Consider the following 72,089-nt stretch of genomic DNA (forward strand, 5'->3'; position numbering starts at 1 on the left):
CTAGTCGCGTCTGAAGCCTTCAGGGTTAACTGCATTAATATCTGTGGAAAGTTTAGATCACTAAGGATTAGGGACATGGTAACCAGAGGGTGGCCTGTTTAGAGCTCACTTATTAGTGAAATAGTTGTGGTGGGGGAGTTTACATGTAGCCCTATAGTTTAACAAATGTATTAAACAATAAGTGGATGTTGCTTATATGAATTTCCACAAGACATAACCTTAGGAAAATGGGACCTGAATATTTTGGGTTTGTAACTTAATCGACGTAATAAGACAGTGGCTTGCGAAAGTATTCACCCCCTTGGAATTTTTCCTATTTTGTTGCCTTACAACCTGGAATTAAAATAGATTTTTTTGAGGTTTGTATCATTTGATTTACACAACACGCCTATCACTTTGAAGATGCAAAATATATTTTATTGTGAAACAAACAACAAATAAGACAATAAAACAGAAAACTTGAGCAAACTCGATACTTTGTTTTTACAGCTGAAGTCTCTTGGGGTATGTCTCTATAAGCTTGGCACATCTAGCCACTGGGATTTTTGCCTATTCTTCAAGGCAAAACTGCTTGAGCTCCTTCAATTTGGATGGGTTCCGATGGTGTACAGCAATCTTGAAGTCATACCGCAGATTCTCAATTGGATTGAGGTCTGGGTTTTGACCTGGCCATTCCAAGACATTTAAATGTTTTCGCTTAAACCACTCGAGTGTTGCTTTAGTGTTGCTTAGGGTCATTGTCCCGCTGAAAGGTGAACCTCCGTCCCAGTCTCAAATCTCTGGAAGACTGAAACAGGTTTCCCTCAAGAATTTCCCTGTATTGTATCCATCATTCCTTCCATTCAGACCAGTTTCCCAGTCCCTGCTGATGAAAAACATCCCCACAGCATGATGCTGCCACCATCATGTTTCACTGTAGGGATGGTGTTCTCAGGGTGATGAGAGGTGTTTTTTTCTGGACACTCTTCTGTAAAGCCCAGCTCTGTGGAGTGTACAGCTTATAGTGGTCCTTTGGACAGATACTCCAATCTCCGCTGTGGAGCTTTGCAGGTCCTTCAGGGTTACCTTTGATCTCTTTGTTGCCTCTGATTAATGCCCTCCTTGCCCGGTCCGTGAGTTTTTGTGGGCGGCCCTCTCTTGGCAGGTTTGTTGTGGTGCCATATTCTTTCCATTTTGAAATTATGGATTTAATGGTGCTCCGTGGGATTTTCAAAGTTTCGTATATTTTTTTATAACCCAACCCTGATCTGTACTTCTCCACAACTTCTCCAACTGTTTGGAGTGCTCCTTAGTCTTCACAGTGCCCGCTTGCTTGGTGGTGCCCCTTGCTTAGTGGTGTTGCAGACTCTGGGGCCTTTCAGAACAGGTGTATATATACTGAGATCATGTGACAGATCATGTGACACTTAGATTGCACACGGGTGGACTTTATTTAACTAATTATTTGACTTCTGAACGTAATTGGTTGCACCAGATCTTATTTAGGGGCTTCGTAGCAAAGGGGTGAATTCATTTGCACACATCACTTTTCTGTTTTTTATTTTTTAGAATTTTTTTAACAAGTTCTTTTTTTAATTTCACTTCACCAATTTGGATTATTTTGTGTATGTCCATTGCATGAAATCCAAATAAGAATCCATTTAAATTACATGCAACAAAATAGGAAAAACAGGGGGTGAATACATTTGTAAGGCACTGTATATAATATGAGATTATTGTTGTCAGTCATTATATGAATCGATAGACAATCAGAAATGTGTAATCGCTGAGATACAAGGATACATTTTTTCTTGCTCATTAATTCCTTTCTCCCTCTGCATCTGTAATCTCAGAAGCGACTGCTCCCTCAGTGAAGGCTTTGTTGTGCCCCCATCCCAGTGCTGAGCAGGTTTAAAGACCCAGTTTAAAGCTGCCACTGTAAAGGGCCAGCCACCCACTCACAGTCTGTGTAACTCTGTGGGATAATGAGGAAGGGAGAACCAACACTTAGTTGGGCAAAACAGTATCATAACAACAGTATGGCAGTATTAAACAAAGTTCCCAACAGGGATAGGCCACTACACAGGGCATGATATAACAAGAGCACCTGCAGCATCTGGGGTAGAGAATATAGCAGATGTTTGAGTGGTTTCAGTAAATTAAATATGGAGAAGGTTAGTAGGAAGGTTGACCATAACCCCAAATTCCCAGTCTGCCAGCAGGGCTTGCTTCTTGTTATCCATATCTCTCATAAGATATTTCACAAGGGGTATCATACTCAGACAAAATAGACTGATTATATCAGTGTCTAAGCTATGCAGCATACAACTAAAATTAATTATGACATGAATTAATACAATTTCAGTGATGATTGATTTCAAACTGAAATTCGGGTCTCTCTGTCAACAGTCAGAATTGAGTCTTTAGTAAGCCTCTTAAGTCAATTAAATGTTTTACCTTACTGTATGTGAGCTCCAAAAGTATTGAGAGAAATAAGCTTTTTCTGTGCATATGGAACATTTCGGGGATCTTTTATTTCAGCTCATAAAACACTTTACATGTTGCGTTTATATTTTGGTTCAGTATATATAACTACTGCTGTACATATACTGACAGACTGACCAGGTGAATCCAGGTGAAGGTGTTCCTAATGTTTGGTATACTCAGTGAATATTAACATATTGTAATCATGTCTAAAAATGGGATACAAGGGATATGTCATTCTCTGCACAATATGTTTTTCTCCTCAAACTATGCCACTGCAGGTTATCAGAACTGCCAGTTCAGTTCTCTTGGTGTTATTTCTGGAAAATATGTATCATGTGGTTATAGTGAGTCAGGCACCATTGATGAGGAGAGCTCAGGTGCATTCATGTCAAATCTCAAGGATACCTGGGAAAAGGCTGCTCAAAATGAAAAGTTGGTAGTTAGAGGAAGGGTTAGTAGCTAGATTAGTATGGAGTGCTCTTATGTGACAAATGAAAAACACTTTGTTCATTTAACTCGAGGATCCTGCAGCCTCTCCAAAACGTAATCATAATTGCAGGTCTAGGTGGTCGACAATGATTATCGTCTGAGTTGAAGAAGAACTTAAAGATTAAAATCATCACATCCACAATTTGCCAGATTTTCCTGCATCTCTTTTGATTTGAGAATATGAATAGTTAAATCAGCCTGTCTCCGTACCTTTAACTAGATGGATCCATGCCAAGACAGCCCTGCCTTGGATGATTTTTAGGAGCAGCATATTCTCAGAGAGTGAATAAGAATATACCACTGAACAAAAAGTTCACCTGCAATTTATATTTATCCCCAAATGCCATTCTCTTACAAGGTTGGACATCTCTAACTCACATGCCCAGCTCCTTGAAGGTGGCCAGCCCAGGTTATTTTGGTTTCATCTTGCATTTAATTGTGCAGAAAACTGTTGTCCCATGACTGTCAGACTCTGGCCCTCTAGGACTGGAGTTGCACCCGGGAAAAAGGGTGCAATTGCAGCCCGCAATTCGTGGCGTTGCTGCATGTGGGCATTTCTGCATCTGCAGGAACCCCTCTTTTTATACTTCAATTGGTCCATTTTTAAGCTAGGACTGTGGTACACTCCAGTACAGTAGGCAATGCACCATAAAATTGGGTGGCAACCGCCGATAAACCCCACAGAAGAAGAGGCGGGGGTGACAACGGTAGCTAGCTAGGACACCGGTAAGGCAGTGTCTTCGCCCCTGTCTGTTGGGCACTGCTTTCCAGCAGTTCTGTTAATGACGGTGAGGGCAGGTGTTTGGCAGGCGGTAGCGAAGGACACTGTGTGCTAGGTACAAATAGTGTCCCTTGCACCCCAAAAACTCAGATAATACTTTTATTTCTCCTTTGACACACATTTTTATTGCACAGGCAATTAGTGGAAATCCAGAATATCAAAAGTGTCACACAGGCATGAATCGTGTGCTCGAGGGGCGGCATTCATGCAGGAACCAATGGGATGCTCGAGGTAGGGTGCACATGCAGGAACGCCCCCGAATTGCAGGCTGCAATCATGCTTTTCATGTTAGGAAGAATGGTAAAACTCTAATAAATATAATCCATCCAATTTATAAGCCCATAAACTAGGTTCCAGGTTTAGCTAAATATACATTTTAAGAGAAGAGAGCTCTGCTTGTCATTTAACGTTTCAACGTGTGTGATGACATTGTAATAGCTATTTTCCTTGAGAACCAAACTGCACCGTTAAACTGGGCGCGTCAACGACGTAGAAGCGCGGTCACGAGTGGAATTTGTGGGCGCGCTCTTTATGGCAGGTCGCAAAAGAGGGGGAGCAAACTGACACGAGCCTGCCGTCGTTGTCAGGGACAGGGTGCATCTGGGAAAAAAATATATGGCATAACAATAGCAGCATCCAGTATCGGTATACATGAATCCAGGGAGCCTAATAAGAAATGAACATGGCCATGGCCATATAAAACATGACCTACACATGACACATGGAATGGTCAAGATATTTTGTTTATTTCCTGGATTACAAAGAAGACTAGAATAAAATGGAGTGGTAGGGGGACCGAGGCGCGCTGTCTCCATCATAGGGAGGCGCGTCCACCTGCTGATACAGGGAGTCCGGGCTTGGGAAAAACATGGTGAGGTTGCTGCATAGAGGAGAAGATACAGTTTCCATCTGTCAAATAAACAACTGTGTAATTGAAATGCTGGCGACGGGAAAAGCGCAGCCGGTGTGAATATAGAGGTAAGTTAAATGTTGTACAGTAACGAATATGGTTTTTCAGTTCAGGGAAACACTTGCGTTAAGAATATTCAACGTAGTCTGCAATTTCTTCATATGGCTTCATTCGAAATAAAAGGGGGCGGGTATTTCATGCATCACATTAGAACAGCATTCATCTGTTGGGGAATGTGTATTTTAACAATGTATTTCATGCATTACATTAGATCAACATTCATCTGTTGGGGAATGTGTATTTTAACCATGTATTTCATGTATTACAGTTACTTCACTTTTAAACTGAGAGGGACATCAATTGTTATAAAATGCATTAAGAGGCATCATTCCTTAAATGTTATGGTTTAAAAGTGATACCCTACATTGGAGCATTAGAGCACCTGCAAACTGCACCCCACATCCCATCCCCCAAAACAAACACACACACACACACACACACACACACACACACACACACACACACACAGAGACACACAGAGGCAATATGAGAATTGTCAGTACAGGTCGTGGACAACCCTTGCGGTATTTGGCAGTGCTTAGTTCAGTAAACAAGGTGCTTAAACTTGAACATTTCACTGAATAATGTGCTCCCCTTGGCATGAAATCGACCATTTCTCTGTGCTCCCAGATTCATTTATTTTCAGCATTGAGTTCCCAGCTTTTCATCTTCCCCTGTGGTTAGATGCTGTGTTCAATTTCAGTTCACATATGTATGTGACATAAGTTCAGACCGGCCACACTCAGAAATATACTCTCTTTGTGTACAATAATGACACACAAATTATTTCATTGTTATTATAGTATTATTATCATTGTAAGGTTTCATCTATCCTACTTCTCACATGTATGGCAATAACATACTTCAAGCTCTCTGCTGGATTGAGGGGAGGGAGAGCTCAACTAGATGATTCACCCTCTTTCCAGAATAATGCCTGGATAAAGGGCTTCTACTCTCTTTAACTCAACAACATTCCTTTGTGAAATGGCTGGGGAATTGTTTATCAGGCTTAATTATGCACAAGTGTTTATTTGAAATTGAAGGTTAATTCATTGGTTTTGTGTTTTGGAAAATACGTCAGATAAGAGGACCAAACTAACCCTGTTCATTTAGTTCAGAGTATCCCCATTAATAGGCCCTGAACATCCTTTCATTTGATCAGGTCTGTATATCAACTCAAGCATGGTTCCTGCTAAAGCCTACCTATCCCAGTGCCAGACCTAGTACGTGTCCTTTACTGTCCCAAGGGGTTGTGTTGCCCCAGGTCGCTCCATTGATGCAATAAGGTTTCAAAGTCATTTTGAAGAAATATGCTGGTCATTTTCCCATGCATCAATTCCTCTTTCCTTTCCTGGTCCTCCCATCCCATCTCTCCTCATGTGATTGAGGAGGCATGTTCAGGGTGAGACAACAACCATCCTCTTAATGTATCCTCTGTCCCACCGTTCTATGGGTTTCGTCTTCCTTACTTCAGCAGCCCAAGGTTCTCAGCCAAAGAGAGAGCAGGTTTCTGAAGGCTGGGCTGCACACAGCACTGCATTGTGTTTGTCTGAAAGTAGTGCCAGAGGGGGAGGAGTGAGGCTGCCTGGGAGGTTGGGTGAGGGGTTGTACCAATACCTGGGCAGATGTCACACTGATTTAACACATTTCAGTCTTCTATATAGGACCCTGTATGTATGCTATCAACTTGAATTTCACCCCTGTTAAAATGGCTATACAGAACATGAACAGACATGTTTTCATACGATTTAACCTGTTGAATAGTGGGCAAGTACCCTTGCACATTGACTCGCTGCCAGTACCCCCTGTATATAGCCTCGTTATTTTATTGTGTTACTATATTGTACATTTATTTTATTTAGCATTTTCTTATTCTGCATTGTTGGTTAAAGGCTTGTAAGTAAGCATTTCACAGTAAGATCTCTATACCTGTTGTATTTGGCACATGTGACAAATACAATTTGATTTGATTTGAAATGCTATTGTGCCTGGTTTTCTCTCATTCATTCCCTTAGAGAGCGCCCCCTCCCTCCCTCAGTACTGCACCGTTGCGGTGACTGCGGCGCTGCTCGGCGTCAGAGGGAGTGGAGGCAGTGTGCTGTAATTAACAGAAAGGTAACAACCCCGGGAGACGGGTGGCTCAGCCCCTTTTGATTGCTTTCATGACTGCAGGGAAAGAGTCTGAGCCGAGCTTCCTCTCTAGTGGGACAGACAGACAGACAGACAGACAGACAGACAGACAGACAGACATTAGAGCAGAGCAGAGTGCTGAGCTCTTTAGCTGCCCATGCTGGGCCTGTTTCATTCACAATGCTCCTCTATCATTCTCACAGGCAGGCAGATACCAACCCCACTGCTGTGGTCCTGGACTACTCTTGTCTGTATCTTTTTTTGGTAGCTCCTCCCTTGCTGTATAAAACACTCAAAACACCCATAGGGCATGAATAGGGCACACACACTCAAAACAACGGTGACTTGTTGTATATTTCCTAAGGTCTCCAAGCGTTAGAGAGTTAGTAGAAGGGAAGACAGTTGTTGCATCTCTTCCTTTAGAAAAAAGCTTTTTCTCTCAGCTTTGGTTGCTAAATAACCTACTACCAATGTCTCTTAGCTGAGGACTCATGCACGCTCTATTATTAACAAATATGTGACAAATGGCTTTGATTCACAGGGAGATTGAGGGGGGAGGTGTTGATATTGTAGGGTGAGTACATGTTGCCATTGTGGGCTGCTGCAGAATGTCAGGCTGTCCATCAGACGTCTTTCTGTAAAGGGGCCCTGTAGCCGTCGTTGTAGAGCCATGTACTCAGAGAGGCTTGGCAAAGACAGGTCCTGGTGAAAGCAGCAGCACAGAGGAATAACAGGAGGCTTTTGTGTTCCTCTCCCCCTTGAAGCTGGAGCCTCCGGTTTAATGCACTAGAGCTGTGTAGGGGGAGGAGTCGTTCAGCCAACCATTAATGACCTTGGTCATCAGAAAAGTTCCAGACGAAAATAACAGCAAGGTTTTACGTTTCTATTTGGATAGGGTGCGTGTTTTCAGAGGTATGGCAGTTATGTTCTGTCTCTCACAATCAGATACCTCAGAATATTGGTTAACCTCTCAGGTCAACCTCTCAGTAAATGAGCATACTCTACAGTCTCTGAGACCATTTTCTAAATGACATGTTGTATTGATACATAGGTCAAGGTTCAGCGGTGCATGGGTCAGAGGTTTGATAACCCTTTTTAAGTGGGGTAAGGATAAAACCTTTTACTCATTGTTGTTCTGCAACACCTAAGGGGAAGACATTAATCTTATTTTCAACCTTACCTTGCATTGAGCATATGATCAACAAAATGCAAATATCACTTCTCCCACAAAGATATTGACGGCATAGACATTTACCTTTATGTACTGTAATTCTGTCAGTGACATTTGCATAACGCTTTTAGTAAACGATTAACTGATATTCCTCAAATTCCTTCCTTCTCCAGCCTCGTGGACATACAGTACAATCGAACCATGGTTCACAATACATCCATTATTCAGATAAATCTTTAAGGCTTGAAGAAGAAGAATTACTTTCAGCTGGTTTTCCCTTCTTCCATAACTCCTTGTCTGGGGGATCGTCTAATCCGTCTAGTTTCAGTCTTAAGCAAGGCTCTAATGCTGGATAAATATTAATCACATTTTTAATAAAAGGAGTTTGCTGAAGAAGCTGCTGTCAGGCCTGTCCGTCAGGGGAAGTGAGGTAAAGCCTAGTAAACAGCCCTGCCCTGCTCAAATCAATGGCTGTTTACTAGGCTTTGTACTGTCCTGCTCCTGGCCCACTCAGAGTTCTTATTATTATCTTTATTCAGCTCCTATATTTTTGTTTGGAGAGACGACAAGAGAAATCATACAAAGACCTCCTACAAAACCAAAGGGTGGGAATTAAAGGAGCTACAATATTGAACAACAGTTATACACTACATGACCGAAAGTATGTGGACACTTGCTCGTCAAACATCTCATTCCAAAATCATGGTCCCCCCATTGCTGCTATAACAGCCTCTACACTTCCTGGAAGGCTTTCCGCTAGATTTTGGAACATCCTGCAGGGACTTGCTTCCATTTAGCCACAAGTCGGGGACTGATGTTGGGCGATTAGGCCTGGCTTGCCGTCGGCATTCCAATTCATCCCAAAGGTGTTCAATGGGGTTGAGGTCAGGGCTCTGTGCAGGCCAGTCAAGTTCTTCCACACCGATCTCGACAAACCATTTCTGTATGGACCTCGCTTTGTGCACGGGGGCATTGTCATGCTGAAACAGGAAAAGGCCTTCCCCAAACTGTTGCCACAAAGTTGGAAGCACAGAATCGTCTAGAATGTCATTTTATGCTGCAGCGTTAAGATTTACCTTCAGTGGAACTAAGGGCCCTAGCCCGAACCATGAAAAAACAGCCCCAGACCATTATTCCTCCTCCAGCAAACTTTACAGTTGGCACTATGCATTGGGGCAGGTTCTCCTGGCATCCGCCAAACCCAGATTCTGCTGTCGGCCAGACAGATGGTGAAGCGTTATTCATCACTCCAGAGAACGTGTTTCCACTGCTCCAGAGTCAAATGGCGGTGAGCTTTACACCACTCCAGCCAACGCTTGACATTGCGGATGGGGATCTTAGGCTTATGTGCGGCTGCTCGGCCATGGAAACTCATTTCATGAAGCTCCCGACAAACAGTTATTGTGCTGACATTGCTTCCAGAGGCAGTTTGGAACTTGGTAGTGAGTGTTGCAACCAAGGACAGACGATTTTTACACGATATGTGCATCAGTGGTCCCGTTCTGTGAGCTTGTGTGGCCTACCACTTCGCGGCTGAGCCGTTGCTGCCGTTGTTTCCACTTTACAATAACAGCACTTACAGTTGACCGGGGCAGCTCTAACAGGGCAGAAATTTGACGAACTGACTTGTTGGAAAGGTGGCATCCTATGGTGGTGCCACATTGAAACTAAGCTCTTCTGTAAGGACATTCTACTGCCCATGTTTTTCTACAGAGATTGCATGACTGTGTGCTCGATTTTATACACCTGTTAGCAACGAATCCACTAATGAATGAAATAGCCAAATCCACTAATTTGAAGGGGTGTCCACATACTTTTGTATATATAGTGTAGTTGTCCCCTGACAGTTACAGTACTTTACAGGGAATCTTTACCAATTCCATGTAGAGATTATGCTGAAGAGGCCAAATACTTATCATCTCCTCCTCTTAGTCACTGTGCCATTGAATCTATGTAATTATGTCAGCACACCATCACACCAACTAATATAAGTTAGAAAATGTTCTGTAGCATTTTGGGCCTCTTGGTTCATCAGTATTTAGTTCTATAGATAGAGCACTGAGCAGTAATAGATTATAACACTCCAAAATATCCAAGATCTTCTGAGACTAGGTGGTTTGATAGGATATGAAAATGGAACTGAAAAGTAATTTAGTTATTTTCAGTTATCAAAATCTAAACCTCTAGCTTCACACATTCTGTTCTTTCCTCTCTGCATCCACTGAGCTTTTGACCCCCAGCCTTTCTCGCTCTCTCTCTTTCTCACACACACACACACACACACACACACACACACACACACACACACACACACACACACCAGCTCCTTGGCTCCTCACTGGCATTTGGGCTGAGTGACAGAGCAGCCCATCGGTACAGTAATTGGTATTCAGAGGGGCAGCTGGGATGCACGCCTCGCAGACAGAGGGGGAATTTAGTGAGTCAATACACTGCTTCATTAGAGCTGTGAGTCACCACGCCATGCTTCAATTGTTTGTATTTGTCCAAGAGAAACCAATGCCTCCTCCCATGCAACCTGACTAACCCCATGCTAACCTCAGATTGGTGGTTAACTGGTCCCCTACTCATTTTTTACCCAATAATATATTTACTGTGGTACAGAGATTGAGATGTGGCGTCAATATGCTCACAGTCACACATCCACACCAGAGTTGTATGTTCATCGGTGTATTGTATTGGCCAGAATGGCAGTTTATCCACTTGTCTCAGGATACATCTCCTTCTGAGGCCTTAATCCTTGAGTCTAGGATGATATTTAATCTCTTCTAACAAATATATTTCATTCATCCTAATATTTTCATATTTTAACAATCCAAGCTACTGGGTGCTGAATATGTTAGCATATGATTATATCAGAAGATAAAGTGGGAGTATTCGGCTTCAGGACACAAATTGAAATGATTGAAGTGTGACCTGACCTCTGTATTGTGTTTTTTCAGCATACTTATTTCTCTGGTTATTGAACATGGGAATCAAACCTAAGCACTGTCAACCAATTGTGTATTGTACACAACACTATCTGAAATATAATTTCTTCCTTGTTACTTATGGTATGCGCTAGAGCAAGACAGATGGCTTATTGTCATTTCACTGCTTTTATTTTCTCAATTATTGGATTTTTTATAATTTTACTGCTTTTATTTTTTTATTTTTTTTATTTTTTTGTGCACTGGTATGCAAAATACATTATTAATCAACAAGATTAACAAAGTAAACTGGTTTTAAGACCTGTGGAATAGTACAGTAACACAGAATCAGTGTGCACACGCCATTAGTACAATCTTGTGTGTTCCACCCCTTTACTCTCATGTAAACTCAAAATATTTTGTCTCTCTCTGATTTTTTGGGTTCGAATTTCATATCCTAACCCCCATACATGGAGAGGTTGCTCTTCTGTTTGCTTTCTCCTGACCAGAAATACACTGTTCCCGTCATACATAGTGGATAGGTACAATGGTTCACATCCCAGGGACTATGAAGGATAAACTGTAGGGCAGGGGTGTTAAACTCATTATGCCACAGGGGCTGCATTCGGTCTTGAACGTTGTCAAAATCAGAAAAAAATCTGAAAAAAATAGTTTCATAGCTTCCATTTTGGTGATTATTAGCGAACTGGATCCAGTCCAGACACTGTATGAATTTAGTCATTTAAAAGTATATTAAGTTTATTAATTTTTTTACTCAAGCCACCCGCGGGACGGATTGTTTGACACCCCTCCTGTAAGGAAATGAACCCTCTGTGTCAACGGGCCTTGATTTGCATGCCGATGCATGTTCATTTCTAGGATCAGTAAAGGGTCAAAGAAAGTAGTATACAGTGCATTCGGAAAGTATTCAGACCCCTTGACTTTTTCCACATTTTGTTACGTTACAGCCTTATTCTAAAATGGATAAAAAATATAAAAAATCCTCATCAATCTACACACAATACCCCATAATGACACAGCGAAACAACTCGTTGCTATGAGACACGAAATTGAGCTCAGGCGCATCCTGTTTCCATTGATCATCCTTGAGATGTTTCTACAACTTGATTGGAGTCCACCTGTGGTAAATTTAATTGATTGGACATGATTTGGAAGTTGACAGTGCATGTCAGAGCAAAAACCAAGCCATGAGGTCAAAGGAATTGTCCATAGAGCTCAGAGACAGGATTGTGTCAAGGCACAAATGTACCAAAAAATGTCTACAGCACAGTGGCCTCCATCATTCTTAAATGGAAGAAGTTTGGAATCACCAAGACTCAACCTAGAGCAGGCCGCCCAGCCATACTGAGCAATAGGGGGAGAAGTGCCTTGGTCAGGGAGGTGACAACGAACCCGATGGTCACTCTGACAGAGCTCCAGATTTCCTCTGTGGAATTAGGAGAACCTTCCAGAAGGACAACCATCTCTGCAGCACTCCACCAATCAGGCCAGACCGAAGCACGCTTGGAGTTTGCCAAAAGGCACTTAAAGACTCTCAGAGCATGAGAAACAAGATTTTCTGTTCTGATGAAACCAAGATTGAACTATTTTACCTGAATGCCAAGCGTCACGTCTGGAGGAAACCTGGTACCATCCCCACGGTGAAACATGGTGGTGGCAGCATCATGCTGTGGGGATGTTTTTCGGGTGCAGGGACTGGGAGACTAGTCAGGATTGAGGGAAGGGTACAGAGAGATCCTTGATGAAAACCTGTTCCAGAGCTCTCAAGACCTCAGACTAGAGGTCGACCGATTATGATTTTTCAACGCCGATAGCGATAGCGATTATTGGAGGACCAAAAAAGCCGATACCGATTAATCGGACGATTTAATTTTTTTTCTTTTTTTGTAATAATGACAATTACAACAATACTGAATGAACACTTATTTTAACTTAATATAATACATCAATAAAATCAATTTAGCCTCAAGTAAATAATGAAACATGTTCAATTTGGTTTAAATAACGCAAAAACAAAGTGTTAGAGAAGAAAGTAAAAGTGCAATATGTGCTATGTAAGAAAGCTAACGTTTCAGTTCCTTGCTCAGAACATGAGAACATATGAAAGCTGGTGGTTCCTTTTAACACGAGTCTTCAATATTCCCAGGTAAGAAGTTTTAGGTTGTAGTCATTATAGGAATTATAGGACTATTTCACTCTATACCATTTGTATTTCATTAACCTTTGACTATTGGATGTTCTTATAGGCACTTTAGTATTGCCAGTGAAACAGTATAGCTTCCGTCCCTCTAGTTAGCGCGCGCTAACTAGCTAGCCATTTCACTTCGGTTACACCAGCCTCATCTCGGGAGTTGATAGGTTTGAAGTCATAAACAGCGCAATGCTTGACGCACAACGAAGAACCTTTGACTATTGGATGTTCTTATAGGCACTTTAGTATTGCCAGGGTAACAGTATAGCTTCCGTCCCTCTCCTCGCTCCTCCCTGGGCTCGAACCAGCAACACAACAACAATTAGCGCGCGCTAACTAGCTAGCCATTTCACTTCGGTTACACCAGCCTCATCTCAGGAGTTGATAGGCTTGAAGTCATAAACAGCGCAATGCTTGACGCACAACGAAGAGCTGCTGGCAAAACGCAAGAAAGTGCTGTTTGAATGAATGTTTACGCGCCTGCTTCTGCCTACCACCGCTCAGTCAGATACTTAGATACTTGCATGCCCAGTCAGATTATATGCAACGCAGGACACGCTAGATAATATCTAGTAATATCATCAACCATGTGGAGAGGCAGGTCGTTATTGCGTTGGACTAGTTAACTGTAAGGGTGCAATATTGAATCCCTGAGCTGACAAGGTAAAAATCTGTCGTTCTGCCCCTGAACAAGGCAGTTAACTCACCGTTCCTAGGCCGTCATTGAAAATAAGAATGTGTTCTTAACTGACTTGCCTAGTTAAATAAAGGTATACCTTTTTTATTTATTTTTTAATCGGCAAATCGGCGCCCAAAAATACCGATTTCCGATTGTTATGAAAACTTGAAATCGGCCCTAATTAATCAGCCATTCCGATTAATCGGTCAACCTCTACCTCAGACTGGGGTGAAGGTTCACCTTCCAACAGGACAATGATCCTAAGCACACCGCCAAGACAACGCAGGAGGGGCTTTGGGACAAGTCTCTGAATGCCCTTGAGTGGCCCAGCCAGAGCACTGACTTGAACCAAATCAAACATTTCTGGAGAGACCTGAAAATAGCTGTGCAGCGACGCTCCCCATCCAACCTGACAGAGCTTGAGAGGATATACAGAGAAGAATGGGAGAAACTCCTCAAATGCAGGTGTGCCAAGCTTGTAGTGTCCACCTACAAGAAGACTCAAGGCTGTAATCACTGCCAAAGGTTCTTCAACAAAGTACTGAGTAAAGGGTCTGAATACTTATGTAAATGTTATAGTTCCATTTTTTATTTATATACATTTGCAAAAATGTCTAAAAAACAGTTTTTGCTTTGATATTATGGGGTACTGTGTGTAGATTGACGAGGGGAAAAAACAATGTAATCAATTTTAAAATAAGGCTCTAACATAACAAAATGTGGAAAATGTAAAGTGGTCTGAATACTTTCCGAATGCACTGTACGTTTTCATCTCACGTGAAAGTAATTATACTTTAGCTAAAGTCCTTTCACATGGCCTTTTATTCCTTTTCAGATATTAGTCCTTTTCACATCGCCAGAAAACATGTTTCGATCACTCAACTACACAGTAAAGATACACTCTAAACTGAATGGAGTGGGGAGTTGATTTGTTATAGACGTCTCACTGTGTGGAGTTGTTTTTATTTCCATCATTTGCAACATCAGGCACCCCAGAATGAAGTCTTTGTGCTTCATAATGGAAAAGTTATCACATTTGTGACTAAAATGAAGAACTCATTTCAAAAGCCCTGGGATGGGGGTCTTTGCATGTTAATGAGCAGATTGAGCTTTTGCTCACTGGCGTACCATGCAGCCCCCTCAAAGCAGGGGGGCCAAGGGGCTCTGGGAGCCCACAACCCCCCCCACCCTACCCCGACCTGGAGGTCGCCCCGCCTCCCCAGATAGGATTTGAACATGTCATAAGCCATGGCAAGAATGTTTAGATATGAACATGTGGTTATTATTTGACCCTGCTGATCATCTATGAACGTTTGAACATCTTTAAGAACAATCTGTCCTTAATGACCACCGGCACAGCCAGAAGAGGACTGGCCACTCCTCAGAGCCTGGTTCCTCTCCAGGTTTATACCTAAGTACCAACCTTTCTAGGGAGTTTTTCCCAGCCACCGTGCTTCTACATCTGCATTGCTTGCTGTTTGGGGTTTGAGGTTGGTTTCTGTATTAGCACTTTGTGACGTCTGCTGATGAAAAATTCGCTTTATAAATGCATTTGATTGAATTTGATTGAAAACTGCACACTTCCCTCTCTGTCCCATTGCAAAATGTGTAGAATAGCATGAGATTAGCTATAAAACTGTACATGTTTCTCTCTGCCCCATGGTAGTATGTGTAGAATTGCAGGAAAATAGTTTTAAAACTGCAACATTTTCTCTCGGCCTTAAGGCAAAATGTGTAGAATAGCATGAGATTAGCTACAAAGGTGGGCTTGCTCAGACCTTACAGGGGGCCATGCGAAACTGTAGACTTTTGTTACAGTCACAATTTTTTTCCTTTTTTCGTCCTCTGGTTTGATTTGAAATAAAATGATAATCATACGCCTGATGACAAATAGGTTATAACAATGGAGGAAAAAGATATATGCAGTCACCAGCAATTCTGTTTTTGATTGTTTTTTGGTGGGTTTTTTTGCACCGAAAATTTGGGAGGAATGTAATACATTTCTTCAATGATGTACAAAATGTACACAATATGTATGAAGGCCTAAATAATACACTCTATTAGATTATACTCTCATAATGCATACGGTACATTTCATAGGAGGTGAACATAACTGCTCATTTGTCTTTTGAGCTGCTTCATGATTTGGAGTGAAACAGAAGAGGAAGCTGATGGGAGAATGAACGAAGGGCTGGTCAGCCAGCAATGTTGACAGTTCTCTTCAATACACTATTTAACACCCCAAACTGGTCAGAGGGATAACGAATGGCACTGTTCCACAGTGTGTGTAGTAGTAGGTTTGTTGTTTGTGTATGCTGGAGGTATTATTGACTGTAATAAGGAAGAGCTTCTTGTTTACTGCAGAACCTCCTCTTATCATGGGTATATAGTCCTTCCCAGTTCCCACCTGAAGGAATAAGGAGAAAACATGTTCTATTGTCAGGTCTCCAGTTCTAACCAGGACATCTCCTATATAGGCTGTATTGTGCAATCGGCATGCAACCCCTCTGCTTCTCTGTTCTAAAGCCCCCCTTTCTGTCACACTCCCCCCACCCTCCTTACCCGCCCCACTCTGTATGAGATGTGGCCTGTGTGTGTAAGTGGAGGGGGTTGTATGGGTGCAGAGAGAGGAGAGGCTGAATCACAATTAGCTCGAGTTTTCGCCTCTTAATACAGCAGCACAAATGGGCCAAAGAGGCTTGGACTACAAAAGACGCCAGAGACGGGAAAAACAGGACCAGAAAATGTCACATTCTGTGGATTTGCTAGTTGAACATATTTGTTATTTACAACAAAAAATACAATAAATGTAGCACCCTTGGATAACATGGATTGCTCCATATGTTCTCTCTATATATTATTGTCTAAAAGGCAGAAATAATAGATGCTATGATTCAAGCCCTGGTCTGTCTCGGTGACTCCACTTGGAAACATTGAGAGAAATCCAGAATCATGAGTCATGCCGCAAACTGTAGCCATTATAATTGCTTATTGAACCAGATGAGAGCCGAGGCTTTTAAAGTCTCGGCTTTACAGCCAAGTTAAATGCAGTATGTTACTTATGTCACCTTTGCTTCATTATGTTTTGTGGAGAAAAATGAATGGCTGAAAACAAAATAATTTTGTTTACAAGGTTGTTGTTGCTATGATCTCCGGCCCCTCTTGTTGGGTTCTCTCAAGGACAACATCACGTTGACTCTCTTTTTAGTTCCAGATTCCACGCGTTGTTCAGCATAAATCCTTTCTCTATACTTGTAAATGACTCTACATAAGAGGTTGAGTCACGTGGGCGGCAGGTAGCCTAGCAGTTAAGAGCTTTGGGCCAGTAACCGAAAGGTTGCTTGTTCGAGTCCCCGAGCTGTCAAGGTGGGGGAAAAAAACTGCCATTCTGCCCTTGAGCAAGGCAGTTAAACCCCATCAACAACTGCTCCTTGGGTGCTGATTACCTTGATTAAGGCAGCCCCCTCTCAGCACCTCTCTGATTCAGAGGAGTTGGGTTAAATGCGGAAGGAACATTTCGGTTGAATGCAGTCAGTTGTGCAACTGACTAGGTTTTTCCTGTATTTTATTTTCATTTTATTGAACCTTTATTTAACTAGTATTACAGGGCTTGGTCTCTGACTGTCACTTGGAATAGTGTAATAGCAATTCATAGCTATTACACTCTTCCCTTCACACTATCACTATTGATATCAGAATAAGAATGGTATGATGAAATGAAATGATAATAATAATAATGATAATAATAATAATAATGAAATGATCGTTACAAATGTCAACATTTTAACATGTTGGCCAATCCATCCAATCATCACTGCACATGCTCCTATGCTTTTAGCCAACCCTACGTTATCTAGGTCATTTGGCTTGCTTTGTCTTGTGTTCATTCTCCTAAAGTGAGATAAATGTGGACTACCATGCAGGTAGTTTCAAGCTGAGTTGCTGAGATGTTTTCAGATGTGGTCCCTCTCTTTTGTTCCCTATGACTGTGCTCTGTTCTGGACTAGTCGGCCATGTGGAGTTCCCGATCTGTCACTTAGGGTCCCATATGCAGTCAGTCTGCCACAGCAGTTCTTGCCAGACACGAGGAACGTTTTGAATAGATGCAATGCTGTCTGGTCATACAGGGGGATGGGTAGTTGAAATAGCCATATACAGATATGGGATCTTAATTTGATCAGTTTTGTCGCTGGTGTAAAAGGTTACTGTAGGCTATTGTTTGTGTGAGATCTAATGAGAGAAAGAGAACTGCAAGTTTTCATTGAATTTATGGAAATCTATAAGCGCAGGAAAATTATTTTCTGCAACCGATATTATATCTGTACATGAGCTATTCCTGGAGCTAGAATTGAGACCAAAATACCTACCGTATTGGGATGACCATCATCATCTTGGAGTATAACTTGAATGAGTTTGAGTCATTTATTTCAACATATCTCAACGTACTATACATTCATAAAATGATTATCTGCAATATTTAACGATTGATGGGGTGTTGAAAGTACTAAAAGTGACCCATTGTCTTGTTTTGAAGTTTTTTAAACAGAGGGAAACTGGTGTTTTGGATGAGCTGAAATGCATGTATTTGATTTTGTTTGCAAATGTATGCCCTGTGCTGTGTTTTCCTTCCATAAGTCAGTGGGTGAATTGACAGTTGAGGGTGGATGCAGTTAACTGCACTGTTAAGACCTTCTCATTTATTTTTTTTGTGTTGCTTTGTTTCTGCTGGGTAGGCAATTGGCAAGCTTTCCAAGTCTAGTGCACCATGCTTGGAGGGGGCGGGGGTGTCTATTGGAGAGCCAAGTCTTTACTTCCAGCAAAAGATAGAGGGCAAAATATAGTCTGTCAGGATTTAAATTTGCTTCAATTGTCACCAAATCATATCGACTAGCCTACATCCCATTCCCAAGCAACCTTTGTTTCTCTGCTTGCTTTTCTGACGTCTCTCAGGATATTTCATCCAGTATTCATTTGAGGGCTCTTAAATGACTTCATGTCTCAGAATTAGCTTTACAATTCTATGAAGTTTGAATCCAGTGAATCTCTCAGTTTGAGTCAGTTGCAGCGTTGGTATTTCCCCAGGAGAATACACAATCACAAGTGGAATTTGATATTTTTCAGAACTGTTAAAGAACGGTGCAGATGCGAAGTTTGGTAACAGAATGACGGCACAAACAGTCATTCTGTTACCAAACTTTGCATCTTCACTGTTCTTCAAGTAAATGTGTTTTTGTAAAATGTTTAGTGGAAATTGTTCAAAGTAGTCCTTGTGCATAGAGTTGAATGGTTTGTTTAACTTTGCAGTCATAGCTTTTTCTTTGGTATACATTTTAAAGTGGACAATCTTAGCCTCAGTATCCCTCTTACTGTGGAATTGCCCTAATATATGATGTCAAACCGTGCATACAGTAGCTAGCAGACAGATAAAGTACACTACATGACCAAAAGTATGTGGGCATCATCAAACATCTCATTCCAAAATCATGGGCATTAATCTGGAATTGGTCCACCTTTTGCTGCTGTAACAGCCTCCACTCTTTTGGGAAGGCTTTCCACTAGATGTTGGAACTAAAGGTCGACCGGATCCAATCTTGCAACTTTACAGTTAATTAGTCCAACGCAATAACGACCTGCCTCTCTCTCGTTGCACTCCACAAGGAGTTACGCGAATGCAGTAAGCCAAGGTAAGTTGCTAGCTAGCATTAAACTTATCTTATAAAAAACAATCAATCATAATCACTAGTTAACTACACATGGTTGATGATATTACTAGATACTATCTAGGGTGTCCTGCGTTGCATATAATCTGACTAAGCATACAAGTATCTGACTGAGCGGTGGTAGGCAGAAGCAGGCGTGTAAACATTCATTCAAACAGCACTTTCGTGCGTTTTGCCAGCAGCTCTTCGTTGTGCGTCAAGCATTGCGCTGTTTATGACTTCAAGCCTATCAACTCCCGAGATGAGGCTGGTGTAACCGAAGTGACATGGCTAGCTAGTTAGCACGCGCTAACTAGAGGGACGGAAGCTATACTGTTTCACTGGCAATACTAAAGTGCCTATAAGAACATCCAATAGTCAAAGGTTAATGAAATACAAATGGTATAGAGGGAAATTGTCCTATAATTCCTATAATAACTACAACCTAAAACTTCTTACCTGGGAATATTGAAGACTCATGTTAAAAGGAACCACCAGCTTTCATATGTTCTCATGTTCAGAGCAAGGAACTGAAAAGTTAGCTTTCTTACATGGCACATATTTCACTTTTAATTTATTTTCCAACACTTTGTTTTTGCATTATTTAAACCAAATTGAACATGTTTCATTATTTACTTGAGGCTAAATTGATTTTATTGATGTATTATATTAAGTTAAAACAAGTGTTCATTCAGTATTGTTGTAATTGTCATTATTACGAAAGAATAAATCAAATCGGCCAATTATCGGTATCGGCTTTTTTGGTCCTCCAATAATTGGTATCGGCGTTGAAAAATCAGAATCGGTCGACCTCTAGTTGGAACATTGCTGCGGGGACTTGCTTCCATTCAGCCACGAGCATTAGTGAGGTCGGGCAGTGATGCCTGGCTCGCAGTCGGCATTCCAATTCATCCCAAAGGTGTTCGATGGAGTTGCGGTCAGGGCTCTGTTCAGGCCAGTCATGTTCTTCCACACCGATCTCGACAAACCATTTCTGTATGGACCTTGCTTTGTGCAAGGGGCATTGTTGTGCTGAAACAGGAAAGGGCCTTCACCAAACTGTTGCCACAAAATTAGAAGCACAGAATCGTCTAGAATGTCATTGTATGCTGTAGCGTTAAGATTTCCCTTCACTGGAACTAAAGGGCCTAGCTGGAATCATGAAAACAGTCCCAGACCATTATTCCTCCTCCACCAAACTGTTTTTTAAAAATGTATTATTTTACTTTTACCCCTTTTTCTCTCCAATTTTGTGGTATCCAGTTGGTAGTTACAGTCTTGTTTCATTGCTGCAACTCCTGTACGGACTCGGGAGAGGCAAAGGTCGAGAGCGTCCTCCGACAACACGACCCGACCAAGCCGCCACAGGAGTCGCTAGAGTGCGATGGGACAAGGACATCCCTGCCGGCCAAACCCTCCCCTAGGCTGGACAACACTGGGCCAATTGTGCGCCGCCCCATGGGTCTCCCGGTCACGGCCGTCTGCGACAGAGCCTGGACTTGAATCAGGATCTCTAGTGGTACAGCTAGCAAATGCGATGCAGTGCCTCTGACCACTGCCCCACTCGGGAGGCCCCCTCCACCAAACTTTACAGTTGGCACTATGCATTTGGGAAGGTAGCATTCACCTGGCATCCGCCAAACCCAAATTCCGTCAGAATGGCAGATGGTGAAGCGTGATTAATCACTCCAGAGAACGTGTTTTCACTGCTTCAGAGTCAAATGACGGCAAGCTTTACACCACTCCAGCCAACGCTTGGCATTACGCATGGTGATCTTAGGCAAGTGTGCGGCTGCTCGGCCATGGAAACCCATTTTATGAAGCTTCTGACGAACAGTTCTCGTGCTGACATTGCTTCCAGAGGCAGTTTGGAACCCGGTAGTGAATGTTGCAACCGAGGACAAACGATTTTTACACGCTACGCGCTTCAGCACTAGGTGGTCCCATTCTGTGAGCTTGTATGGCCTACCACTTCGCGGCTGAGCCATTGTTTCTCCTAGACATATCCAATTCACAATAACAGCACTTAAAATTGACCGGGGCAGCTCTAGCAGGGCAGAAATGTGACGAACTGATTTGTTGGAAAGGTGGAATCCTATGACAGTGCATTGTTGAAAGTCACTGAGCTCTTCAGGAAGGCCATTCTTGTCTATGGAGATTACATGGCTGTGTGTTTGATTTTATACACTTGTCAGCAATGGATGTGGCTGAAATATATAGTGTATGTTCACTAACCCTGCGTTCATAGCCAAGTGGGAAGGTGGTATTTACCACATACAATGCATCTAAAAAAAATATTATACAAAAAATTAAATTCACTTCTATGCCCCTCCATCTGTTAATTACTAGTGGGAAACTTGTCTGTCATCCCTGAACTCCGACTTCTTCCACATGCTGATCTCTGATGTCACTTACTGAGCAATTACCTCGATAACATAATTTTCGGCAGTTAAATGCAACAATAAAACATTACATTCGTTTTTTAACACTATAATTTGTTTGCAAAGCATGATAGATGTACTTTTATTTTATGGTTGACACAGCTTGGCCATTGCTATTCATAAGAAGCATTGCCTGATGTGAGCCATGCCTCTAACAAAAGAGATCTCAGAAGACCTAAGATTAATAATTATTAACTTGCATAAATCTGGAAAGGGTTACAAAAGTATCTCTGAAAGCTTTTTATGTTCATCAGTCAGTAAGTCAGTTCATCAGTAAGACAAATTGTCTATAAATGGAGAAAGTTCAGCACTGTTGCTACTCTCCCTAGGAGTGGCCGTGCTGAAAATATGACTGCAAGAGCACAGCGCAGAATGTTCAATGAAGTTAAGAAGAATCTTAGAGTGTCAGCTAAAGACTTAAAGAAATCTCTGGAACATGCTAACATCTCTGTTGACGAGTCTACGATACGTAAAACACTAAACGATGGTGTTCATGGACACCACGGAAGAAGCCACTGCTCTCCAAAAAAAACATTGCTGCACGTTTGAAGTTAGCAAAAGAGCACCTGGATGTTCCACAGCACTACTGGCAAAATATTATTTGGACAGATTAAACTAAAGTTGAGTTGTTTGGAAGGAACACACAACACTATGTGTGGAGAAAAAAAGGCACAGCACACCAACATCAAAACCTCATTTCAACTGTAAAGTATGGTGAAGGGAGCATTATGGTTTGAAGCTGCTTTGCTGCCTCAGGGCCTGGACAGCTTGCTATCATCGACGGAAACATTTATTCACAAGTTTATCAAGACATTTTGCAGGAGAATCTGTTCGCCAATTGAAGCTCAACAGAAGTTGGGTGATGCAACAGGACAACGACCCACAACACAAAAGTAAATCAACAACAAAATGGCTTCAACAGAAGAAAATATGCCTTCTGGAGTGGCCCAGTCAGAGTCCTGACCACAACCCGATTGAGATGCTGTGGTATGACCTCAAGAGAGCGAATCACACCAGACATCCCAAGAATATTGCTGAACTGAAACAGTTTTGTAAAGAGGACTGGTCCAAAATTCCTCCTGACCGTTGTGCAGGTCTGACCCGAAACTACAGAAAACATTTGGTTGAGGTTATTGCTGCCAAAGTAGGGTCAATCAGTTATTAACACCAAGGGTTCACCGATACTTTTCCCACTTTGCACTGTGAATGTTTAATAAAGACATGAAAACGTATAATTGTTTGTGTGTTATTAGTTCAAGCAGACTGTGTTTGTCTATTGTTGTGACTTAGATGAAGATCAGATCAAGTGTTATGACCAGTTTATGCAGAAGTCCAGGTCATTCTGAAGGGTTTATAAACGTTTTCTTGCCCACTGTATTAGCTGACTACTGTTCCTTAGTAATTTAGACAAATTGGAAGGGCAATGATTATCATTTTAAACGCATTTTTGTTGGGTATTGGACACTATTATTGAGACACTTTGGAAATCAGAAGCAGATACAGGTAGGTGGATTTAACCCCAGTCTCCAGTGGGGCATGGTATTTCTGACTTGAGTGTTACCACTACACCACAGCTCTGCACAGGCAATGATTATTCTGAACACTGGAAATTCTTTCTCTGTAAAATATGTATCACAATGATCCGTTGTCAGCTCCTATATTGAGAGGCTGGTGTTTCAGGTTTCAGGATATGACAGCTAGAAAACAATGGTTGTGTCCCAAGTGTTTCAAGTCAGCAAAATGAGGGATCAAGGGGGTCATACTAAATGGTTATAAAGTAGCTGATGTTTTGTGTTCGTAGTACTCAAGTGTATTCAGCCAGGGAAGTCTTGTTCGGTCCGTATGTGGGTAGTGCTCCCTCCTCTCCAGCTCTCTGTGGAGTTTTGTTCTATTCTATTCTGTTTTTCTTGTGTTTATGCCTTGGTAGTGGAATCACTCGGGAAGTCTTTCATATCCCCACTCTGCGCTGCCCTGGCGGCTGTCAGTGTAATAGTATATGAGATGGATTATGGGGTTATTTCCCTGCAGTGAAAAAACTATTGTTGCATCAGTCAGTCAGTCAGCGCCTTCCCAGACTGGCCTCTTAGTACACTGGAGTTAAGCTTTGTCAGGATGCCCTCCTGCACCAGAATTATGAATCACTTCTACCTCCCACCTTCAGCTGTACGTGCTATACAGTGTACAAACACACACAGACGCACTCTCACAGACAAATGTGTAGGCCCTATATACAGGTAGTACTCTATGTGGGACTGTCAATTTGAGTCTGTGCGAGTAATCAATCCATCATGCAAAATTGATTACATGAATCAGGATATGATGCAAGACAGAAGAAAAACCCGGCAGATATGGTCGTCTGTATGCTCAAAGTAATGTTCTTGGTAGGGGTAACGGTTCCGTAACCACAGACGCTGGGAGATGGGGAAGCAAGTACAGGGTGAGGATTTAATAATAAATAGACATGAAACTAAACAAGACCAGAGTCTGGACAGGAAAAACAAAACAACATCAATGCAGACACGGGAATGAAACTGAGGAATTGACAGATATAGGGGAGGCAATCAATGACGTGATGGAGTACAGGTGAGTCCGATGAAGCGCTGGTACGCGTAACGATGGTGACAAGTGTGCGTAATGATGAGCAGCCTGGCGACCTCGAGCGCCAGAGAGGGGGAGCGGGGACAGACGTGACAGTACCCCCTTCTAGGGACGCCACCTGGCGTCCTACCTGGGCGAGCCTGACGGGCCAGCCGAGGTGCGGGAGCCCGACAAGCCGGCTGAGGCGCGGGAACCCGACGAGCCGTCTGAGGCATGGCGTGGGACCCTACCAAGCCAACCAAGGCTTGGGAGCCTGAAGAGCCAGCTGAGGCATCCCTGGTTGCTTCGGCAATGGCACCTGGACCCGATGTCACCAAAACAAATTATAATAACTCCCTGATGCTTCCAATTGTGGTGTCTGCATTCTGTAACGGTTCTGTAACCACAGACGCTGGGAGACGGGAAGCAAGTACAGGGTGGGGATTTAATAATAAATAGACATGAAACAAAACAAGAACAGCGTCTGGACAAGAGAAACAAAACAACATCAATGCAGACATGGGAATGAAACTGAGGAAGTGACAGATATAGGGGAGGCAATCAATGATGTGATGGAGTCCAGGTCCGATGAAGCACTGGTGGGCGTAACGATGGTGACAGTTGTGCGTAATGATGATGACAGGTGTGCGTAATGATGATGACAGGTGTGCGTAATGATGATGACAGGTGTGCGTAACAATGATGACAGGTGTGCGTAATGATGATGACAGGTGTGCGTAACAATGATGACAGGTGTGTGTAATGATGATGACAGGTGTGCGTAACGATGATGACAGGTGTGAGTAACAATGATGACAGGTGTGCGTAATGATGATGACAGGTGTGCGTAACGATGATGACAGGTGTGCGTAATGATGATGACATGTGTGCGTAATGATGATGACATGTGTGCGTAACGATGATGACAAGTGTGAGTAACGATGATGACAGGTGTGCGTAACGATGATGACAGGTGTGCGTAATGATGAGCAGCCTGGCGACCTCGAGCGCCAGAGAGGGGGAGCGGGGACAGACGTGACAGGTAGGGGTAATACTAATAAATAACTCATAAAATTCATAAAACATAATTTCATCCTCAGTACCTCCAGTTTCAGTTTCTCCTCTTCATCACCACAGGTTTTCCACCTCTGCAACCTACCTCTTTACTCTGTATTTACTCCTTTCTTCTAAGCCGCTTGTGGCTAGTCACAATAAAGTGCTATTATGGGTTTACAGATTAGAGCTTCTCTTATCAGGATATATATTAGCTGCTTTGATATGAAATACAGCCGCTCCCCATTGGCCTTGATACCCCTCTTGATATGTATGGAAGGTTGATATAAATCAAATCAAATGTATTTATATAGCCCTTCGTACATCAGCTGATATCTCAAAGTGCTGTACAGAAACCCAGCCTAAAACCCCAAACAGCAAGCAATGCAGGTGTAGAAGCACGGTGGCTAGGAAAACTCCCTAGAAAGGCCAAAACATAGGAAGAAACCTAGAGAGGAACCAGGCTATGTGGGGTGGCCAGTCCTCTTCTGGCTGTGCCGGGTGGAGATTATAACAGAACATGGCCACGATGTTCAAATGTTCATAAATGACCAGCATGGTCAAATAATAATAATCACAGGCAGAACAGTTGAAACTGGAGCAGCAGCACGGCCAGGTGGACTGGGGACAGCAAGGAGTCATCATGTCAGGTAGTCCTGAGGCATGGTCCTAGGGCTCAGGTCCTCCGAGAGAGAGAGAGAGAAAGAAAGAGAGAATTAAAGAGAGCATACTTAAATTCACACAGGACACCGGATAGGACAGGAGAAGTACTCCAGATATAACAAACTGACCCTAGCCCCCTGACACATAAACTACTGCAGCATAAATACTGGAGGCTGAGACAGGAGGGGTCAGGAGACACTGTGGCCCCACCTGAGGACAACCCCGGACAGGGCCAAACAGGAAGGATATAACCCCACCCACTTTGCCAAAGCACAGCCCCCACACCACTAGAGGGATATCTTCAACCACCAACTTACCATCCTGAGACAAGGCCGAGTATAGCCCACAAAGATCTCCGCCACGGCACAACCCAAGGGGGGTTGATTTGATTTGTTGCTATGAATTAGAACGCGAAACTATTGAAACAGCTTCTAAACTCAAGTCATGAACAACGATGGTAACAATTCATGAAAAAATAGATCCAGTTACATATCTGGATATTATTTTTGGGATATATCATATCTTACCATTTTGACAATATTGATAATATTATTTTTGCGCTGGTTGGCTGTACCTGCACCAACAATCCAGTATTTTTCCTTCATTGCTTATCCTCCAGATTATTTTTAAATAGGGAGCACATTTTTTCAGCAGTTTTATTTCCATGACTGTGTCACGGATCCCTCTGGAACTTTCATTGCGCACACCTGGCCCCTATTTCCACTGATTGTATTTGTATATATGTGCCCTTTGGTTTCCATTGAGCTGTCGATTATTGATACAATGTCCGTTGGTTCGTGTGAGTACCTGTGCTGTGTGTTTTGGATTTCGTACCATTGTGGATTGCGCAGATGATTACGGGTCTCGTCCTGTGTGTTTAATCATTGTGCGCTTGCGTTATTTATTCGAAGTACTCCTCGCTCTTTTGTTTGGGTTTCAACCTTGTGTGTTGTATACATGTTTGTTTGGTCTTCTTCCCCGTGCACGGCACGCCTTAATTTGGGTGTAATAAAAAAAAATATTACGCATTCCTGCGCCTGTCTCCCGAATCATACATACCGATGTGACAGACTGATCAAAACTTGTTTGCAGCAGACATATGGTGAGCAATATGTTTGAAACATCGAATCATAATAAAAATCACAGTATCGAATCGCAATACGTATCGTATCGGCAACTATGTATCGCTATAATATCGTATGGTGAGGTCCCTGGCATTTCCCAGCCCTAGTATGCATCCATGATTAATTAGGTGCCTACAGCCTCTCATACACTTACTCTACTGTATGTGTCCTCAAGTAAATTAAACCAATAAGCAACATTTCAGGAGATGTGTTTTTATTCCCTTGCTCAGCAGCTAAGAACACACTGTTTTTCCAAATTTTGCTCAATATGGCTTCAAACAAAGGAATGAGTGCATGCAGAGTGCAGTATGATGTAATATAGTCAAATATACAGTAACTATGCAGTGGTTGACGTAGTTCTCTGTAGGATTTTGAAAGTTGAATTATTGAAGACTTATCATTTTCTATAACATCATCATACCTCTGCAATGGTGTACTGCTATGCCCCACTACAAACCCATACTGTAGTGTTTCATTATTTTAAGTGAAACTGGTCAATCATACGTTATGTTTGCTATGCTGTAGCCCAGCACCACCATTTGGCTGATTTCTGGTTCATCTAAAATTGTGATTTCAGTGTTTCTCTGGGAATTCAGTTGTTCCTCCTGAGAAGAAAGACTCAGTGTCACATATACTCCCATTTAGAGCCCTGATTGCAGCAGATGGATCAGGTGATGTGGATGTGGACTGAAAGTGAATCTCCTGCATTAGCAGTGATCCCTTCTGTTTAATCACCTCAGAGCCTCTGGGCCAGTGGCCCGCACTCTGAGCAGAGAGAAAGCTCTGATAACCTGGGCCTCTTAGAAATAACATCATTTCATTTCATATGATGGGATGTGTTTTCCTTTTCTCTGCATACAGAAATGGAAAAAAATAAATTGAATGTGCCTCACAAGGGTCTGATAACCACAGATGCTACCCCATGCCAGTAATGGATTCAAGTCTGGCAGTTATACTTTCACGCATTTGTCATCTTGGGCCCGCCAGGTGTTGTTTTTAGTTGTAAAAAGATGCTGAGCATCTCCCACTGAATAATTTTTCATGTCTCTGCAAACTCTCTCCCTATACTACTATGTTTCCAATGGTCCCTCTATGCAGTGCTGAGATTCAACAATTCTAATGTTAAGATTTTCAAACGGCTTACCAATGGCTCATACTGACTAGAGTCTTCCCAGTAAGATTAGTGCACAGTGGTAGACACAGACCCATGGCCAGGTTATCACACAGACCCATGGCCAGGTTATCACATAGAACCATGGCCAGGTTAACACACAGACCCATGGCCAGGTTAACACACAGACCCATGGCCAGGTTAACACACAGACCCATGGCCAGGTTAACACACAGACCCATGGCCAGGTTATCACACAGACCCATGGCCAGGTTATCACACAGACCCATGGCCAGGTTAACACAGAGAGCCAGGCCAGGTTAACACAGACAGAGGCCCAGGTTAAAACATTGAGAGAACCAGGCCAGGTTCACACAGACAGAGGCCCAGGTTAATGACACAGAGAGCCAGGCCAGGTTAACACAGACAGAGGCCCAGGTTAATGACACAGAGAACCAGGCCAGGTTAACACAGACAGAGGCCTAGGTTAATGACATAGAGAGCCAGGCCAGGTTAACACAGACAGAGGCCCAGGTTAATGACACAGAGAACCAGGCCAGGTTAACACAGACAGAGGCCCAGGTTAATGACACAGAGAGCCAGGCCAGGTTAACACAGACAGAGGCCCAGGTTAATGACACAGAGAGCCAGGCCAGGTTAACAGTATCTTTCTAGCTGGCAGTGAGTCAGCACTGCGCTGGCAGAGAGTCTTGTTTCATGCGGCTCACAAACCTTTGTCGCAAATTGCCTCCAGGAGAAACAACATGGCTTAATAATGTGTTAAATTGGACATGATCGTTGGACATAGGGCTAATTTTATGCAACCTCTTATTGCTTCTTTTCCGTCTCCATTAATCTGGCCATTTGTTTTTTCTCCCTGGCTGCAAGAAAGGGGATAGTGGGAGGAGGACGGGGAGTTTGAGAGCGTGAACAAGAGAGTTAGAGAGCTAGTTAGAGAACAGAAATCATATTTTTTTGGGGCATGATTTTATACAATTGTTACTTCTGACATTTGCTTAGAACAATTATCATTCAGCAAGCATGTTATTGAGGAGTTTTGAGATTTGAGAAACACTTAAAGCGAGCAACAAAAGGCCAGGAGGATGTGCCTGCAATTTGCATGCAGACTGAGGCTCAGGTGTTTAAAAGCCTACTAGATACAGTATAAGGCAGTCTCCTATAATGGTGCCCAAAACAATATCCCTTGGTAGCCCATAGATGGGGACATATATGTTACAGGAACAAAGAGTAGAATATTGGGCTAAAGGTAGAAATATAGCATCCCGAATATTCCCTGGCCTCTTTTGAAGCCCCAGAAAGAGTAGCTGCTGCTCATGCAGCAGTTGAGAAAGGCGAGAGTCAACAAGGGCTTTGCATGGCAGTATATATTATTATGATGACATAATACACCTTTTCCTTTGGTCAGCACCAGTGTTTTCATGTGTCTTGTGTTTTTCCTCTGCAGGTTGGATAGTGGTAATAATGTAAGGGACAAGAACCACGCTAAATTGATGGATGTTTTTCAAGAACCCAACTTTGCTGTGCTGGCTTCAAACCTGGAACAGATCAACAAAGGGGACGAGAATGGTAAAGACATGTGTATGTTGCTTTGCTAGAAACACATTAGGCCTACTTGAATTAAAAAAAACAAAAAAAAACAAATGGACACACCAAGACCTAATTCTTCTCCACAGGTGTAGCTATATTGTATCATATTGTACTGTATGTTATAGCATTTTACAATGTGTTTTTATGAAGGAACAGAGGGAATGCTGCTACATTATCACGGTACATTATGTCACAATCGTAGTACGAGTTCTTATATGGAACAAGATGCTCCAGTACGCATTGTTTTCACCTCCACTATTTAGCTTGGCTGTGACCTTTACAAAGCTGAAAGGCAAGAAGCCTCAGCCTTGATATTTAGTGACCTTAACCTTTGCTGCCTGTTTTAATGCCCAGAGACGGTCTAATGAATGTGTGGAATGTTTTCGTCCGTTTTTTTAATTCTGAAAGAACTTATCATCCTTTCGCACGACACTCCCATCCTTTACGACCCTGAATGTCAAAGGGTAAAGGCCACTCACACAGAGGAGGGGAAAGGTTATTACTTTTGTCATTCCTTCCGTTCATCCTGTAAATACATCAACATAAAGATGTTCAATCAGAGTAATAGAAAAGGCCTTATTTAAGATTGAAAAAATAGGCTAATGATTTCTATATTTCCACAAAATTTGTCCCATGATTACTTTCTATAATGGCTTTTATTTTATTCTCATTGCATTCTTATCACAAATTATAGAGCACAAGAAACACAATGATGATGATTAATGATGAGCATTTCATTTTTCTCTAGAAAAAGATGAATTCCCCTTTTCAGCTTGAATTAACTCTAATATGCCTCGTCTTTGTACAAAACTATTACTTTGTGCAGCCTGTTTGAAAAAAACATGACCTGTGCATTTTACCAAATGAAAGAGAGGCTAGGAACATACACTGAGTGCACAAAACATTAGGAACACCTGTTCTTTCCATGACTGACCAGATGAATCCAGGGGAAAACTGTGATCGCTTATTGATGTCACTTGAAAAATCCACTTCAATCAGTGTAGATGAAGGGGAGGAGACAGGTTAAAGAAGGATTTTTAAGCCTTGAGACAAGTGAGACATGGATTGTGTATGTGTGCCATTGAGGGTAAATGGGCAAGACAAAATATTTAAGTGCCTTTGAAAGGGGTATGGTTGTAGATGCCAAGTGTGCCGGTTTGAGTTAAGAACTGCAACACTCCTGGGTTTTCCACGCTCAACAGTTTCCTGTGTGTATCAAGAATGGTCCACCACCCAAAGGACATCCAGCCAACTTGACACAACTGTTGGAAGCATTGGAGTCAACATGGGCCAGCAACCCTGTGGAATGCTTTCGACACCTTGTAGAGTCCATGCCTCGACAAATTCAGGCTGTTCTGATGGCAAAAGGGGGTGCAACTCAATATTAGGGAGGTGTTCCTAATGTTTTGTACACTGTGTACATTGAGCTGAAAATGAAAAATAATGAAAGAAAGGAAATAGTATAGTATATTAAAATGTCATCTTATATAGGAAATACAGTATGTTAAAGTACTCTCACATTGTGCATCAGTGAGTTCACAAGGGAATTAGTTGATATCTGATACTATCTCTTTGTTCCGCTCTACAGAATCACACAACCAGGACAGTTCTTTGAAGCTAGACAGTCCCGACACCACTCCTAAAGCCAATCTACCAAAAGGAGGCCCTGAGAGTGAGAGGACCTCACTTAGCCCATCCTCACCTCTCAGCCCAACAGAGACCCCTGAGCCCAGCACCACTACTGCTGATGACTCCTCCTCCACTCACACCATCTCCCTCACCTCCTCCTGCTCCACCAAGTTGGTGAGTCACTGGGCTCTTCCAGAGGACTGTAGTGACAAGGCTGCCTTCACCATGATGGAGACAGGGAGTGTCTCGGCCCTGTCTGGGGGGGACTGCCTTATGCCACAGAGCCGCACCTGCCTGGGCTGCTTCATTGAGAGCAAGGACGCTACAGAGCCTGAGCCAGGGCTGGACCTGGGCCGGGACTATGACCCCTGTCCTGTCTCCTGTCCTGACATGGCCATGCAGTGCATGAGTTCTGGTATCCGCTACGGGGATCAGCTACTCTCAGACCAGCTCCTCAGCTACCCAGAGCACAAGGTTAGAGCGGTGGAGAAGACAGATGAGGAGAAGTCAGCGGAGGACAGTGACTCGGAGGATGCCACGTCAAAGAGTATCTACGAAGGCCTGCTCCTGGACAAGTGCAACGGTGAGGAGGCTCTGCTGGCCAACTCCAGCCAGGACTGGGGCTGCTTTGAGTCCTTTATCAGCGAGAGTAAGATCGAGCTGCTGGACCTCTGCTCTAAGAACGAGCTCTCTGTAAACCTCTTCTCAGAAGAGGACGTAGACAACTATATGTTTGATGATGAGGACTCCACCCTGGGCAGCGACGTGTGCTCGCTGAAGATCCGCTACGAGTCCTTCCAGGACAACGTCCGAGAGAAGACCAACACCATTCAGGAGGAAACCCAGTTCAACTTCTTCCCAAGTGTCGTCGCCAAAAAGGAGGGAGAGGGAGCAGTGAAGAAGGAAGCTGAAGTGCCGCAGGTGAATGGAGAGAAGGTCGAAGTCTGGGCGGCTGGAGAAAAGGTTGACAAAAACAACAGCAGCAGCTCTGCTGAAGTGATGCCCAGTGTCAGTCCAGAGAGCAGCTACCTGTTTGACTTCAACAACTCCACAGAGGACTCTGGAGAGTACAGCGATGACAGCTCCTGTACTGGATCCTCCCTTGACACCTGCCAGACCAAACGGAAACACTGCTTCCTCTCCAGGGAGAACTCCAGCTCCTCCAGTCAGCTGAGCTATGGGCTGAGGTCCAAGAGGAAAGTCCGATACAGCGACGACTATCTGTACGACGTGGATTCTATCGAGAGCGAGAAGAACACGGAGAAAAAGGAGAAGCAGCCGGTGGGTCCAAAAAAAGAGGAGGATGACGACTGGTGTCCAAAGAAGAGGAGAAAATCCTCACGAAAAGAGCCTCCGGTGATAATCAAATACATCATCATAAACCGATTTAAAGGGGAGAAGCACATGTTAGTAAAGCTGGGAAAAATTGACACATCAGAGACAACAGTAAGCTTAAGTAAGGACTTAGTTCATAAGTACCATAGAATGGCCCCTCTGAAAGACTACTGGCAAAAGAGGCGCCAGGAAATGCAGGAGCAGCGCAGGCTGGCTGCTGGTGATAAAAACACATTTCCGAATGGCTGCAGGCGTTCCCTTAATTCTAGCCTGACAAAACGAAAATACAGGATTGCAAATAGAGTCCGGATTCAAAGAATTCACACTGTAGAGCTCTCGCCAAACCACGCCGATCACAAGCAAGAGGTGCGAGCAGCTGAGGATCAGGCTGCCTGTACAGATATGGCATCAATAACAACAACAACCTCCGACTGTGCTGCTAGATTAGACCAAGGAAGTGTGACAGGAAAAAGCAGATCGCTAGAGAGGGAGGGGAAAAGACTTGGAAATAAGATTTTGAAACTAAGGAAATTTAAAAGCGAGGCCAGACTGAAGTCGAAAAAAATGACAGAGGCTCAGCAGGAGGATGGTAAAACTGTGGTTCACCTACATGAGGTTGGCCCACTATCCCCAAGTCAGCACCCTGACATAGTTTACTCTAAAGCAGGTAGCCCCCAGCTTTGTGATGACTCTACTGTCAGTGTCGACCCCACTGAAAAGTCTACTTTTACACCAGCCCCCTGCTCCTCTTCCAGCACAATGACCCATCCTGTAAATGTGAATAGTGGTCTGCCTGTCATCCCCGGAGGCTACCTACAGACATTACTAGATGCCTCTGACTCATCCAGTAACACTGGACTGTCATATTACTCCCAGCAGCAGCAGCAGCAGAATCCCCGACAACAGTTTCCCCATGGGCTCTACCAGGAAGAGAATCCATTCACTAACCTACAGCTGGCCCAGAGCTGTGTTCTATCTCCTCCCTCAGAGTCCGAGCTCCAACAATCCCCCTCTAACTCCAATCAGATGGAGCCAAACTTCACTCACATATCATGGCAGTCTGGAGGTGAACAGCTACCATTTACATCTGACATTCCACCTGAATCTGCTGGCTTTTCCAACACCATGCCTTTGCCAATGACAAACAACTTGCCCTTGTCAGGATATAGTCAAGTCAATGTAGATGGTAACAGACTGCTGAATGATAAGGCACATTTACCTGAAGAGCCACCAGGACCAGACTCAACCCTACAGGCCAGCCGGTCAGCTGAAGAGGAACAGGTGCAGTTCCATATAGTCACTCTAAACACAGAGAACAGCAGGCTGGCCAGCTATGACTCTATGGGTTCACTGTCGGCCTCCTCTAGCAACTACAGCACTATGAGTCACAAGTCCTGTGAGAAGGAGAGTGAAGAGGATGTGAATGAGAACTTCTTGGCCCACTGTAGTCCCAAACTGGTGATCCAGCAAAGTACTGATGAAATCACTCCCCTTAGGGAGTCCACAGACCTACTGGACATCTCCAACTTCACCCCCGATAAGTTCAGGCACTCGTCGTTGTCAGAGATGTCGCCACCCGACACACCAAATCTCTCCCCACAGGTGATGGGTCCAGAAATGAGGGAAAGCCTAGGAAAGGCCAGGGAGTTTCAAGGAGAGACAGGAGACATGACTCTCTCAACTACACCTGATGGGACTAAGTGGGACTGTAATGTCCTGCCACAACAAAACCATGATGGCAGAGCGATAAACAATCATCAGTTCCAGTTCCATACTTTCAATGACAATGATGGCACAGGGTTAGGTGATAAGATTGACGGCACGGACGTCTTTGATGAGCAGGCTGAATCTATTGGAGACCGAACTAAAGGTCCCAAGTCAAAAAGGAAAACAACCAGTAAACAGAAAACCAAGACTCCAAGGGCCCCCAAGACAGAGAAGAACAAAGCCCCTAGACAGAATTCTCGATCATCCAAAAAGCTAAAAGCCCTGCTTGATGCAAAGGCAAAGGCGAAAGGTGAAGAAAGTGAAGGTCTTGCTGGACTGTCAGAAGACTGGCCTTTACTGGTGGAGCACGGTGGGGGCTGGGTAGACGGCGGAAACAACAACAACAGTGCTGTGGATGACGACCAGCGAGAGTTTGAGGAGCCCTCCAACATCCTGTCCAACATAGTCTCTGGGATGGCAGAGGTCGAGAGGTTTATGAAGGTGTCCATCGAGCCACTATGGGACCCCATGTCTGGACTCTGTCAGCCTCCAGAGGCCAACAGCCTTAAAACTAAGACACTCAAAATCCTGGCGGGCACAACAGCTGACGTCAGGAAAAAGGGTGGTTATGCCACCTCCCCTGGGGCAGGAAGGGGCAGGAAGGCAACTGGCAGGGGAGCCAAAAACCAATCCAAGTTCATTCCTTCAAACCCCTTCTTCCCCCCTCTCACTCTAGACTGCAACATGTTCAACAAGTCCAGCCTCGGTATACCTGGCATCTGTGGGCCCGCACACAAAAAAATGTACCGTCACAAAACCAGTGCAAAATTTGCTGGAGACGAAAACAATACAGGGAAGCGGGACTCGAGCAAGAATGTAGCTCTGATGGCCTCTTATGAGAAACTGAGGTAATATTTTGTAACAGTGGCTGCAAAATACGTCCCCCTCACTCTATTTCCTCCCGCCTCTTGCTCAGTTCCCTGGGTTCCCTTACTGCTCTCACTTTTTGACTTAAATCCAAGTGTTGCATGGCAAAGACATTAACCCTGACTACCCCACCTCCTTCTTTTACCCTGAAACAACTTGCATGTGAGCTTTTATTTGTTCTGGCAAAACTACCTATTGTGTGATTGATTGTCTCTAGCTTGACTGTGATTTCGAACTACCGTGGCTGCTTTTTGTTTCTGACTGCTGCTTGATTCACCTTTCTTGGTCTTTAGTTTGTTTTGTTTTTTGTTACTTTAAGTTTGACTTTTGTATAATAAGAAAAATTGCCTTGAACCTGTTTTGAAAACCATTTTTGTGATACTTAATGGTTTGCTTTGTTTTTTCAATTCTCCATTTCAGCGGAACAGATTGCCCCTCCTTAACAATGTCAAAATTCAGTTTGTGGCTCTCCACAAATGTTTAAAATAACAGTTCAAAAGTTGTCCGTCCTTACATTTAGTCAATGGTTGCCTTCAGTGTACAAAGCGAGAGTGGAGTAGAGTTAGTCATGAGGGAACAATAGAAGTGTCCTATCATTACTGATACCACCCAGCCATTCCATTTGTGGATGTTTTACTGGTGTAGGAGAACTGTATCGCTGTTCTGCTGGGAACCAGACTTTTCAGAATAAAAAAGGGACATTTTTGTATTAACGATAAGACGACTTTCTCATACTGTCCTAATTTTCTTAATATCTTGAAATGGCATTATTTGTCATTGGCTTTTTGCCATGGTTTGGGGAGAGGAGGTGGGAGGGTAAGTGGAGTAAGTACCCAGAATTGCAATTTGTTAATGCTATTGTACAGAGACATATGCACTATTTGCAGAATATGACGATAATTATAATTGTTAAAAATGGAATTATGTGCCAAACGTTGAACAAGTATCTGTATAAACATTTTCTATCTATATGTATATTGGCTGTTTCATGTTCTTTTTGTTAGGGTTGGGGGGTGGGGGTTCTGGACTTCGGTGGCCGGTCGACATTCTAGAGAACTTACACTTCATTCCGTTTGCCAAGCACCTGCAGCTGACAGTGATACACCTTTTACCAAAATGCAAATGACTGTCTTTTCATTCATACATTCCTTTGAAATGATTGCCATCTGAACTCAAAATCAACAGCCAGCATGGCGATACAGAGAAGGGGATTAAATAGGTCCTGTGGAGAGCTGCCATAAGCTGTTTCAGCAACTAAAAAGTAGCACTGTGTCAATAAGAAATATTTATGCTCTAACAGGTTAGTTCAATCTTGAGGTTTGAATTTGTACTCTACTCAAGGTTAGTATACTGCTTCATGTAATCTCATGTAATCTCATGGATTCACCTACCACTGCACAAACATGGAGCTCTGTATTAGATTTCTACAATTTATTTCAATTTACATGAATTGATACTATCCATCAGAGATTGAATATTTATTGTGAAGACCTTTTGTCTCTCGAAACCCCCCTTCCCCTCCATCTTCTCCAAGTTGCCAGGCTAGCCATTGAGACTGGGGATCAGGACAGGTGTCACCACCAGGTGGTGTGGAGTAGACTGCCTTATATCATCCCTGCCCATTGTTAATTGAATGTATTTGACTTCCTCTCCAACACGAGTTTTATATGATGTACCACTGTTGAGCTGCCTGTGAAAGGTGCTTGAAAGCAAATGAACTTACAGGTAACTGAAAAAAGGATGAAGAAATCCTCTGTGCCCTATTTATGAATGTATAAGATACTGTTATGTTTGATGTAATTCTGCCATGATTTTGACATTAATTAGAATTGTGTTTTGCCATTTTTGTTGAAAAGAATATTGAGCTTTATAAATATTGTCAGAGTTGTTGCCAGAGGGATTCCACAAGAACTCCTGACATCCTCCATGAATCTTGTATATTTTTCAGTGTGCCAATTTGTAAAATATTTTCTAAGTGTATATTTTTCTTAGAAAGTGTTGTGAAGTATTTGTAAATGTGGATACCCTTTTTTCGCCTTTATAGGCAGTGAAAGGGATGTATAATGACATGCCTTTGGTTTTAAAAACCAAAATAACAAACATGACAAAAAAAATTATAAAAGGAGAGAGGGAAAACACTGGGAAAAAAGTTGTAACATTTTGTCGGAAGTTTTGTAATCAGACCAATCTTGTTGTGGGAGTGTAGTGCTACTGTGTAAAAAGTATGATAAAACAAAAAGAAAAACTGAAATAAAGACATATTTGTGATTTTATTGCTGTTTTATAAATCATTCTAGTATCATTTTGTTTTGTTGTAACTGTTGCAAAGGTTTAAATATTTGTGAACAAGCCTGTATGGTGACAATGTAATATTGGTAACTTGCTGAGTTTTGTAATAATGTTTATGGAATAAATATAAAATAAAAATGAGGTTTTGATTCCTGCTTTCAGATGAGGTCTCCATTTTCTTCTCTCCGCGGACTGTATGACATCTTTCTGAGAATGTATACAGTCCTTATGTTGCATGGATCTTAAAGACCCTCAAAAAGTGTTGATATTACATTTTACTTGTAGTCTGTGTAGTTTGTCTGCAAATAGATTGACTCCACAAAATGCTAAATATGTTACTTCATATATAGTAACAGTCAAATGTTTGGACACACCTACTCATTCAAGGATTTTTCTTTATTATTTTTTACTATTTTCTACATTGTAGAATAATAGTGAAGACATCAAAACTATGAAATAACACATATGAAATAATGTAGTAACCCAAAAAGTGTTAAGCAAATCCAAATCGATTTAAGATTTTAGATTATTCAAATTAGCCACCCTTTGCCTTGATGACAGCTTTGCACACTCATTCTCTCAACCAGCATCACCTGGAATGCTTTTCCAACAGTCTTGAAGGAGTTTCCACATATGCTGAGCACTTTTTAGCTGCTTTGCCTTCACTCTGCGGTCCAACTCATCCCAAACCATCTCAATTGGGTTGAGGTTGGATGATTGTGGAGGCCAGGTCATCTAATGCAGCACTCCATCACTCTCCTTCTTGGTCAAATAGCCCTTACACAGCCTGGAGGTATGTTGGGTCATTGTCCTGTTGAAAAACAAATTATAGTCTCACTAAGCGCAACCAGATGGGATGGTGTATCGCTGCAGAATGCTGTGGTAGCCATGCTGGTTAAGTGTGCCTTGAATTCTAAATAATTCACAGACAGTGTCACCAGCAAAGCACCCCCACATCGTTACACCTTCTCCATGCTTCACGGTGAAAACCACACATGCAGAGATCGTCCGTTCACCAACTCTGCGTCTCACAAAGACACGGTAGTTGGCACCAAAAATCTCAAATTTGGATTCATCAGACCAAAGGACAGATGTCCACTGCTCGTGTTTCTTGGCCCAAGCAAGTCTCTTCTTCTTATTGGTGTCATTTAGTACAGTTTTTTTTGGCAGCAATTCGACCATGAAGGCCTGATTCACACAGTCTCCTCTGAATAGTTGATGTTGAGATGTGTCTCTTACTTGAACTCTGTGAAGGATTTATTTGGGCTGCAAGTTCTGAGGCTGGTAACTCTAATGAACTTATCCTCTGCAGCAGAGGTAACTCTGGGTCTTCCTTTCCTGTGGCGGTCTTCATGAGAGCCAATTTCATCATAGCTCTTGATGGGTTTTGCGACTGCACTTGAAGAAACTGTCAAAGTGTTTGACATTTTCCGGATTGACTGACCTTCATGTCTTAAAGTAATGATGGACTGTCATTTCTCTTTGCTTATTTGAGCTGTTCTTGCCATAATATGGACTTGGTCTTTTACCAAATAGGGCTATCTTCTGTACACCACCCCTACCTTGTCACAACACAACTGATTGGCTCAAACGCATTAAGAAGGAAAGAAATTCCACAAAAAAACAAGGCACACCTAAACTTAATTGAAATGCATTCAAGGTGACTACCTCATGAAGCTGGTTGAAAGAATGCCAAGAGTGTGCAAAGCTGTCATCAAGGTAAAGGGTGGCTACTTTGAATAATCTCAAATATAAAATCTATTTTGGTTTGTTTAACACTTTTTTGCTTACTACATGATTCTATATGTGTTATTTCATAGTTTTGACGTCTTCACTATTATTCTACATTGTATACATGTTTTTTTTAATAAAGAATGAGTAGCTGTGTCCAAACATTTGACTGATACAGTATATATATTTTTCAGACATTGCTTTGATGAATAGGCACTTGTTTAGAGAGACTACAATATATTTACTTTAGATTATAGAAGCCTTGGATAAACCGGTCAAACTTGTTGACTAGTTATCATGAAGTTTTAGTTCCCCTCAGCAGATGGCAGCATTCAATCTTTTTTTCTTTATGAGGAATAGTTCAGACTATCCTGGTACATTGCTAGGCCCTGTAACATATGGTTAGCATGGATTATACATTGCACAATAGCTATGTTCATATACTTTGCTCATCCACTGCTGCATACATTTGAATGGAATAACAGCTAAATAGGAATGTGTGTGAATGTTGACTGCAACAACAAAAAAATCTAACCAAATGTCAAATATTCTGCTGTTTATCTATTATTTATGGTAACAGGCAAACCCAAGGTCAGAATGCTCAGTAATCGAGTGAGAGGAGTAAGAATGTCTAGTTGTTTACTAATGAGAGGAACACAACAGATGGTTTATTAATGTAACTTGTAGGGGGGGGGGGGGGGTTCAGGGTGCATTGTACAACTAGTTGTTGGCTCCCTTTTTCCTCAAGGTAAGGAGGGGTGTAAAAATCACAAGGGAAAAAACAGACTTACACATAGGAGTTTCCACTAGGATGCATGGATGGAGGATATATGTGCAAACCAATGACTGTAGTATATATGAAGGTGCAAACCATTTTTATTTCTTGCCAATACAGTTAGTAGACAGGTTCTGACAACATTTTGGCCTATGCAGATCAATGCACTACTTGGCCAAGGGCTTCACATTGAGAGGGGTTGTCTATCTCCTTGTCTTCATCAACACTGATCATGACAGGTGAAACAAATGCTTGGCCTCCAATACAATGCTTCTATCTATATTTCTTCCTGCAATGTACTACCGTAGACATTAGCCTACACTGTACTGTCCATCCCCGCCCACCACTGAACCAGAGCGGAGAACGAGCCCCTAACATTCCTATCCAGTCAGATTGTATGCGCATGTGTTTTGCCAAAAAATTTGACACACGAGTGAGTGACAGACCTGGTAGGTAGTGTGGTGAAACAGAGACATGTGTCAGTTATCCTGTGAGAGATTTTGTTTCAAACCCATTATAGTGTTTTAGGTGCCAAGCTTATGGTCATGTTGCAGCAGTGTGTAGGAGGGATATTCCTAGATGTGGTAAGTGTGCAGGTGGGCATGAGTCAAAGGAATGTGTAGTATTGGTGCAAAACATTGTGTGTGTTAACTGTAAGGGTACCCATGGTGCTGGAGATCAGAAGTGTCCGGTGAGAGAAAAGCAGTTGAGGTTGCCAGGATCAGAGTAGTACAGGTGTCATATGCTGAGGCAGTGAAGAGAGTAGTAGAGGAAGATGGGTCCAGGGTGAGGGATCCTAAGAGGACCCCTGTGAGTAGGCCGAGGACGATAGACAGTGATAGGAATAACCATCAATGTGCTTCAGTAAGGTTGGTTTTATAGCCGTGATTACCCTTAATTGGTGCCATCAGCGTCAGGGTGTCCAGCCGGGTCCAGCACGTTCCTCCCCTCTATCACCCACCCCCAGGGTAGACCTCCCGGGATACCAACCCACCCCCGACCAGATGTGAGGCGTGCTCAGGACTAGGTTTGCGTGTGTGCTTAGGACTAGGTTTGCGTCCCTCCTGGAGAGGGCATCCGCATTGCCGTGCCAGGCCCCCGACCTGTGGATAACAGAGAAAGAGAATCGCTATAAGGACAGGAACCAGCGGTTGAAGCGGTCATTCGTGTTCTTACCTCTTGCCATCCACATGAGTCGGGCATGTTGACCAAGATGAAATTCCTCCCAAGGAGGTAATATTTGAGGGTGTCCAGCACCCACTTCACCTTCTCGGCAATCGAGTACTTCTCCCTCTGGAGAACATACATGGAGTGCTCCTCGTCTTCCTGCTCTAGGGACAAGACGGCCTCCACCCGTGTCAGACGCGTTGGTGTGGACCAGGAGATTTTTTGAGAAGTCTGGGGTGGCGAGTATCGGGTGAAAACGGCCTGGAATGCCGACTCGGTGTCCTCCGTCCATCGCACCGTCTGGGGTAGGCGTGCCTTCACTAGGTCTGTGTGGGGAGAAGCTATTGCGGCAAAGTTAGGTACAAATAGACTGTAATAGCCTGCTAACCCCAGGAACAACTTGCCTCCACCCTGCCTATTGGTTCGGGGGACCGGCCATTCATCAATGGCGGCATTTCTTTTTCTTGGGGCTTCACATTTCCAGATAGCCCATGTACTCCACCTTGGCGTAGCCCAGCTTGCACTTATGGGGGTTCGCGGTCAGCCCCGCATCCCTTAGCACATCCACCACCGCCTGTAGCCTACAGAGATGGGACTCCCAACTGTCACTGTGCACGATTATATCATACAAATTAGCAGCAGCGTACTCACGGTGTGGGCGCAGGACACTGTCCATGAGTCACTGGAAGGTTGCTGGGGACCTGTGAAGCCCAAAAAGAAGTACCCGGTAGTGGTATAGCCCCCCTGGGGTGGAGAAGGCCATCCTCTCCTGGGAGGCTGCTGCCAGCAGCACCTGCCAGTACCCCTTCGTCAGGTCCAGGATACTGACGTACAGTTGAAGTCTGAAGTTTACATCCACCTTAGCCAAATACATTTAAACTCAGTTTTCACAATTCCTGACATTTAATCCTAGTAAAAGTTCCCTGTCTTAGGTCAGATCACCCCTTTATTTTAAGAATGTGAAATGTCAGAATAATCATAGAGAGAATTATTTATTTCAGCTTTTATTTCTTTCATCACATTCCCAGTGTGTCAGACGTTTATGTACACTCAATTAGTATTTGGTAGCATTGCCTTTAAATTATTTAAAACTTGGGTCAAACATTTCGGGTAGCCTTCCACAAGCTTCCCACAATAAGTTGGGGGAATTTTGGCCCATTACTCCTGACAGAGCTGGTGTAACTGAGTCAGGTTTGTAGGCCTCCTTGCTCGCACATGCTTTTTCAGTTCTGCCCACACATTTTCTATGGGATTGAGCTCAGGGCTTTGTGATGGCCACTCCAAAACATTGACTTTGTTGTCCTTAAGCCATTTTGACACAACTTTGAAGTATGCTTGGGGTCATTGTCCATTTGGAAGACCCATTTGCGACCAAGCTTTAACTTCCTGACTGATGTCTTGAGATGTTGCTTCAATATATCCACATAATTTTCCATCCTCGTGATGCCATCTATTTTATGAAGTGCATCAGCAAAGCGCTGCACGGTTGGGATGGTGTTCAAGCCTCCCCCTTTTTCCTCCAAACATAACGATGGTCATTATGGCCAACAGTTCGATTGTTGTTTCATCAGACCAAATTACATTTCTCCAAAAAGTACGATCTTTGTCCCATTGTGCAGTTGCAAACCGTAGTCTGGCTTTTTTATGGCGGTTTGGAGCAGTGGCTTCTTCCTTGCTGAGCGGCCTTTCAGGTTATGTCGATGTAGGACTCGTTTTTACTGTGGATATAGATACTTTGTACCTGTTTCCTCCAGCATCTTCGCAAGGTCCTTTGCTGTTGTTCTGGGATTGATTTGCACTTTTCGCACCAATGCACGTTCATCTCTAGGAGACAGAACACGTCTCCTTCCTGAGCGGTATGACGGCTGCATGGTCCCATGGTGTTATATATACTTGCGTACTATTGTTTGTACAGATGAACGTGGTACCTTCAGGCGTTTGGAAAATGCTCCCACGGATGAACCAGACTTGTGGGGGCCTACAATTTATTTTGATTTTCCCATGATGCCAAGCAAAGAGGCACTGAGTTTGAAGGTAGGCCTTGAAATACATCCACAGGTACACCCCCAATTGACTCGAATTATGTCAATTAGCCTATCAGAAGCTTCTAAAGCCATGACATATTTTCTGGAATTTTCCAAGCCATTTAAAGGCACAGTCAACTTAGTGTATGTAAACTTCTGACCCACTGGAATTGTGATACAGTGAATTATAAGTGAAATAATCTGTCTGTAAACAATTGCTGGAAAAATTACTTGTGCCATGCACAAAGTAGATGTCCTAATCGACTTGCCAAAACTATAGTTTGTTAACAAGAAATGTATGGAGTGGTTGAAAAACAAGTTTTAATGACTACAACCTAAGTGTATGTAAACTTCCGGTTTCAACTGTATATCGCCTTCCCCTCTAGTGGTCGATCAGTTCGTCCACCTGGGGCATGGGGTAGGTGTCAAATTTAATGACCTCGTTCAGGCCCCGGAAGTCATTTCAGAATTTGACAGTTCCGTCCGGTTTTGGTACCAGCACTATAGGGCTATACCACTCACTCTGGGACTCCTCCAGTACCCCCATTGCTAGTATTGGCGTCACTTCCCTCTAGACTGCCACCCTTCTGGTATCCAGTATGGCCATTTACACACTTTTTTGTCCCGGACGTGTGTGTATATGATGTTCCACAAGATCCGTGTGCCCTGGCGCCTTGGAGAACACGGTCGTATTCCACTGGACCAACTCTCAGAGAGCTTTTCGTTGGGTCGGGCTGTGGTCTTCCCCCATGGAAACTTCGATGGTTGGCGGACCTTATAATGGACGTCGCCTACCTGCTCAACGATGTCGTAGGGCCACGCAGCCAGGAATTTGCTCTCTGTTGTATACACGCTCCTAGGCGTGTTGCGCCAGGGCCATGTGCTCCCTCACCACTGACCAAATCACCTTAATCCTCTCCGTCATCTCCTCCACGTGTTCCACCACGCTGTAAAGGGGCTTCGGTTGGTCCTCCCAGACCTCCTTGGCTAGGTCCAGCAGTCCGCAAGGCCGACGGCTATACAAGAGCTCAAAGGGGGAGAACTCAGTGGACGCTTGTGGTACCTCGCTCACCGAGAACATCAGGTGGGGCAACAGCTGGTCCCAGTTCCTCCCGTCTCTCTCGATGACCTTCTTAGGCATCTGATTTAGGGTCTTATTGAATCGTTTGACTAGCCCATCCTTTTGTGGATGGTACACACTGGTCCTGTTTGATTCAGACATCTTTCATTACACGAGACATGAATGTGGTGCACTGGTCCATCAGGATTTCCCGTGGAATATCCACCCGACTGAATAGATGGAAGAGCTCCCGTGCAATACCTTTCGCTGTCATTGTGCGTAACGGGAGCATAAAATAGCCTCCAACACTCTACTCAACAAACTGGATGCAGTCTATCACAGTGCCATCCATTTTGCCACCAAAGCCCCATACACTAGCCACCATTATGACCTGTACGCTCTCGTTGGTTGGCCCTCGCTTCATACTCCTCGCCAATCCCACTGGCTACAGGTTATCTACAAGTCTCTGCTAGGTAAAGCCCCGCCTTATCTCAGCTCACTGGTCACCATAGCAGCACCCACTCGTAGCACGCGCTCCAGCAGGTATATCTCACTGGTCACCCCCAAAGCCAATTCTTCCTTTGGTCGTCTTTCCTTCCAGTTCTCTGCTGCCAATGACTGGAACGAACTGCAAAAATCTCTGATGTTGGAGACTCATATCTCCCTCACTAGCTTTAAGCACCAGCTGTCAGAGCAGCTCACATATCACTGCACCTGTACATAGCCCATCTATCTACCTACCTCATCCCCATACTGTATTTATTTATTTATCTTGCTCCTTTGCACCCCAGTATCTCTACTTGCACATTCATCTTCTGCACATTTACCATTCCAGTGTTTAATTGCTACATTGTAATTACTCCGCCACCGTGGCCTATTTATTGTCTTAACTCCCTTATTTTACCTCATTTGCACTTAATGTACATAGACATTTTGTTTTCTTTTGTTCCGCTGTATTATTGACTATGTTTTGTTTATTCCATGTGTAATTCTGTGTTGTTGTATGTGTCGAATTGCTATGCTTTATCTTGGCCAGGTCGCAGTTGCAAATGAGAACTTGTTCTCAACTAGCCTACCTGGTTGAATAAAGGTTAAATAAATAAATAAATAAAAACGGGATCGCCTCTGGATACCGGGTGGTATAATCCACAATTACCAGGATGTATTTGTGTCCCCTCGTGCTCTTCACCAACGGACCCACCAGATCCATCGCCACCCGCTCAAACGGCACCTCTATAATGGGCAGGGGAACGAAAGGGTTTCTATAATATGCCCTCAGAGCTGTGATCTGGCACTTCCGGGCAGGTACGGCAGTAGTCCTCAATGGCGCACTTGACTCCGGGCCAGTGGGATTGATTCCCAATCTGCTCACTGGTTTTCTCCTTCCCCAGGTGTGGGCGAGCTGCAAGACTGTACTAACATACTGGTTGGGTATGAGGAACAATTATTTTGTCTCCTCATTGCGCTTTACTATCTGATATAATAAATTAGGCTTGATGGCGAAGTGTGGGTAGCGCCACTCACTTACCCCAGGTAACAGCGCGCCTTTCACCGCGATCACCTGCCCCTCGCGTTCTGGAGGTTGGTGTCCTCTAATTGGGCCGTTCCGAACTGGCCCGTGAGGATTCCTCTGTCGGGCGGCCCATTTGGTGCCTCCACCTCCATAAAGGGGACCCTGAGGTCCTCCTCTGACGATGGCTCGTTTCCATGCACAGGGTCATCTCCCTCCTCCTGGTCTGACAGTGGACACCTCATACGGCGGGACGTGGGTTGCGCAGGCGACAGTCCTCACGCGCCTCTCCAGGTCCCTCCTCCCCACTGCCTGAAAGATCGGGCAATCTCTACTGAGGAGATGGGCAGGTTAGGAACCCAAACGCATCTGCCCCCCCCCCCCCCCTCAGGGTGGTTATCCATACCAGCACGGTTGGGTACCTCTTCCTGTCCCCATGTACACAAGAGACCGTCATCTCTTCATCCCACAGTTCGTCTTTCCCCTCTTGTGTGAGCCCCTGCGGTTGGGCCAGGGTCACCATGCTGCCAGAGTCCAGCAGAGAACTGGTGTCGACACCATCAATTCGTACTGGAACCATCGGAGGGGCCGTCTCGGTGTGTGCCCAACAGGAGGTGACGTAACTCTCCATCCGGGTTACCCTGGAACTGGGGGATGCGGCAGGCATGGCTCCTCCCGGCCGGGGCAGCTCCATGCGAGGTGTCCCGGCTTGCCGCACTCAGTCGTGGACCAGTTGTACACGGCATGCGAGGCTGAATCCATAACAGCTCAGGATCTTGCATTTGAGTCCCTCATAATTCGCTGCCTGGTTGGCATTCAAGTCGAGGTAGGACTTCTGGGCCTTCCCGGAGAGGTAGGGTGCCAAAAGGCTGGGCCACCTTTCCCGCTGCGCCGTCCTCTCGAAGGTGCACAAATACATCCTTCTCCGTTAGCTTGACCAGGAACTGATTCGGGCTAGACTCCTGGGCCGTACCACCTTTCAGCTGGATTACCTAACCTGGAGAGCCTGTTGCTTCTGCTGGCTGAGGATAAACTGAGCCACCAGTTCCTCCATGGTAATCTGCGTATGCTCGACCCCACGGCACCCAAAGCTACTGAGATGCTTGTGTTCTCTACCGTATGTGGTAAACTGTGGAATGTTGGGTTGAGCGCACAGAGATGGACACAGAGACAGGGACAGGGAGGTTCTAGTCAGAAAACACAACTTTACTAGGCAACAAAAAAATGGGTACCTCTACTCTGCGTCTCACAAAGACACGGCGGTTGGAACCAAAAATCTCAAATTTGGATTCATCAGACCAAAGGACAGATTTCCACCACAACATAATAACTTAGGGTTGGCTCGGTCCTTCTCATATTCAGCTCCGTGTCTCTGGGAGTTTTATTTCCCCCTATAGGCTCACCCCTTGCCTCTCTCTTTTTCTCTCTTGTGTTGCGCTACGGTGCTCCATTTATGTGGCCTGCGCGGCTGGTTGGCACTCTCCCCTAATTACCCCTAATTGGTGCCATTAGCGTCGGGGTGCCCAGCCTGGGTACTCCCAGCAGAGGGAGCCAACGTCGCGGCATGTACCTCCCCTCTATCACCAACCCCCGGGGTAGACCCCCCGGGATACCACAGTGCGTTGAACACGATAGGGCCAAGTAGTGGAATAGTGGTGAGGTTTTAATGGGTGTAGGGTTAGCTGGTAAGGCACATTTCTCTGTCCTTTTTCCCCTTCCCTTTTTGTGTCACAGACTGTAATGAATTCACACTCCAGAACAGTAGGAGGAAACACAGGGCTAGATAAGATAAATTGATTAATAGGGCGGCCTCACGATAGGAAGCGGGAAGATGGCAGAAATGGAGGTTTGGTTTGAAACTGCTAGTGAGTCGGGTGAAGATAATAGCACAGAGAGTGAGAATGAGAGGGTTACAGTGGCAAAGAAAAAGGGAAACTAGAGAAGTAAAGCTGTGGAGGAAAACAGGAAGCCACTTGATTTGTTTTACTCAGAGTGAGCGTTTTGAATCAATGCTACCTGGGAAATCCGTTTAACTTCTCGAGGAAGTGTGGGTGAGATTCACAAGAAGGGGGCTTTTTATGTGTGTGTGTCTGCGGATCAGAAGAAACTTGTTTTAAGACTTAAAAAGATATCGGAGTGGAATGTTTCCTGTATAGTTTTTTTTGTAGCAGTGCGCCTATCAAGGGTGTTATTTCTGGGGTGGTGCAAGAAGTAAAGGCTGAGGATGTAATTGAAGACATACAGTAACAGACAAAAGTTTGGACACACCTACTCATTCAAGGGTTTTTCTTTATTTTTACTATTTTCTACATTGTAGAATAACAGTGAAGACATAACAACTATGAAATAACATAAATCTTATAGTAACCCAAAAAGTGTATAAAAAATCCAAATCTATTTTAGATTTTAGATTCTTCAAAGTAGCCACCCTTTGCCTTGATGACAGCTTTGCACACTCTTGGCATTCTCTCAACCAGCTTCACCTGGAATGCTTTTCCAACAGTCTTGAAGTAGTTCCCACATATGCTGAGAACTTGTTGGCTGCTTTTCCTTCACTCTGCGGTCCAACTCATCCCAAACCATCTCAATTGGGTTGAGGTTGGGTGATCTGATGCAGAACTCCATCACTCTCCTTCTTGGTCAAATAGCCCTTACGCAGCCTGGAGGTGTGTTGGGTCATTGTCCTGTTGAAAAACAAATGATAGTCCCAATAAACGCAAACCAGATGGTATGGCATATCGCTGCAGAATGCTGTGGTAGCCATGCTGGTTAAGTGTGCCTTGAATTCTAAATAAATCTCCTCCTCCATGCTTCACGGTGGGAACCACACATGCAGAGATCATCCGTTCACCTACTCGACGCAGAGTAAGTGAAAGGATGATCTCCGCATCCGTTCACCTACTCTGCGTCTCACAAAGACACGGCGGTTGGAACCAAAAATCTCAAATTTGGATTCATCAGACCAAAGGACAGATTTCCACCATTCTAATGTCTAGTGCTTGTGTTTCTTGGCCCAAGCAAGTCTCTTCTTATTATTGGTGTCCTTTAGTAGTGGTTTCTTTGCAGCAATTCGATCATTGAAGGCCTGATTCACACAGTCTCTGAACAATTGATGTTGAGATGTTTCTAGTACTTGAACTCTGTGAAGCATTTATTTTGGCAGCAATTTCTGAGGCTGGTAACTCTAATGAACTTATCCTCTGCACCAGAGGTAACTCTGAGTCTGCCTTTCCTGTGGCGGTCCTCATGAGAGCCAGTTTCATCATAGCTCTTGATGGTTTTTTGCGACTGCACTTGAAGAAACTTTCAAAGTCCTTGAAATTTTCTGGATTGACTGATGGGCTGTCATTTCTCTTTGCTTATTTGAGCTGTTCTTGCCATAATATGGACTTGGTCTTTTACCAAATAGGGCTATCTTCTGATTGGCTCAAACGCATTAAGAAGGAAAGAAATTCCACAAAAAAACAAGGTGCACCTAAACTTAATTGAAATGCATTCAAGGTGACTACCTCATGAAGCTGGTTGAGAGAATGTCAAGAGTGTGCAAAGCTGTCATCAAGGTAAAGGGTGGCTACTTTGAAGAATCAATAAAATATATTTAGATTTGTTTAACACTTTTTTGGTGACTACATGATTCCATATGTGTTATTTCGTAGTTTTGATGTCTTCACTATTATTCTACAATGTAGAAAAAAATAAAAAATAAAGAAAAACCCTTGAATGAGTAAATGTGTGTCCAAACTTTTGACTGGTAGTGTAAATGGAGTGGTTGGTGCACGTCGACTGGCCGGTTGGTGGACGGAGAAAAGAAATTCACTTCATCCATGCTACTGTTCTTTGATAAAGACTCTCTCCCTTCTCATATAAGTTAGGATTCCTAAGGTACCCTGTAAGAGCTTTTGTGCACAAGCCCCTTCAGTGTCATAAATGTAAAAGATTTGGTCACGTGTCAAGTGTGTGCAGAAGGGAAGAGTATCATGAAGGGAAATGCTGCAACTGTGGAGGTGAACATGTGCCTGAATTCCTGGGGTGTCTTGTTAGGGTGAGTGAGAATGAGGTGGCGAGGGTAAGGAGTGTCCAGTGTGTCTCCTATCTAGAGGCGGTGAGAAGATTGGAAGGAACGAGTGGCGGGGAAGAAGCAATGGTAGTAGAGCCTCCAAGACCAGTGAACCGAGGGATAGTGAAATGCTACATGTTAAAAAAGTGAACTTTGTATTATTTATTGCAGTGTTCATAATCTGTACAGCACAAGTGGAGAAGAAGTGGAAGTAAATAGGAATCATTGTGAATGCAGCTGAACCTTTTTTGTGGTCTTCGGGATTTCATAGCCGAGGACATTCAAGAAATCCTGTCGGTAAATGTTCCGCTATCACAGACCTCTGAGCCTGTGTAAGGATGTATTTTGGAGTGGACTGTGACTGAAGAAGTAGGATGGGTTTTATTAGTTGACGTGTCTAATTTGGTATTTTATATGATCTCGTTTTTCACGCAGTTTTTTTATTTTCTCATTCAATACCCCGTCCAGCTGGTGGCAGTAATGCACCAATGACATTAGATGCCAACCACCGGTAAACCTCATCGAGGTAGAAGTGGTCGGCCTCACACTCCAGTACAGTAGGTGGCGGTGTATGCAGCTTTCAGCTGGTTGCGATCCGACAATACACATTTTAATAAGAAGAAAGAATCCGAAAAAGACATGAGACAACGACCCAACTCATTCTCGTTTGGCAGCTGAAACTAAACCACAGCGGAAAAGAGTCACCGTCGCAAGTTCTAGGCTCCTGTTGGTGGGTTAGATACAGAGAAGCTAGTGAACTTGTTTTGCTTGTTAGCCGTGTATTTATGTGAGGGTGTTGTTTGGTTACTTAATCCCGATTCCTCCAAAATGCCTAACATAAAGATATTCAGCGGTACCTCTCATCCGGACCTTGGCCAAAAAATTTCCGACCGCCTGGGACTTGAGCTGGGGAAGGTTGTGACCAAAAAGTTCAGCAACCAGGAGACATGGTAGGTTAAAAGTGTTTTAAACAATGAATATATTTGACCGAGTACCAGCTAGCTACGGTTATTTATTTTACCAGTGGGTGAATGTTCTGCCTGGGAATGTTGCTTTGGTTGTTAGCTAGTCTACAGTAACGTTAGCCAGTTAGCTAAAGTTAGCCCACATGGCCGATTGAAAGCGCGAGTGAGTGTGGTAGTTATTGTTGCTAGTTAGCTAACTAAATTAGCTTACGGCCAACGTGTTCCACAACTAATCTAGCTAGCTAACTAGCATTACTTAGCTTTGTTGTTAAAAAAGTAGACGGTAAGGGCAGGAGGCCTAACGTTGGAACTGCAACAGCCCAAAATCCATGTGGACTATTGTAATGCCGGGCATACACAACACGTTTTTTGCCGGCCTAGACGAATTTTCATGATCGGGGTGAAATCCTATGTATGAACTTGGACTAGGATCAGTACCTCTGGACTCGCGCAGTTTGAGCGGGTGAAGGGCATGCCGATGGTGGCTGTTGTGTTTTCCAGACCCTTGTCGGATGATAGTCCGATAATGTTTCTTGTAGTATGAGCAGTGCTACGACGCGATTGGTCAAGGACTACTGCCATTAGCCAATGTGCACTCAGCATGTTAGACCAAAACAAGGGTGGAAGAGGAAAGTAACAATTCGCAGGTTGTCACTGGTTACCACAGCCCAAAACAAAAATTGGGGTCATAAGGTTAGGGTTAGGCGCAGTGTAGTTAAGGTTAGGTTTCAAATCAGATTTTAATAATTGTTTGCAGAAATCGTAGTGGTTTAGGCATAATTATGACTCGAGACCTATCACAAAGGCCCAATAGTGTGTGATTGTGGCCCTGGGAGTTCCTGCATATGGGCCATTCCTGCATCTTTTTTTCAGGGATAAAGGACACTATCTACCGGTACTATGTACTCGCTGCCCAGACTTACATAATTAGACAGTGGAGATTCTCATGATTTTAGATGTAGAAATTGACATATACACACTAGAGGTCGACCGATTGATCGGAATGGCTGATTAATTAGGGTCGATTTTCAAGTTTAAATAACAATCGGAAATCGATTTGGCCGATTTTTTTTATTTTTTATTTTGCAACCTTACAATTAACTAGTCCAACGCTTCACCTGCCTCTCATTGCACTCCACGAGGAGCCTGCTTGTTACGCGAATGCAGTAAGAAGCCAAGGTAAGTTGCTAGCTAGCATTAAACTTACCTTATAAAAAAACAATCAGTCAATCATAATCACTAGTTAACCACACATGGTTGATGATATTACTAGTTTATCTAGTGTGTACTGCGAACGCGATACACAATATCCGGGATTTGCATTTAGCTACTAGCATTTTGGCAGAAAATGGTGTTTCACAAGGAAAGTATGCATATTTTCCCTGTTATTTATTATTTTTTTCGCCTTCTTACCATTAAATAAAGTTGAGGAAATTGAAGCCTACCGGATTCTGTAATGGGGTATGTTTTAGGTACATGGTACAGGTTCATGAGAGCGAGAGATACAAATGTATTGCAGGCTGCTTACAATGCATTTGGACGGTAAGATGACACTACTCAATACCGTCATCTGGTGTCCTTTGGGCTATGAGGGTGTACTCTGGACCGAGCAAAATTGTGTAACCGGAAAGGGTAGGGAACCACTGCTCTACTAAGGGTAGTTGATTTGTAACAACTGATTTTCCCTTCAACATAATTGAAAGTTGTCTTATCAAACCAGTTATCTTTTCATATTGCCATATTACTTGCTACTCGTGAGTTGTTGTACTGTTCCTATTAGTGATATAAAATCCCATGATCCAGTAGTCTTTGACTTGCTTACCTGTGGCCGGTATAAGTAACAAGTGCCTTTTGAGATGTAAAAAGCCTGAGGAGTTGGTTTACCTGGAGGTTTGTAATGATGGTGCTGATCCTGAGCGTTGACATCCATAGGGTTGTTCAAACTCCACAGTTTCTTGAAGTTAAATGGTGGTGGTATAATATGCAGGAATCACTCTGCCATTTCCTGGTTGCTAAAATTCTAATAGTTTGCCTAATTTCAGTTTGTGAAGAAACAAGCAATGTATAAAATAGTCACTGTACCATCTAAACCGCTGAAAAATATATTCGCTAAAAAAAAATATTGTATTTTTCAGCTGTTTGAAGCTGGTTAACAAAACTGAAAAGTAAAAGATGCAGAAAATGTAAGAATGGGAAGTATAGAAAATGTCCACAAAAGGTATTTACTGCTCCTTAGTCTTGCATTTAAATGAGTGACCGATCTATAACTCAGATTTCTATGTGAATTTGGTTGGGTCGCCCAAACAATTACATATCGCAGCTTTAAACGACAGAATAAATGTTAGGACAGGAATGTATGACTGAATTAGGCCTGACCCCATTTAGTTGACTGGTTGATGGGCTGTTGGTCAACCTGAGATTGTTTTGTTGAGCAGTTGCAAAAAATGGCACGTCTTGATTGACGCCTGTTTCAGTGGACTAATCCATTGCGGAGGCCGCGGGGATGGCACACCAATACCACCGGTAGTACATTTACTGTTAATTCCCAGAATTTGTAACCTACAATGTTTGTTTGGGTAATTTCATTTCTGGTAATACATTATTATTATTTGTCTTTTACAGTTCCCATTTTCAGAGTTGACACGTTGTTTGCAGAGCACACAACCTAGGCTACACTTGTGAAAAACAAGTTTTGGTTTATTTTTGCTCCATTTACGATTTGTCAATTTATTCATTGTTTTGTTTGGAGTGCTCCTGTCAATGTTGATTAAGGATGCACACCTGAATACGCATAGAAGTAGGCCTAGGCTACCTGGCTACAAATGTAGGCTTATAAATGTGCCCACTTGGAGATCTGATAGTATGTCTGTCTTCACTCACCACCACTAATGAGCTGAGGAACTTCTTAAAGTAAGTTTTTCTTCACCTCAAACAGAAAGTAATTTTATACTGAACAAAAATATAAATGCAACATTTCAACAATTTTACTGAGTTACAGTTCATATATGGAAATCAGTAAATGTTAAATATATGAATTAAGCCCAAATCTATGGATTTCACATGACTGGGAATACAGATATGCATCTATTAGTCATAGATACTAAAAAAAATCAAATGTAGGGACATGGACCAGAACCAGTCACACCAGATACTGACCACCATTTGCCTCATGCAGACCAACACATCTCCTTCGCATAGAGTTGATCAGGCTGTTTGGAACATTTCATTAAATATATATTTAATATTAATTAATATTTCATGAAATATAGGACCAACACTTTAAATCTTGTGTTTTATATTTTGGGTCATAGAGAATGACAATAGTTCCTCAATGTAGCCTATTTGAAAAATCTTTCCAGCTCTCTCCCTTTCGATAACCACTTGGAGTGAGGGGGGGGGGGGGGTCACGCTCTGATCCGGTGGAAACACCATAAAATTGTCTTACCTGATTGCTTCTTATCTCTAGCGCAAATAGCCCACATCTGTGTCTGTCTGAAGCTCACTGGCAAAACTCTGAGGGTCCAGAATATTTTATACAATGTCTTAAGTTTATTTGTGCAAGCTTGTGGCTGGACCTAGTTGATACAATGTTTTCAAGTTTCTTGCAGACAGCCCATGCATAACCATGTGATTTTATTTTTTATCAGGATATTTCTTACTGCTGGCTGCAATATTTTTATTGTTGAATTTACGTAGGCTATTTTTACATAGATGGCAATGCTTACTTCTAGATTTGTATAATTCATTTTATATAATTTTTATTAATCACATGACAATGATTTTGCGATATGAAGGCTTTATTATAAAATAAATGAAACGCTTTCACAAATGTGCAGATGAAAATCATAACTGGCGAGCAGATCGTTAGAAAGGGTAAGATAAATTGGCATTCCAAATGGAAAAGGTTGCCGACCCCTGGTGTAACCTATTATCGGAAACTTCGGGAGCATAATGGCAGAATCTGTGAAGGCCAGTGGGAGGTGGTGGTTCAGGAACCCTTTCCCCCTGCTGGTTAGGCTATCTTGATCTCTGGCTCCCTCTTGAGTAATTTGTCTTAATTATTGAATCACCGTTTGCTTAAAGCATCAGACAATCTTAGTAGCCTACATATAGTTGATTTTATTGAGAGTGCGCGTGAGAGGGATTTTAAAATTCTGAACAGCATTTATTTTCTTTTTTTGTTGTGAATATATGGATCATTCGTTGAGTGTTTTTGTCTATTGACCTGGAAGCCCATGATGCCATGATTCATGTACATTAACATATTGGTCTTCATGTTCTCTACCTGTCACCATGTTTAGCCTACTGTCTGACACAATCTATGATTTGATCCTGCAGCGTGGAGATCGGGGAGAGTGTCAGAGGAGAGGATGTCTACATTGTCCAGAGTGGTTGCGGTGAGATTAATGATAACTTAATGGAGCTCCTCATCATGATCAATGCCTGTAAGATTGCCTCTGCCTCACGAGTCACGGCTGTCATCCCCTGTTTCCCATATGCAAGACAAGACAAGAAGGACAAGGTGGGGGTGAGGGAGACTTAAATAGTTTGTTCTGTTCACAGCATCAACACACTTCACATCCATATAAATCAGTCTATTTGCTTTGATTTCATATATTTTACTGCTTCACAGAAATGCCATATTGGGCAAACCAATTTGGTTGATTAGAATATAACTGCCAAAGCTAATTCAGAAAGGAGATTGATCTCCCTCTTAGTAAATTGTTTTAATTGCATTTTCTCAATGGACCTTCTGCATGCATTGTATGAGAATAGAGATTAGCAATGTTTTTCTAAACAGAGTCGGGCTCCCATCTCTGCAAAGCTGGTAGCCAACATGTTGTCAGTGTCAGGAGCCGATCACATAATCACCATGGACCTGCATGCCTCGCAGATACAGGTGAGCCTTCTGGCACATTATTTGGTTTGTTCCATCTATATTGCAGTCACTAGTGTGACAACTAAGTACAAATGATTGATTAGGCAATGAGATAGTTAAGTACTATAAACCGGGTTGCCTGACAACGTCACAAATGATGCACGCACATCGCAAGTGTAGAAGGCTGTGTTAGGATTCTGAGCGATCAGGTGTAATTGTTGCTTGACAAGAAGCTGTCTTGTGGGGAATCCTAGGTGGCTGGTTTCAGATAAATGTATTTTTGTAGTGCTGAGAAATAAGAGCTTTTTGACGTCTGTTTGGTTTTAGCTAGATTATTACAAAATAATCATGGTTTTCAGTTTCTATATTTGTTTTTGTATTTTACATTAAATGCATTATACAATTATTTAGAGCTTTTTAATGTAAAAGCCAGTCAAAAATGGTGAACATTCAATTGCCAAAACATTGAAAATATTCCCTTGTCTGTCAGGTCCACATAGGAATGTATATTTTTTTCATTCCTAAAAGTAATCTCATCACTACTGAGGCAGTAGCAGCCAGCCAGAAAAACGTTATCTCTGTTCTCCCCATACTTTACTGTCTTTAGTCATCCTATTTAGCTAGGCCAGCCGGCCTAAATATGCTGCAGAGCTGTCTGATAATCATTCTGCTAGTTCTTCAAAGTAGATGAGGCATACTTTCACAAACTCTCTATCCCTCTTGTCGTTTTGTCTACATTCCTCCCGTGTGGTCTTGGGTGTATCTAACCTAATGTAGCAGGCATCAGTGAATCTATCTGTGAGCTGGAAAAGAACCGGCGCAATGGATTATGGTCATTGTAGTTAACTACTACTGTTCTGTGCTGAACTAGGTTGAATATTTTCTTAGTGAAAAGTACAACTCCCTTCAGCCCAGCATCCCATATAGTTCTTGACTTCATTTCTCTCATGACTGATTTGATGTCTCTAGATAAATGTTGCATTGGGCTCACAAAACCCGCCTGAACTAAATGGGATTCAAGTACGCTGAACAAAAATATAAACCTAACATGCAACAATTTCAAAGATTTTACTTAGTTTCAGTGAAATGAGGAAATCGGTCAATTTAAATGAATGCATTGGGCCCAAATCTAAGTATTTCACATGACTGAGAATACAGATATGGATCTGTTGGTCACCATATACTGTACCTTAAAAGGTAGGGGTTTGGATCAGAAAAGCAGTCAGTGTGACCACCATATTTTCCTCATGCAGCGCAACACATCTCCTTCGCTTAGAGTTGATCAGGCTGTTGATTGGCCAGTGGAATGTTGTCCGACTCCTCGTCAATGGCTGTGCGGAGTTGCTGGATATTGGCAAGAACTGAAACGCTGTCGTACACCTTGATCCAGAGCATCCCATACATGCTCAATGGTGACATGTCTGGTGAGTATGCAGGTCATGGAAGAATTTTCAGCTTCTAGGAATTGTGTACAGATCCTTGCGACATGGAGCTGTGCATTATCATGCTGAAACATGAGGTGATGGTGGCGGATGAATGGCACGACAATGGGCATCAGGATCTCGTGACGGTATCTCTGTGCATTAAAATTACCATCGATAAAATGCAATTGTTCGTTGTCCGCAGCTTATGCATGCCCATACCATCACTCCACCGCTACCATGGGGAAATCACAATGTTGACATCAGCATTCTGATGCCACACATGCTGTCTGCATCTGCCCGGTACAGTTGAAACAGGCATTCATCCGCGAAGAGCACACTTCTCCATTCATCGACGGTTAGCATTTGCCCACTGAAGTCGGTTACGATGCTGAACTGCACTAAGGTCAAGACCCTGGACTACAAGCACACAGATGAGCTTCCCTGAGATTGCTTCTGACAGTTTGCGCAGAAATTATTTGGTTGTGCAAACCCTCAGTTTAATCAGCTGTCTGGGTGGATGGTCTCCGATGGTCCGCAAGTGAAGAATTTGGATGTGGAGGTCCTGGGCTGCCGTGGTTACACATGGTCTGCGGTTGTGAAGCCAGTTGGACGCACTGCCAAATTCTCAAATGACATTTGAGGTTGCTTTGCACACCCCCTCAACTTGAGGCATCTGTGGCATTGTGTTGAGTGACACAAATGCACATTTTAGTGGCCTTTTATTGTCCCCAGCACAAGGTGCACCTGTGTATTGATCATGCTGTTAAATCAACTTGATATGCCACACCTGTTAGGTGGATGGATTATCTTGGCAAAGGAGAAATGCTCACTACGGGGATGTAAACAAATTTGGTCACCATTTTTTTTTTTTAAATGGAACATTTCTGTTGTCTTTTATTTCAGCTCATGAAACATGGGATCAATACTTAACATGTTTGTATAATTTTGGTTCAGTGCAATTGAACCGATGTTAGTCAGTTGTTTAATAACCGAAAACCGTCTCAAATTAAGTTATTTCCGCCGCACTAGTATCTTGTTCATGATACCATGTCTTATTTTGACTTATGCCACGTCTATGATATGACCATTTTGCTAACTAACAACTGTTACGATGTATTTGAGACTTATTTTGTAAACATGTCAACTGTATAAGTGCTTATTTTGCAAATGTATTTGTTTTTAATAAACATTTGGATCAAAATATAGTTTACATGTTGTCAACCCCGTCTGTATTGCCCCGAAGAGGTGCGTGCATCGGTTTTGTTTCTAAACAACATGCTGTCAATAGTGAGCCACGTGAAAGTTTCTCCAAAAATCTGTTGCAAGTAAGGCCGTTTGAAGACTCTGACTGACTAGCGATCCTTTATCTTATCACGGGTTTGCTCACTGTATGCCTCTGTAGGGGTTCTTTGATATCCCTGTGGACAATCTATACGCGGAGCCAGCTGTGCTGAAATGGATCAAAGAGAACATCAATGAGTGGAAGAATTGCACCATTGTGTCTCCTGATGCTGGAGGAGCCAAAAGGTAGATTGGAGGAGGCCAATGGGCCTGTAGATGCTTCATCATTACAGTGGGTCAAAATGACAGATTTGAGTTGTTAGAAATATTAGCATTATTGAAAGGATTGTTCTTGCTCAATTCATTATTTAAGGGATTTGTCAAGTTCACCTCATTCAGCCTATGGGAATGGGCTGAATAGGAAAGTAATAGGAAAGTATTTTTGATACTGTCCTTACAGTGCTTGGATTAATCATAGAATCATAAAACGGTGTCTTACTATATATTCCCTTCCTCCTATAGATGTCAACCATTCCACAAAGTCACATCACTTGCAAGTACCATAACCGTACCAATCTGTGGATTCCCTTTGCAGGGTCACCTCTATAGCAGACAGGCTGAATGTGGACTTCGCCCTAATCCACAAAGAGCGGAAGAAGGCTAACGAGGTGGACCGCATGGTCCTGGTGGGGGACGTGAAGGACCGAGTGGCCATCTTGGTTGATGACATGGCAGACACATGCGGCACCATCTGCCACGCTGCAGATAAGTGAGTCACTACTGTGTTTAAGCTGCATACATTTACAGAGACTGAATATAACATATTTTAAATGTACAACAAATACAGACAAGAGCTATTACATCCGTTTTTAAGGAAGTCTCTGAAAAGAAAATGTATGGATCGCAAAGTTTTTTTATTTTTATTTTTTACAAACAGAATGTGAAGATTCAACCAAATGTTTTGTTTCTGAATATCCAGGCTAGTGTCTGCTGGAGCCACAAAGGTCTATGCCATCTTGACCCATGGGATCTTTTCAGGCCCTGCTATCACCCGCATCAACAACGCCTGTTTTGAGGCTGTGGTTGTCACAAATACCATCCCTCAGGAGGATAAGATGAAACACTGTTCAAAAATACAGGTTAGAATCGCAAGCTCATCACAGTAGCTCAACACCTGATGTTTCCTTGTAGTTGCAGAGTTTAGATCACTTGGGGAATTGAAACATAAACATTCCATTATTTTCAAAAATTATAAGTTGTTTTGACAAATGTTTTTCTTTCACAAATAACAGATCACATGACACTCAAGCACATACCAACCTCCCTCCACCTCATGAAAACAATTCAAACTTTGTCCAAACAATGTTCAATGATTACCTAAGCAGCAGGCTGTCAACAATCTTAATTTCAATGGCTCAGCATGTTGCCTGGACTACTTACATTTCTGCTTGATTGATTCTTACTGTGTCTAACTCCTTACTGTTCTGAACGTTTCCAAATCTTTGAGTTTAGTTACTGCAGTGTTTCCTCTGGAAGAATTTGTAATAGGGATTCTATAATATTTATGAAGGACTTAAACTCAATTCTGGTGACTTTTTTTTAAAAGGACCCCACCACCCCCGGTTACCACTACTCAACAAAAAATCTGTCTCATCAAAATTGAAGTCACTCCCCAAAAATTATTTTGAGTTATGATGGCATTTTAACCCAAGTTACCCTACAATTGACCCGTGTTACATTTAGCCCCACTCTCCCCTATGCACTAACAGCAAATTGTGGAGTGGTAACACGCTTAACCATGCCACTGCAAAAAACTCAGGGTTTAAAATGGTGCAGTTCATGTATATTTAGGAGATGAGAAATAAAGTAGGAATCGAAAGCTAAGATCCCCCTGTTTTCCCCGTGATAGGAAGAATTGTTGTGCATTGACTGCTTGTCAGAATGCATGTTTCACGCCCTATGGCACCTGTAACTTGAATGGGCCTCGGAATATTTATCTTGCGTAAGAACACACAAAAACACGATGACAAAAAATGTATAAACTATTCTAGTATGGGGTTGTCTGAATTTTCTATTCATTACTCATTTTGTTTGCAGAGGAAGTAAATGTGGACTGATCCTGGATCTTCAAAGTGTGCCTTGGCAAAACATTTTGTTCAAAATTTTTTTGAGTGCAATGATTTTGCCTTGGCGCAACGCCACTGACCTACTGGTGGTGGTGTTTCGTTAACCAATTGCTTTCTTTCTGGTTTGAAATGTTTATCTGTGGGGGAAATAAGTTTGGGTGATAATTTGGTTTATACATATTTTTTTTGTTCTCCCCCCACCCTTCAGGTTATTGACATCTCCATGATTCTAGCCGAGGCTATTCGCCGGACACACAACGGCGAGTCAGTGTCGTATCTCTTCAGCCATGTTCCCTTGTAACATCCCTTGAACAACCCCACCCTGCTTTCACCGGAAACCTGTACCAAAGGACGGATGTCTGGAGCACCACCATCATCTCAACCCATCCATTTATTCCCCATGGAAGGAAGGAAGGACATACTGTGGGGTCAATTTAAAAAATAGCTCCTTGCCAATATTCTGTTACAGTGCACTGGCTATCAACTGGTTTGACCTTTTGACTTACCAAATGAAGATTTTAGTTAATTGGTGTATTAATATGCCAGGCTGTTTCATATTGGCATTGTCTGCCATGTTTCATAGGCATTGTGTATTACAAGATTGAAAAGCTCTAGTTTACATTGCTGCTGAAAGCCATTTTGAGAGAAATGTTCACGCCAATATGGCATTATGTTTAAGGAGCTTGTTATTTTGTTACTGATCTGTTTTCCGCTACAGGGCGGTCTATCTACTTGCATTTCCTAGATAATGTTCTAATTTTGAGATGCTTGTACTGATAGAACTCTGCGTTTACACAGTTCAACAACAAAGCATTGTGTACTGTTTACATCCACGCTTTAGTTAGACTTTAGTTGTTTTCATGCCTTTGTATTTCAAGCTATATTCTAGGACGTGTTTGCAGTTCCAATTCCAAGTGTCCTTAGTTCTATGCCTTGGTGTGTTGATACCATGATTTTAAAATTTAGTTGCATGATTTTTATGTAGTTGTAATCAAAGCATGACTTGCAGTGCACACATACAGGTAACTGCCAAAATAAAGGAAACACCAGCATACACTGTAAAGTGTCTTAATAGGGCGTTGGGCCGCCACGAGAACAGCTTCAATGTGCCTTGGCATAGATTCTACAAGTCTCTGGAACTATATTGGAGGAATGCGACGCCATTCTTCCACGAGAAAGTCCATCATTTGGTGTTTTCTTGATGGTGGTGGAAAACACTCAGGCACTGCTCCAGAATCTCCCATAAGTGTTGAATTGGGTTGAGACCCTTTAAACCCCCTATGCTCATTTGAGACCCTTTAAACCCCCTATGCTCCTTTGAGACCTCTCTTTCAAAGTCACTGAGATCTCTTTTAGACATGGTAGCCAAAATAATGGGAAACGGGGCATTTTTATACTTGACCCTAAGCATGATGGGATGTTTTAATTGCGTAATTAACTCAGAAACCCCATCTGTGTGGTTGCAACTGCTTTCAACATACTTTGAATCCCTCATTCACTCAAGTATTTCCTTTTATTTTGGTACCTAATGAATGAATGTGATTCAATATCATGCACATCTGCCATGTTTTATTCATCAAGCAATAAGGCATGTAGTGCATGGAGCCTAATGTAACTGTCACATTATTTGAGCTTTACGAATCCAAGTGGTTTTGCGTAGCGGTATTGGAAATGTAAATTATATTCATTTCCACGCTAAAACTCGGGAATCCTAAGGGCACTCGCCACTTGGGGTAGCATGCACCCTTTCAAAACTTCAGTCTTCTATTTCGAAAACAATGGCTTGTGTAGCTCAAAGCCTGCCCATGTGTAAGGCCTGCTTACATATTTTTCTTTCGAGTATTAAGTATTGTCAGTCCGTCCTATAACTCTCAAACACGGCTGTAGCTGCTTCAATTCTCGGTAAATGCAATCCACACCAAGCCCATTATACCCCAGAATCGAATCTGATTTTACTGTTTAAGCCAATGTGTGTAAATGTGTCTGATTTTAGCTGAGATTATAGTTATTTAAACCTACTCTGACACCTCTTGATTGGTTTGAGGATCCCTGTTGCCTTAAAGTGAGAATGTGCCAGATTTAATATTGTTTCTATAAGATTTCCTGCCTTCTCCACAACATCGAGACTAGAATTGAATGTATTGGGTTATGAACTGGGAACAATAAAATTATATCTGGAATTTTGAATAGATAAAAAGTTTATCTATGCAATTCAAATTACCGACCTGGGAGTGGGGAACTTGGCAGTCAGAGGGTTTAGTCTAAAGTCCCTGTTATGTTCATATGTATGCATTGTATTCCCTTGATGTGTAATAAAACCATTTCCTTTGGGATAGATGCATCACACAAAAACACTGCGTGCCTTCTACCAAATAATGAGTCAAGCAAGGTGTCCACAGCAGTAGTTGTGAAGCCTACCGGGCGCTGCTAACAATAAATACATCTCAATGGAACGCCGGGGGAGTTTCCGCCGTTGGTTACCATTATCAACAACAGCCAGCAAGCCAGGCAACAACATGATTGTGGTCCTTGTCTTGTGGATGGTATGAAATAATCCCTATCAAACAAAAGCACATTTTTTGTACTAATGGAGCCATGTATCCAAGTGTCGGTATATAACGTGTAGCATGTTGGAATACGAGCATTAGCTAGCTAACTTTTTTTTAAAACTTTGACGTTACTGTAGCTAGGTACTGTACTAGCCAAATGTGTGCTCTAGCTAGTATTTTCAGTCTTGTAGGGTATGTTGAGATGTAGATAAGCAAGCTATATGACTAAATCAAGACGGTTAACCCCATTTTATATCCTTGATTTAGTCATTGAAAAATGTCTTGACAAGTAGTCCCAGTGGGCGGTTTTATTAGAGGTCAACACTATCGGATCTGCTACAGTACAGGCTGGTCAAGTAACGTTAGGGGTATATTATGGCCGAGGACAAGATTGATGAGTGACTGGTGTGTGATCTGACTTCTCCTGTGTGATTGCTAGCAAGTCATTAACGTTACTCATCACTTATGACTGCTGTTGTCACCAAGTCTGATCCTTTCTCAGAGGCAGCTTGTCGACTCTTTAATCCACATAAGACCCTGACACTGCTTTAAAGCCATCCAAGCTGTTGAGTCTCCTGCTGCAAATCTGGGTCAGTACTGAGTGTAGTGGAGGTAACATTCAGTGGCTCTACATTTTGAGAGCTACTTTGGACATTGATATATCGCTTTTACTTGATGTCACTGAAATAAATGTTTGATTTGTGTTCTGAATTTAGTGTACAATTCAGCTGCTTTTTGTTTTTCAGTCAGTGAAAAGTGAAGAACACTGGAGAATTGGAGAGCAGTTTAGGCCAGATATCGGGATGGAGCAGGACATTGCTGCACTGGAGCTGGTAGAAGTTCGAAAGTTACATGAATTAGTGCGGAGACTAGAAATTCAAAATGAATCTCTAACGGAGAGGCGAAGAAATATCAACACCAAAAACCAGGCTCTCTCTGGTGTGCTTATCAGCTGTCCCTCTTCACTGGAGGAAAATCTAAATTGCTGTGATTTGCCAGACCCTGAACCAGCAGAGGTCAACGGTGGGGATGGTATATCTCCACCTCCTCTTGAAAGCCCCAGAGATACACTAGTGAGGCAGGATGGTTGTTATACACACTTGCCCCACAGTGACATGTTGGAGGAGACACACAGGCAGGGATGCATGGGGTCAGAGGAGCTGGTGGTCAGGGACACAGAGAAGAGAGCAGAGCACTCTTCTCTGGAGCAAGTGGACCTCCTGGACCTAGAGGAGTGTTGTGAGGTGGAGAATGAAGTGAGCTGGTAGGTACCTGCACAATGTGTTGATAAAACTAAACTGTATAGTGTCAAGAATTTGCAACTTCACTATTTTATGCAACATTTTTGTCCATGCCTTTGCAAACCACCTTTTTTAATACCTCAGTTGCTTAATTATAATTCAGTGCTTAAGTAGAATCTCTCATTAATCATTAGGTTATATGAGTCACCCAAGAAAGAGGCATCTGCTGAGAGAAGTAATGAGTCCCCTATAAAGTGGTGCAGACAGGTCCTGGACAACCCCAGCCCTGAAACAGAGGTGGCATGTCGCACACTAATTAATATCCTGGACCAAAGTAAGTACTGCACAGTATATTACAATCTCTCTCACACAAATGGACACAGACTAAAAGTGGCCATAATTCTTTATCATCTTGAACAGGTAACTCCTATTCATTTAATTTCCTTATTCTTTCCATTAGAGACGAGATGGAGTAGTATCTTTAGCAGTCGCTACCACAGACGTCCTATAGCCTTCCCTGACACTGGCCATCGATGCATGGGCTCACCTTCCCCTCGTTACCAGAGATCAACTGACAGAAGTCAACAAACCAACAAACCTAACAGCTCAGGTAGGGTGCAATCTGGAGAAAATTCGTAAAACTGTTCTCTCCCATGGGGCCTGTACATGCATTCGGAAAGTATTCAAACCCTTTGATTTTTCCCCAAAAAAATGTACGTTACAGCCTTATTCTAAAATAAATAAAAAATTAAATTCCTACTCATCAATCTACGCATAATACTCCATAATGACAAAGCAAAAACAGCTTTTTAGGAATTTTTGCAACATATACACAAGTATTCAGACCCTTTACTTGGGAATGATGCTATAAGCTTTGCACGCCTGTATTTGGGGAGTTTCTCCTATTCTTCTCTGCAGATTCTCTCAAGCTCAGTCAGGTTGGATGGGGAGCATCGCTGCACAGCTATGTTCAGGTCTCTCCAGAGATGTTCGATCGGGTTCAAGTCCGGGCTCTGGCTGGGCCACTCAAGGACATTCAGTGACTTGTCCCGAAGCCAGTCCTGCGTTGTCTTGGCTGTGTGCTTAGGGTCATTGTCCTGTTGGAAGGTGAACCTTCACCCCAGTCTGAGGTCCTGAGCGCTCTGGAGCAGGTTTTCATCAAGGATATCTCTGTACTTTGCTCCGTTCATCTTTCCCTCGATCCTGACTAGTCTTCTAGTCGCTGCTGCTGGAAAATATCCCCACAGCATGATGCTGCCACCACCATGCTTCACCGTAGGGATGATGCCAGGTTTCCTACAGACGGGATGCTTGGCATTCAGGCCAAATAGTTCAATCTTGGTTTCATCAGACCAGAGAATCTTGTTTCTCATGGTCTGAGAGTCCTTTAGGTGCCTTTTGGCAAACTCCAAGCGGGCTGTCATGTGCCTTTTACTGAGGAGTGGATTCTGTCTGGCCACTACCATAAAGGCCTGATTGGTAGAGTGCTGCAGAGATTATTGTCCTTCTGGAAGGTTCTCCCATCTCCACAGAGGAACTCTGGAGCTCTGTCAGAGTGACCAAGGCCCTTCTCCCTTGATCGCTCAGTTTGGCTGGGCGGCCAGCTCTAGGAAGAGTCTTGGTGGTTCCAAACTTCTTCCATTTAAGAATGATGGAGTCCACTGTGTTCTTGGGGACCTTCAATGTTTCAGAAATGTTTTGGTACCCTTCCCCACATCTGTGCCTTGACACAATCCTGTCTCAGAGCTCTACGGACAATTCCTTTGACCTCATGGCTTGGTTTTTGCTCTGACACGCACTGTCAACTGTGGGACCTTATATAGACAGGTGTGTGCCTTTCCAAATCATGTCCAATCATTTGAATTTAACCACAGGTAGACTCCAATCAAGTTGTATAAACATCTCAAGGATGATCAATGGAAACAGGATGCACCTGAGCTCAATTTCGAATCTCATAGCAAAGGATCTGAATACTTATGTAAATAAGTTATTTCAATTTTTCATAACTTTGCTAAAATGTCTAAAAACCTGTTTTCGCTTTGATATTATAGGGTATTGTGTGTAGATTGATTTTCCTCATCAATCTTTCCAAATGCTCTGTAACTCCAACCAAATAAAGTTCCAGATTGTCCTGGTTGTATTTACTCAGTGTCTCTATTGCCTTGGTATTTCAGATGGCAATGATGCCATTTTACCACCATCAATGGACGAGAATGAGCCAAGTTTCTCAGATGACTCCATCACCATGGGCTACAGGCTGCAGGACCTCACTGATGTCCAGATCATGGCTCGCATGCAGGAAGAGAGTGAGTATGGAAAGTTTTGATTCATATACTGAACAAAAATATAAACGCAACATGCAAAACTTTCAACGATTTTACTGAGTTACACTTCATATGAGGAAATCAGTCAATTGAAATAAATTCATTAGCCCCATATATGGATTTAACATGACTGGAAATAGAGGTATGCATCTGTTGGTCACAGATACCTTAAAAAAAAAGTAGTGGCGTGGATCAGAATACCAGTCAGTATTTGGTGTGACCAACACATCTCCTTCGCATAGAGTTGATCACGCTGTTGATTGTGGCCTGCGGAATGTTGTCCCACTCCTCTTCAATTGCTGTGTGAAGTTGCTGGAGATTGGCAGGAACTACTGCTGTCGTACACGTTGATCCAGAGCATCCCAAACATGCTCAATGGGTGACATGTCTGGTGAGTATGCAGGCCATGGAAGAACTGGGACATTGTCAGTTTCCGGGAATTGTGTACAGATCCTTGCGTTATGGGGCTGTGCATTATCATGCTGAAACAAGAGGTGATGGCGGTGGATGAATGGCACATCAATGGGCCTCAGGATCTCGCCACAGTATCTCTGTGCATTCAAATCCCAGTCAAGTGACCACTCAATCTAAGCTGTTTAAGATTGCAAAGAGCAGAGGTAAAAAGAGCACCAATAACAGGCAACATGGAAAATCCCTTTTGACACACAAATATACACATCATTTTTTTTTACATATCAACAGCACTCTTTAAAGTGGTGTGATGTCACATAGAACATTCTTTACTCCTATCAGTTTATCATAATCTGCTATGTGTGTTTCACCCGATTGTATGTGGAATGGGAGTTAACCCAGAATGTTGTTGTAGAGGGTCTGAGAAGCAGCATGTCCAACCAGGATTCACCTCCTCGCACCAGCCTCCGCTCTCTCCAGGCAGTCAGGAACAGCCGCAACCTGGAGACCAATGGCCAGCTCCTCACAGACCACCCAACCTCCCGCCTCACCTATCCTGTAGCAGGTTCAACCAGATCTCCACCAGGTGGGTTGGCATTTTAGTAGGGATAAGATATGACTAAACCTTGCCCGCCACCATGTACAGTTGAAGTCAGAAGTTTACAAACACTTAGGTTGGAGTCATTAAAACGTGTTTTTCAACCACTCCACAAATTTCTTGTTAACCGACTTGCCAAAACTATAGTTTGTTAAGACATCTATTTTGTGCATGACACAAGTCATTTTTCCAACAATTGGAAACACTGTATCACAATTCCAGTGGGTCAGAAGTTTACATACACTAAGTTGACTGTGCCTTTAAACAGCTTGGAAAATTCCAGAAAACAATGTCATGGCTTTAGAAGCTTCTAATAGGCTAATTAACATTATTTGAGTCAATTGGAGGTGTACCTGTGGATGTATTTCAAGGCCTACCTTCAAACTCAGTGCCTCTTTGCTTGACATCATGGGATTTTTTTTTTTAAATCAGCCAAGACCTCAGAAAAAACATTATAGACCTCCACAAGTCTGGTTCATCCTTGGGAGCAATTTCCAAACGCCTGAAGGTACCACGTTCATCTGTACAAACAATAGTACGCAAGTATAAACACCATGGGACCACGTAGCCGTCATACCGCTCAGGAAGGAGACGCTTTCTGTCTCCCAGAGATTAACGTACTTTGGTGGTTTGAAGAAATCAGCTGTGGGAGCAATTATTAGGAAATGGAAGACATACAAGACCACTGATAATCTCCCTCGATCTGGGGCTCCACACAAGATCCCACCCCGTGGGGTCAAAATGATCACAAGAACGGTGAGCAAAAATCCCAGAACCACACGGGGGGACCTAGTGAATGACCTGCAGAGAGCTGGGACCAAAGTAACAAAGCCTACCATCAGTAACACACTATGCCGCCAAAGACTCAAATCTTGCAGTGCCAGACGTGGGAGAATGTCATATGGTCAGATAAAACCAAAATAGAACTTTTTGGTAAAAACTCAACTCGTTGTGTTTGGAGGACAAAGAATGCTGAGTTGCATTCAAAGAACACCATACCTACTGTGAAGCATGGGGGTGGAAACATCATGCTTTGGGGATGTTTTTATGCAAAGGGACCAGGACGACTGATCCGTGTAAAGGAAAGAATGAATGGGGCCATGTATCGTGAGATTTTGAGTGAAAACCTCCTTCCATCAGCAAGGGCATTGAAGATGAAACGTGGCTGGGTCTTTCAGCATAACAATGATCCCAAACACACCACCCGGGCAATGAAGGAGTGGCTTTGTAAGAAGCATTTCAAGATCCTGGAGTGGCCTAGCCAGTATCCAGATCTCAACCCCATAGAAAATCTTTGGAGGGAGTTGAAAGTCTGTGTTGCCCAGCAACAGCCCCAAAACATCACTGCTCTAGAGGAGATCTGCATGGAGGAATGGGCCAAAATACCAGCAACAGTGTGTGAAAACCTTGTGAAGACTTACAGAAAACGTTTGACCTCTGTCATTTCCAACAAAGGGTATATAACAAAGTATTGAGATAAACTTTTGTTATTGTCCAAATACTTATTTTCCACCATAATTTGCAAATACATTCATTAAAAAATCCTACAATGTGATTTTCTGGATTTTTTTTCTCTCATTTTGTCAGTCATAGTTGAAGTGTACCTATGATGAAAATTACAGGCCTCTCTCATCTTTTTAAGTGGGAGAACTTGCACAACTGGTGGCTGACTAAATACTTTTTTGCCCCACTGTACATCCACAGGTACACCTCCAATTGACTCAAATGATGTCAATTTGCCTATCAGAAGCTTCTAAAGCCATGACATCATTTTCTGCAATTTTCCAAGCTGTTTAAAGGCACAGTCAACTTAGTGTATGTAAACTTCTGACCCACTGGACTTGTGATACAGTGAATTATACGTGAAATAATCTGTCTGTAGACAATTGTTGGAAAAATTACTTGTGTCATGCACAAAGTAGATGTCCTAACCGACTTCCCAAAACTATAGTTTGTTAACAAGACATTTGTGGAGTGGTTGAAAAAACAGTTTTAATGACTCCAACCTAAGTGTATGTAAACTCCCGACTTCAACTCTATTTACTATATGGAGACAGAAACATAAACATTTTACCTTATCATAAGTAGACATAATTGCAAATGATTAAATCCTTGCAATATACATTTTTAAAAACAATTTACTTACAAATGTAACTTTAATTAAATGAGTTGACTCTTCACATGGGATGATTTCACTGAACAACAAAAGAAAGGGAATATTGAATGATCCTCATTGATCCATCACATCTCCCAAAAACGTTTTCAACATACATCTGTAAAATGAGGCCTCATCTTCACTGTCACTTTCCAACCTTGTTGAGGATGGCTCGTTGTCAGGCTCAAAATGCCTCAAATTTGTCCGGATGGCCACCAGTTTTTCAACCCTTGTATTGGTCAGCCTGTTGCGTGTTTTGGTGTGTGTGTTCCTTAACAAGGACAAGTTGCGTTCTGAGGTGGCTGGTGTTGGTGGGATTTGGGGGATGATGGAGGCAACAGGGGAAAGAGCCTCAGATCCACAAAGTCCCTTCCACCAGGTGGCTGATGAGATGTAACAGACTTCGGGCAGAAGTCTTTAAGCTTTTTGATGTATTTCAGAATTGCAGTTTCCTCTGCTTGGAGCACCACTGAAGTGGGCAGGGCTGTACAGATGTCTTCTCTTACATCTGCAAGCAGAGTCTGAACATCAGACAGGGTGGCATTGTCTCCCACAATCCGTGCAATGGCTACTGCTATAGGTTCTAGGAGTTTCAGGCTGCTTACCACTCTCTCCCAAAATACATCATCAAGGAGGATCCTCTTGATGGGGCTGTCCATATCGGCAGACTGTGATATGGCCATTTCTTGGAGAGACTCCTTCCCCTCCAGGAGACTGTCAAACATGATGAACCACCCCAACAGGTGTTGCAGGGCAGCTTCAATGTGGTGCTCTTATTCTTCTCACTTTGCTTGGTGAGGTAGATTGCTGATAATACCTAACCATTTCCTTGGTTCTCTTGTAGAGTGTATCCATTGTTTTCAGTGCCATGATGTCCTTGAGGAACATATTCAACGCATGAGCAGCACAGCCAATGGGTGTGATGTGAGGGTAGGACTCCTCCACTTTAGACCAAGCAGCCTTCATGTTCACAGCATTGTCTGTCACCAGTGAAAATAACTTCTGTGGTCCAAGGTCATTGATGACTGCCTTCAGCTCATCTGCAATGTAGAGACCGGTGTGTCTGTAGTCCCTTGTGTCTGTGCTCTTGTAGAATACTGGTTGAGGGGTGGAGATTATGTAGTTAATTATTCCTTGGCCACGAACATTCGACCACCCATCAGAGATGATTGCAATACAGTCTGCTTTCTCTGTGATTTGCTTGACCTTCACTTGAACTCTGCTGAACTCTGTATCCAGCAAATTAGTAGATAACGCATGTCTGGTGTGAGGGGTGTATGCTGGGCGAAGAACATTCAGAAATCTCTTCCAATACACATTGCCTGTGAGCATCAGAGGTGAACCAGTTGCATACACTGCTCGAGCAAGACATTCATCAGCATTTCTCTGACTACGTTCCTCCATTGAGTCAAAAAAACTCTGATTCCAGGAGGACCATGAGCTGTTGCTATCGATAAGGTGTCTGATTCATCATTTTCACCTCAAATAGAAGTAGGGGGACTTTTGTCAGAGGGTGCTTGTTGTGAGCACTGAGGGAACTTTATGCACTTGGCCAGATGGTTATGCATCTTTGTTGCATTCTTCACATATGATTTGGCACAGTATTTGCAAATGTACACAGCTTTCCCTTCTACATTAGCTGCAGTGAAATGTCACCACACATAAGATAGTGCCCGTGGCATTTTCCTGTAAAGATGAGAAAAAAAATAGTAAAAAAATAACATACAATTCCATGTACAGATAGATAGTTAAGCAGTTAGATTAAACAACTCCTTTGTAAGATACATGTTTTAAAATAAAACATGTATGGAAACAGGTGAATTA

The 72,089-nt window shown here is 42.9% G+C and overlaps 2 protein-coding genes across 8 annotated transcripts; both read left to right on the forward strand.

The window, feature by feature from the left end:
* Positions 1 to 4,297: 4,297 nt before the first annotated feature.
* On the forward strand, positions 4,298 to 38,149 carry LOC110533745 (neurite extension and migration factor). Its single transcript, XM_036990133.1, has 3 exons — positions 4,298 to 4,714; positions 29,959 to 30,080; positions 31,690 to 38,149. Exons 2-3 carry the CDS (start codon positions 30,005 to 30,007, stop codon positions 35,682 to 35,684), a joined length of 4,071 nt encoding a protein of 1,356 aa, XP_036846028.1. The 5' UTR covers positions 4,298 to 4,714; positions 29,959 to 30,004; the 3' UTR covers positions 35,685 to 38,149.
* A 12,741-nt stretch (positions 38,150 to 50,890) lies between these two features.
* On the forward strand, positions 50,891 to 63,005 carry LOC110533748 (ribose-phosphate pyrophosphokinase 1). 7 transcript variants are annotated; one of them, XM_036990162.1, is made up of 9 exons: positions 50,891 to 51,042; positions 51,156 to 51,262; positions 55,616 to 55,674; positions 55,781 to 55,805; positions 56,079 to 56,177; positions 58,983 to 59,107; positions 59,457 to 59,630; positions 59,841 to 60,000; positions 61,196 to 63,005. In XM_036990162.1, the coding sequence occupies exons 2-9, from the start codon at positions 51,260 to 51,262 to the stop codon at positions 61,286 to 61,288; spliced, it is 738 nt and encodes a 245-aa protein (XP_036846057.1). In that variant the 5' UTR covers positions 50,891 to 51,042; positions 51,156 to 51,259; the 3' UTR covers positions 61,289 to 63,005. The 7 variants fall into 7 exon arrangements, with proteins under 7 accessions (XP_036846057.1, XP_036846054.1, XP_036846055.1 ...); XM_036990159.1 differs by having other exon boundaries at positions 50,893 to 51,042; positions 55,616 to 55,805; XM_036990160.1 differs by having other exon boundaries at positions 50,893 to 51,042; positions 55,616 to 55,799.
* Positions 63,006 to 72,089: the final 9,084 nt, after the last annotated feature.

This window comes from Oncorhynchus mykiss, chromosome 10, assembly GCF_013265735.2.
Source record: "Oncorhynchus mykiss isolate Arlee chromosome 10, USDA_OmykA_1.1, whole genome shotgun sequence".
NCBI lineage: Eukaryota > Metazoa > Chordata > Actinopteri > Salmoniformes > Salmonidae > Oncorhynchus > Oncorhynchus mykiss.

Excerpts from the sequence above, each read along its gene's own strand:
- LOC110533745 (XM_036990133.1), top strand. The coding sequence starts at position 30,005 with ATGGATGTTTTTCAAGAACCCAACTTTGCTGTGCTGGCTTCAAACCTG. Across the intron at positions 30,081-31,689 it reads CAACAAAGGGGACGAGAATG|AATCACACAACCAGGACAGT; the intron begins GTAAAGACATGT and ends TCCGCTCTACAG.
- LOC110533748 (XM_021618239.2), top strand. The coding sequence starts at position 51,141 with ATGCCTAACATAAAGATATTCAGCGGTACCTCTCATCCGGACCTTGGC. Across the intron at positions 56,178-58,982 it reads TGCATGCCTCGCAGATACAG|GGGTTCTTTGATATCCCTGT; the intron begins GTGAGCCTTCTG and ends ATGCCTCTGTAG. Across the intron at positions 59,631-59,840 it reads ATCTGCCACGCTGCAGATAA|GCTAGTGTCTGCTGGAGCCA; the intron begins GTGAGTCACTAC and ends CTGAATATCCAG.